General features: G+C 34.2%; 4 protein-coding genes across 6 annotated transcripts; 1 reads left to right on the plus strand and 3 right to left on the minus strand.

The window, feature by feature from the left end:
• The first annotated feature begins 9,650 nt into the window (after positions 1–9,650).
• Positions 9,651–15,444, plus strand: LOC105158632 (NADH dehydrogenase [ubiquinone] 1 alpha subcomplex subunit 13-B). The gene is made up of 3 exons (XM_011075445.3): positions 9,651–10,009; positions 14,910–14,981; positions 15,081–15,444. The coding sequence occupies exons 1-3, from the start codon at positions 9,795–9,797 to the stop codon at positions 15,223–15,225; spliced, it is 432 nt and encodes a 143-aa protein (XP_011073747.1). The 5' UTR covers positions 9,651–9,794; the 3' UTR covers positions 15,226–15,444.
• A 10,989-nt stretch (positions 15,445–26,433) lies between these two features.
• On the minus strand, positions 26,434–27,085 carry LOC148788811 (uncharacterized). Its single transcript, XM_088879117.1, has one exon. It carries the CDS (start codon positions 27,000–27,002, stop codon positions 26,565–26,567), a length of 438 nt encoding a protein of 145 aa, XP_088735243.1. The 5' UTR covers positions 27,003–27,085; the 3' UTR covers positions 26,434–26,564.
• An 8,059-nt stretch (positions 27,086–35,144) lies between these two features.
• Positions 35,145–36,712, minus strand: LOC148788812 (uncharacterized). Its single transcript, XM_088879036.1, has 2 exons — positions 36,485–36,712; positions 35,145–36,390 (listed from the first exon to the last, which is right to left on the minus strand). The coding sequence occupies exon 2, from the start codon at positions 35,720–35,722 to the stop codon at positions 35,303–35,305; it is 420 nt and encodes a 139-aa protein (XP_088735162.1). The 5' UTR covers positions 35,723–36,390; positions 36,485–36,712; the 3' UTR covers positions 35,145–35,302.
• A 3,695-nt stretch (positions 36,713–40,407) lies between these two features.
• Positions 40,408–49,603, minus strand: LOC105158633 (holliday junction resolvase). Of its 3 annotated transcripts, XR_016064954.1 has the most exons (9): positions 49,331–49,603; positions 48,838–48,930; positions 48,061–48,195; positions 47,846–47,935; positions 47,061–47,210; positions 44,864–46,452; positions 43,698–44,681; positions 41,132–41,218; positions 40,408–41,016 (listed from the first exon to the last, which is right to left on the minus strand). XR_016064954.1 is itself a non-coding variant. In XM_088879157.1 (7 exons), the coding sequence occupies exons 1-7, from the start codon at positions 49,391–49,393 to the stop codon at positions 43,784–43,786; spliced, it is 3,018 nt and encodes a 1,005-aa protein (XP_088735283.1). In that variant the 5' UTR covers positions 49,394–49,603; the 3' UTR covers positions 43,551–43,783. The 3 variants fall into 3 exon arrangements, 1 of the variants encoding a protein (XP_088735283.1); XR_016064953.1 differs by lacking the exon at positions 41,132–41,218 and having other exon boundaries at positions 40,409–41,016; XM_088879157.1 differs by lacking the exons at positions 40,408–41,016; positions 41,132–41,218 and having other exon boundaries at positions 43,551–44,681.
• Between the last annotated feature and the right edge of the window lie 10,397 nt (positions 49,604–60,000).

Here is a 60,000-nt window from a genome sequence, read left to right on the forward strand (position 1 = left end):
GTGCGTGGGGGTGTGTGTGTTTATTGTGTGTGTGTATGAGTGTGTGGGGGGTGGGGTTGTGGGGTGCGTGTGTGTATGTGTGCGGTGTGTGTTTGGGGGTGTGTGTGCGGTGTGTGTGTGTGTATGTGTGTGCCACGTTAGGACATATTTTACTTCCATTTTGAACATAGAAGAAGTGAGATGTTGCTTTTATCTTCTACGCCAACGAATGCCATCTGCGACTTGTTACATTTGCCAATTTCCTTCAATTTTTAGGTCTTCATTCCTATCTACACAATCCTTTTTCTCGTGCAGGATGTCACCATAGTCTCTTTTCTTTTTTCCTTTCAGTATATCTCGTTAGCAAGAGTGGTCTTGGATTGATTTACTTTACTAGAGGAGATATAGTGTGAGAAAATGTGTGGATGATTGATAAAATCTGATGAATGCCTTGGGTGGTTATGATTTGCTAACCAATTCTTAAATTGGTTTTCAACGACCACTACAAAATGTTGTAGTTTTGAACCCTGAGTTTGGTGTGTTTAGCCATTTTAATTCCCTTCCTGCTATTAGCGGTCTCTATAATTTTAACACTTGAATCACATAGTAGTATCTGTAGCATCACCTTGATTTTTGGGTACCCGCATGGAAGAGGGGGAATGGTCCTTTTGCTCAGAAACAATTAATCAGTTATATATGTTGTAGCTGATGCTTGACTCATGCTTGTGTGCTTATATGTGGCTTACTGTTTATCAGATAAAGAACTAATCATTCACCTGCCCAAGTTTCTGTTATTTTTCTGCCTTCAAGTACTTATGGGGAGTTTCGTACATATTTGAGTGGTAACAGTTTCCTAGAAATGTAGGTTTGGTATTGCAGAAACCAAGATATTATGCCTATAAGTTGTTGAATCTGTGATGTTGATTGATAAATGGCACAGCTGTTCCTGTGGCTCTTGTTTAGAAAGATGATTCCTTAACTAGAAGGAGATACTAGCTTTAACTTTTTGGAAGAGAGATAAGTTTCATGAAATAATCAAAATCCATTATAAGTTTTTATACTAACTTTGTTAAAGGTTGAGGCGTCTTGTGTGATTTATGTTTCTTGTCGCTTACGCTTTTGTTGAAATGCCTTAGTAAATACAAAGTTAACCTAGTGCTAATTGCTTTTGTTAACCATCCAATGTATTCATAGCATTTTGGATTTTGGTTTAATTTCTGATCTCATCTTGCGTTTGAGCAGTATGAGTAGTTGGATTACCTTTAAGTTCCTTTTCAATTTCTTTTTTGTTTTTATTTTTAAGGAATTGAAGGCACTTTTCTGAATTAGGTAAATTGTGGGTATAAATTGCAGGAATTGAAGCGCAGGCGAGAAAAAGGAATATACCCCCTTCTTATTCCGACTTTTCCATTTTCTTGTCTGTGCGTCTTTTTTTGTGTGTGTGTGTATGTGTGTGTGTGGGGTGTGTGTGTGTGCGTGGGGGTGTGTGTGTTTATTGTGAGTGTGTGTATGAGTTTGTGGGGGGTGGGGTTGTGGTGTGTGTGGGGGGGGGGGGTGTGAGTGCCTGTGGTGTGTGTGTGTGTGTGTGGGATGTGTGTGTGTGTGCGTGGGTGTGTGTGTGTGTGTGTGTGTGTGTGTGTGCGGTGTGTGTGTGTGTGTAGAGTGTGTGTGTGTTGGGGGGGGTGCGTGTGTGTATGTGTGTGACACGGTAGAACATGTTTTACTTTCATTTTGAACATAGAAGAAGCGAGATGTTGCTTTTATCTTCTACGCGAACGAATGTCATCTGCGTCTTGTTACATTTGCCATTCTCCTTTAATTTTTAAGTGTTCATTTCTATCTACACAACCCTTTTTCTCGTGCAGGATGTTACCATGGTTTTGCTGAATATTGCCCCCTTCTTATTCCGGCTTTTCTATTTTCTTGTCTGTGCGTCTTTTTTTTTATGTGTGTGTATGTGTGTGTGTGGGGTGTGTGTGTGCGTGTGTGCGTGGGGTGTGTGTGTGTGTGTGTGGATGTGTGTGTGTGTGTGCATGGGGGTGTGTGTGTTTATTGTGTGTGTGTGTATGAGTGTGTGGGGGGTGGGGTTGTGGTGTGCGTGTGTGCGGTGTGTGTGTGGGGTGTGTGTGTGTATTGTGTGTACGTGGGGGTGTGTGTGTTTATTGTGTGTGTGTGTGTATGAGTGTGTGGGGGTGGGGTTGTGGTGTGTGTGTGTGCGGTGTGTGTGTGTTGGGGGGGGGGGGGGGTATGTGTGTTCTACGGTAGAACATGTTTTACTTTCATTTTGAAGATAGAAGAAGTGAGATGTTGGTTTTATCTTCTACGCCAACGAATGCCATCTGCGTCTTGTTACATTTGCCATTCTCCTTCAATTTTTAAGTGTTCATTTCTATCTACACAACCCTTTTTCTCGTGCAGGATGTTACCATGGTTTTGCTTAATATTGCCCCCTTCTTATTCCGACTTTTCTATTTTCTTGTCTGTGCGTCTTTTTTTTTATGTGTGTGTATGTGTGTGTGTGGGGTGTGTGTGTGCGTGTGTGCATGGGGTGTGTGTGTGTGTGTGTGTGGGATGTGTGTGTGTGTTTATTGTGTGTGTGTGTGTATGAGTGTGTGGGGGGTGGGGTTGTGGTGTGCGTGGGGTGTGTGTGTACGTGGGGGTGTGTGTGTTTATTGTGTGTGTGTGTGTATGAGTGTGTGGGGGTGGGGTTGTGGTGTGTGTGTGTGTGTGTGCGGTGTGTGTGTGTTGGGGGGGGGGGGGGCGTGTGTGTATGTGTGTTCTACGGTAGAACATGTTTTACTTTCATTTTGAAGATAGAAGAAGTGAGATGTTGGTTTTATCTTCTACGCCAACGAATGCCATCTGCGTCTTGTTACATTTGCCATTCTCCTTCAATTTTTAAGTGTTCATTTCTATCTACACAACCCTTTTTCTCGTGCAGGATGTTACCATGGTTTTGCTGAATATTACCCCCTTCTTATTCCGGCTTTTCTATTTTCTTGTCTGTGCGTCTTTTTTTTTAATGTGTGTATGTGTGTGTGTGGGGGGTGTGTGTGCGTGTGTGCGTGGTGTGTGTGTGTGTGTGTGTGTGTGTGTGTGGGATGTGTGTGTGTGTGTGCGTGGGGGTGTGTGTGTTTATTGTGTGTGTGTGTATGAATGTGTGGGGGGTGGGGTTGTGGTGTGCGTGTGTGCGGTGTGTGTGTGTGTGGGGGGGGTGTGCGTGTGTGCGTGGGGTGTGTGTGTGTGTGTGTGTACGTGGGGGTGTGTGTGTTTATTGTGTGTGTGTGTGTATGAGTGTGTGGGGGTGGGGTTGTGGTGTGTGTGTGTGTGTGCGGTGTGTGTGTGTTGGGGGGGGGGGGGGCGTGTGTGTATGTGTGTTCTACGGTAGAACATGTTTTACTTTCATTTTGAAGATAGAAGAAGTGAGATGTTGCTTTTATCTTTTACGTCAACGAATGCCATCTGTGGGTGTGTGTGTGTGTGTATGCGTGGGGGTGTGTGTGTGTATGAGTGTGTGGGGGGTGGGGTTGTGGGGTGCATGTGTGTGCGGTGTGTGTTTGGGGGTGTGTGTGCGGTGTGTGTGTGTTGGGGGGTGTGTGTGTGTATGTGTGTGCCACGGTAGAACATATTTTACTTCCATTTTGAACATAGAAGAAGTGAGATGTTGCTTTTATCTTTTACGCCAACGAATGTCATCTGCGACTTGTTACATTTGCCAATTTCCTTCAATTTTTAGGTCTTCATTCCTATATACACAATCCTTTTTCTCGTACAGGATGTCACCATAATTTCGCAACATTTTATGCTCATTAAGGGGATTGTGTGTCTTTGTGGTCTATTTATGTCGTTTGCAATATTTTTGTGTGCTAGCATAGATGTGTATTCTCATTTTTGTTTAGCTGATATCAAAAGAGTATTTATTGAAATGAAGAGCAATAATAGAAAAGGAGAGAGTGCATTGTCCCTCTTCTTTTTTCCTTTCAATATATCTCGTTAGCAAGAGTGGTCTTTGATTGATTTACTTTACTAGAGGAGATATAGTATGAGAAAATGTGTGGATGATTGATAAAATCTGATAAATGCCTTGGGTGGTTATGATTTGCTAACCAATTCTTAAATTGGTTTTCAGCGACCACTACAAAATGTAGTTTTGAACCCTGAGTTTGGTGTGTTTAGCCATTTTAATTCCCTTCCTGCTATTAATAGTCTCTATAATTTTAACACTTGAATCACATAGTAGTTTCTATAGCATCACCTTGATTTTTGGGTACCCGCATGGAAGAGGGAGAATGGTCCTTTTGCTCAGAAACAATTAATCAGTTATATATGTTGTAGCTGATGCTTGACTCATGCTTGTGTACTTATATGTGGCTTACTGTTTATCAGATAAAGAACTAATCATTCACCTGCCCAAGTTTCTGTTATTTTTCTGCCTTCAAGTACTTATGGGGAGTTTCGTACATATTTGAGTGGTAACAGTTTCCTAGAAATGTAGTTTTGGTATTGCAGAAACCAAAATATTATGCCTATAAGTTGTTGAATCTGTGATGTTGATTGATAAATGGCACAGCTGTTCCTGTGGCTCTTCTTTAGAAAGATGATTCCTTTACTAGAAGGAGATACTAGCTTTAGCTTTTTGGAAGAGAGATAAGTTTCATAAAATAATCAAAATCCATTATAAGTTTTTATGCTAACTTTGTTAAAGGTTGAAGCGTCTTGTGTGATTTATGTTTCTTGTCGTTTACGCTTTTGTTGAAATGCCTTAGTAAATACAAAGCTAACCTAGTGCTAATTGCTTTTGTTAACCATCTAATGTATTCATAGCATTTTGGATTTTGGTTTAATTTCTGATCTCATGTTGCGTTTGAGCAGTATGAGTGGTTGGATTACCTTAAAGGTCCTTTTCTATTTCTTTTTTGTTTTTATTTTTAAGGAATTGAAGGCACTTTTCTGAATTAGGTAAATTGTGGGTATAAATTGCAGGAATTGAAGCGCATGCGAAGAAAAAGGAAGAGTAGGAAGGAGAAGAGGAGGAGGAGGAGTCATCGTCATTCAGATGATGATTCTTCTAATGATTCTACTGATCTGCGGCATAAAGGGAGGAGCAGGAAGGCATATTCAAACTCTGATTCTGACGTCAGTACTTCAGATTATTCGCAAGTGGTAGGGGCAAGAAGCGGTCTGAGAAGAACAGTAGGAAACATCGCTGTGAAGAGGACTAGCTTCTATAGTGGGTGATATGTCTTGTGCTTTTGAGGTTCCTCTAAATGGCACAGCTGTTCGTGTGGCTCTTCTTTAGAAAGATGATTCCTTTACTAGAAAGAGATACTAGCTTTAACTTTTCGGAAGAGAGATAAGTTTAATGAAATAATCAAAATCCATTATAAGTTTTTATGGTAATTTTGTTAAAGGTTGAGGCGTCTTGTGTGATTTATGTTTCTTGTCGCTTACGCTTTTGTTGAAATGCCTTAGTAAATACAAAGTTAACCTAGTGCTAATTGCTTAGCAAAACTGCTAAATTTTGAACGTTCTCATAATTCGACGAAACTTGACCCAAACATTGCTCTAGAACCAAGAATTTGTGTGGTAAATTTGCTAAGCGTAATAATAATTATAAGTTTGTATAAAAGGGAAACAAACTTGCTTTAATAAATCACGCAAAACAGCTAAATTTTGAACGTTCTCTTAATTCGACGAAATTTGACCCAAACGTTGGTCTAGACCCAAGAATTTGTGTGGTAAATTTGCTATGCGTAATAATAACTACAAGTTTGTATAAAAGGGAAACAAACTTGCTTTAATAAACCGCGCAAAATAGCTAAATTTTGAACGTTTTCAGAATTCGATGAAACTTGATCCAAATGTTGGTTTAGACCCAAGAAATTCTTGTAAGCATTTATATAGCATTTCGCCATTTTTTTCTCCTACATTGATAAGATATTGGAATGTAGTTAGATGGGAATATTGCTACAATGGAATACACAATTTGAATCTTAATACTTACCCGACATATTTCTTCCCAGACGCTGTCCACCGCCATCACAAACTTCAAGTTCCTGTCTCAAATCACATCCTGACGATGGATTAGCCAGTTGAACACCTCGTACCTCTCATGCAGCTTTTTGACCTTACTTATTGCCCAAGCGACAATAATTATGGAGTCGTGGGCCTTATTCACAGCGCGATGCGAGCAACCGCATGTCTGTTTTCCCTACCGATACGAAATTGGCCATGCCTTGCATGTTCCAATAGTGCGTCACAAACATCTGCTTCATCTCTTTTGTCCAAAGATAGTCATAGAAGAACTGACGTTGGCAGTAGTAACCGTGGGGCCACATTTTTCAGGAATGGGGCTGTTTGCACCATATGAACTAGGGAGATAGAGCTTTATGCAATTTAAGGTGTATTCTTTCACTTCAAATAGATGTAGGAGTTGCTCTTATTTATAAGCAAGAATACATAGCTAGGTAGCTGCCACAGTGGATTTTATCAATAAGTAGCACTCATTAATAATGGGATGATGACTGCACTAGCCTAACAAGATAGGTCCATTAAACTCCTTTGTACACTTCACAATTTGACGATTGTTTAGGATTAATTCGTATTCAGGGCAATCAACTGAATGGTACTACTTCATTAATGTTTATAGAAGAATTATGTAATATTTATTTGAAGCTTGAAAGGATTCTTATACATGGTTATTACATACTTAAATTGTAAATGTGTGTGTTATTAATGAGTCAAATGTTATCCTTATTCGTATTGCATCAAATATTAATAATATACTACCATAGTCGACTACATAATGAACATATTGAAAAATATAGTTGAACTACATACCTATGACTTTATATTTGTATGTGCAACACAATTAGTAATCCTGAATTTTAGTTTAAATTAAGGGAGAAAATGAATGGAACACAAAGTAAGTGACAATTTTTCCTGAACGGGTAATGGCATGTAAGATTTTTGTGTTGTTTAAACAAACATGCTCATTGTGCAGCTAAGAAGCAATGGTTCACAGTATCTGTGTGCAGCTAATTGATATAAATCGGGCTAAGGAATTATACTGGTGTTCAAGGGTTTAGGTGAACTATAGGTAAACCAATTTAGAACAGACCTTTTGTTTTAGTTCAGGTACACTCTATAACTTGAATATTGGCTTAGCATGTACCAAAATGGTGCAAGCGTATGTCTGCATCTTCATGTCTCAGGTATGTTATTAGTATGAGAAGGATGAGCCCTTGCACAACATGATACATTTCTAACTCTGTACCTTCCTCGACACTTGGATAGAAGTAACTGATTCATAAATATAAGAAGATTTATTCATATTATTCTACAGAAAATTTATTCATATAAGAAGATTTGTTCATATTATTAAAGTCATTTTCAATAAATCTACAGAGTTGTTCCAATCCTCGAACTCTATTAGAGTCAACTTATTTTCAATTTCTGGTATTATTTTGATACTATATTTTTTTTTCCCAAAATATATTGACGAGCTTCGATCAATGAACATAATTATAAATAATTCCTCATTTTTTCCATTGGACAATAACCCTAATTGCAACAATTTTTGTGCAAAAATATTTGAAATTTAATTCTTCAAATTAAGTATTTTTTTTTTCTTTGTTTGAAGTTGGTTTGTAGAAGAATATGACACCTGCAAAAATACAAATTAGAAAGTTACAATATTAAGTATTTTGATTTCCTATAAAAAAGAAATTTAAAGATAAATTATTAATTCTTGTGTCGACACAATCGATAGTAGAAAAAATGAGGTAAGTGCAACCAATTTAGGGATAATTACATTTTCTTTCTCTGAGATTTGATGTAACTACACATAAATCTCCTATGATTTAAGAAATTACATCTAGTATCTATGAAGGTTGCTTCCGTCTAATAAATAAGTCCGTCTCATTAGTCAAAATTCACTGAATTTGTTGATATTAACAAAAAAAAAAAAGTAAAACTGAATGAAAATTGACATTTACCTTTAATCAACTTATTATTGACTTATTGGAGGTCAAATAATTTTTTTCGAACTAAACTACTTTTATAACGGTGAAAATATATCTCCTCACATACATTAACATGTGAAGACGTATGAGGGTAATTTGATTATAAAAAAAATTATTTAACCTGTTATAAATCGATAATAAGTTAATCAGATATCAACAAATTCAGTGAATTTTGACCAACATGGGACTTATTTCTTAGACAAAGCAGACCTCAAGGGTGCTATATGTAATTTTTCAAATTATAGGGAGTTTTACGTGTAATAACATCAAACCTTAGGGTAGGAGAGTGTAATTATTCCTATTAATTATGCATGAACTTACATGATTTATAATTATAATATCCCAACACCAGAATTTTTTTTACTACTGATTACAATGTAAATGGATATGGCTAAAATTCGTAATTATTATAACTATAATTAAATAAAATTGATGCAAAAAATTAATTTTTTCATCATATAAAATTATCTATCCTGCTAAGAGCCATCATAAATGGCCACTCATGCAAAAACCACGGGCGACAATCATAGTTAATGACTATTTATTATTAATTATGATAATTAGTCATAATTAAATATTATATATCTTGTAATACAAAAAGGGCTTTGTTCATACTAATTAAAAAGTAGAGCAAATTACAACGATCTCCCTTGAGATTTGGCATAATTAAGAATACCCCCTCATTATTTTAAAAATTTCTAATACCTCATGACTTTAACGATCGTCTAATAATTATAACCCATTTTATTAGTTTCTGTTAGGTTTTTATTTATTTTTTGTAGTGAATTGACCGAAATGCCTTTACGAATTAAAAATTATAATTTTATTTATTTTTTAAAATTTTTTATTTCTTTTTTTATTGACTGAATGGATAATTTTTCTAATAATTTTAAATTTTTTTTTCATCCACTCTATTCGATTTTGTTACAAACTGTTATTTTTTCTATAAAAAAAAAAAATCTAGCAAGGGCATAGTTGATAATTCAATACCTACATCCAATAATTATATAATTTTATCAAATATCACGAATTATCTGTAATTTTTTAAATAATAAAAGAGTATTCACAATTATATTAAACCTTAGAGGATGTTAGGGGTTAGGGATCGGGTTATTGGGATTGAGGTTTCAAACCCGACCCCATACCCGATTACAGATAGTCGGATTTCGAGGTTATCCGAACTTGTAAAATAAAATTAAAAAAATCCGATCCGTATCCTTTGTATCCGATTGGGTTGGGTCGAGACTCGATTGTCCCGACCCGTTTACCCACCCCTAAAGGAGGTCATTGTAATTTACCCTAAAAAATATTATTATTAGCGCCCCATTAACTCTATATTTATATTTTCTCAAAACAGTTCAAAAACTTATTTTAAAAAATATATTTTTAATACTATAAAAATTTTAATAATTTTAAAAATATATAATTTATTAAAATTTTAAAATAAATTTAACCAAACACTCTCCAAATACTCATATATCCATTGTCTCATTTCTCCTTCTCCCAAAAAATGGGCTTCAATTTTTAGCCATTCTATAAACTCATGGAATGGATTGGGTAAAGCCCAGTGGTAATATCCGACTTTAGTTTTACATTTGTCGGGAAAAGTCGCAAACTTTCTGTAAACATCAATGTAAATTGCAGAAAACCGGAGAGATTCTCACAGTAGAAGTTAGCTGCCTCTTCCTTCCTTCTCTTGCTCTTTCCCCCATTTCTCAGTGTGTGAATGCTACGAAAGAAAGGAAAAATATTAATTAAGAGAAAGAATTGTAGGAAAATCGAAGCAGCAAGATGACGGAGGCGGTGATAAGGAAGAAGGCGGGAATGGCAAGCGTGAAAGATATGCCGGTGCTGCAGGACGGTCCGCCGCCGGGTGGTTTTGCGCCGGTCAGGTTTGCTCGGCGGATCCCGAACAAGGGCCCCAGCGCCATGGCGATTTTCCTGGCCGCTTTTGGTGCTTTCTCGTGGGGCATGTACCAGGTCGGCAAAGGAAACAAGATTCGGAGGTGCGATTCTAATGCGTACACATTTCTGTATCTATTTGTTTAGAGGAGCTGATTTTGTAATTGAGCTCTTGGAATAGGAATTCCTGGGAAACATACTTAAATTTGAATGTGAGTAGTTGTCACCCTATGGCTTGAATCCTTGATGCAAAACACTTGGTCAGTCGCTTTTAAGGGTGATGGTAGGTTGGCTAAGGGATCAGTAGTGGCGGGGAGCTGCTCAGGCAAAAAGTTGAAAAATTTGTTTCTTAATATATTTTTCAGATGAACCAACTAATGCTGTTAAAGACTTGATGGCGATTGGATGTGATTTGTGTACCTTTATATGCATGTACGTTTCAGGACAAAAAATCTTACAGTATATACCGATTATTGGATCATTTTCGGCTATGTGTTTCTAGCTGGTTCTGTATTAGCATTGTGATTTCTGATGTAAGTAGGATAGTGTATAAAGTGATTGATGGTCATGTGGTTTGTGATGAACTACCTGCGAACTTTACCAATTTATCAGAACTGCTGCATGGATTTTTAGAGTTCTAATGGGAGCATAGCACTGTGCAGTAGTGTGAGTTTATGGGTAAATTCAAGATATATGAGCACTTTTCTAGATATTTGCAGGGATATGAATTGAAGTAGCTATTTTCCCATGAAATCATCCGATTTGTTGATTTCATTTCAGTTCTACTGTATTTAATCATTACTAAATATCCTTATGCACTGTCCAAATCATTTGAGATCACAGATATGTACATCGAGTAATAGATAGCTGATCAAATTCCCTTAATGCTTTTAGGGTTTACTAGATGTGTTTTATCATAGACTTGAGAACTTTTGAATTAATATACAGAATTTGATCTTAAGCTAAGGACATTTTCTGGCTCTCACATATCGTCTTTTTGATCTATTGTCTTCTGTACAAAGTGGTCTGGAGTTATAGGAATTTATAGTCCTCTTTAATGGACTTGAATTTTACAAATCTAACATGTGATAAAAGATAATTCCATCCGTTGTGAGCTTACGGGGTGCTGTAATTTTTCATGTTTTTCAAGATGAAAGGATTGTCAACTGTGTTAAATTTTAGTGTAAAATTGCATGGGTAATGATGTCCCGAACCTAGGAAAAATATACGGACTTATATTATAAAAAAAATGGAAGTCAGAATAGTGAAAATCTTGTCCTGTTGTTTTAGAGCTGGTCCCTTTCATATTATCTCAGAAGGATGAACGCAGAGATGGGCATGACGTGACACAGACACAGGAGTGGCTGTTCTTAGGAATTTTAGGGCAAGGGTTTGCAAATGGCTGTTCTAGTATGAATTTTTTATACAAAAATATTTGATGTACTCATAAGTAGATGTATGAGTGCAAGTGCATCAAGAGAGAGGTTCGTATTTGTTTCAACGTTGGATTGCTTCTTAATGTGGTTGACTATGATGTTATGGTTAAAAATATTTCAACCTTGAAAAGATCACAAACAGAAAATACTTGAGATGTGGTTGGACTTTTCTTTTTTCCCAAATCAATTTTAGACTCTTCATCTTTTGTAAAAACTTTATAACCTTCAAGTTAATTTAAAGCATAAAAAAGATCTGTCGTTGCTGAAACGTGTCGGATACACCATCAACTATGTTGGTATTGCACGTTTCCATGTTTTATGTGATTCTGATATTTCTTTTCTTTTGTTTATTCTCTGGTATGTCCAGATGGCGTGTTTGACACATCTTGCAGTTGTTGGTGCGTCCATGTCTGACATGTGCCTGACATTGGACGGTGACTTTTGGAGTTTCAATGCGTTATAGCATGTTATATTATCAATTATGTGATTTCATGAAATTTTGGAGGAATTGCCTTTATATTTTGTATAATCTGCTGGTTATAAGAAGTTGGATTCTATATCTTCCCTTGAAGTGAGAGTATTGTCTGAGGCTTCCCTGTCGAATTTCTGCTGTTTGTGATTGATGTCTGAGCGAAGTTGCTTGGTCCCCTTGTGTGCATATGAATTATACTGTGTTTAATATTTTCTTTATACATCGTCAATCACATCTCATCTACACCGGTGAACATCTTCTAGTATGAAAGGAATCAAATCTCTTTATATTCTTCTGAAAAATTGGACTTATCCTGTATTAGGAATCAATTTTGCTGATAAATGACTTCCCTACATTTTTCATTTATCTAGGTGATGGAATTGGTTGACTTTTGATATGGCCTAACCATGGTATGCTTTGATTTGTGTTGGCTTCTTGTATGACCAAACCATGGATTAATCTTGAGACATTGAAACATTTCATGAATCATTAATCTGGGTGCACTACTATCAGAATTGCATATTGACAATATGGTCACAAAAGAATCCAATGAATAAATTGGTCGACTTCTGCTTTATCAGAAACTAAATCATTAATTTTTGTTTAGCTTGTGTTTTTGTGAATTACGATGGAAGTAGAACTACTTAGAAAAAAAGTAAGTTTTAGGATTCTTGATGAATGTTAATAAGTACAAAATCTATTCTGGATAAGTGAGTTTAATGTACTTTGTATTGCTTGATTACGAATTATAATTTATGTTATAGGAAATTTTCCTGCGATAATTTAATAGATATGCTAGTTATATTTAATTATTAAGTTTATTATCATGAAACGGTTGAATCTTTTTCAACTTTGGGGAATCTTTATGTAATTGAGTAGACAAGTTATTTGGACTTATAGGTATTCTCTCCTTTTCTTCTTAAATCTTCATACATCTTGTTCTGTGGCTTCTCTATTCATTTCTATTTTTTTGTGTTCTCATCTTTCTTCCACTTTTTATGGAGAACCTATTTGTTCTGCTCAACTCATATTCAAGTTTTTGGAAGTTTGTGCTGGATATAGCTTTCAGAAGAATGGCAAAGAAGTCTTAGAGCTTGTTTTGGTTGGGTGAGAAGTGAATTTATAATATAAATGGGTACAAAAGAAAAAGTTTTGTGTTCTATTTTAAAATAAGCAGAGAGGAAGTAAAATACGATGTAATAAACTCCTTCCCAATTGTGTTTAGGACTGTACGAAATTAAACAAAACATTGTAAGATAAAGCTCAGAGAAAACAATAATCCTCATTTTTAAATACAATATTTATCTTTATATATAATTCCATTCCAACTATATATATCCCGTTGCTTGCTGAAAAATAGTGTCTATAGATTATCCTTCTTTATGCCATCGTTGTTGGCAAAGCCAAAAAAGAAAAAAGTAAATAAGATAAAAAGACATTTTGTTTTTTTTGTTGCTTTTCACTTACCATTGCTGATAAGCTTTCAAGTGATTATTTTATGAGTCGACTATGAGTAGTTAAAATTATTTTAGTTCATAATCTAGCTTAAAATTTTTCCCATATGACTTCATTTTGTTGTCTCAAATAAAGAAAAGTAGTTAAGAATTGTCTTCCATTTTGGATCATGCCAAACAATTTGAAGAACAACGATCACGCTTCCTTTATGTAAAATAAGTTCCATTTGCTCTCCCTATTTCACTTCCACTTTTCTCTCATCATACTGGTAAAAGCTTTAGAGAATTACAAAAAAAAAAAAATCAATGTCATGAATCCATGCATAATTGTTTTCTTTTTCTTTACAAAAGTACATATTCATAAATTTTAAATGAGAAAAAAGATGGTATCGTTGCTACTTTAAGTAACAACGTTGGAGGTATATATAACATACAAGAACTTTGAGAGGGAGAAAGAAAGAGAGAGGGAGAATCTTGGGTTTGAATACTTGGGTTGGTTAAGCGGTTTTCCTTAAGCTTGCTGAATGAAGGTTCTCTTTTGTGTATGATTGCATAACTTCAGAGAGGAAGGAGTCAGGGTTAGGTTGGGTTGAATAGTTGAGGTGGTCTATTTTTCAGTAACATTATTCGATGTAGTGAGGGTTCTTTTGCATATGATTTTAAAGGTTATCACCCACTTGAAAGATACTTCCAGATGCGAACTTGAGTTTCCTTTACTTGAACGTGAGATTCAGTGTCATTATCATATGCATCAGCAGTCAAGTTTCTTTGGAGGGAAGATATTTTGACACTCACTAATTATGGTGTTCCACTGGGCAGTTGCAATTGATATAAGTAAAATATTTTCAACATTGTTTTCTAAGCTCCATAGTCCATACTCTAATTGATGTGAAATTTATTAGCAAGTTGTGATTACTGCTATGTTAACTAGAGCTGATGGCCTAGTATTCTTATGTATTTGCTTTTGGTATCTTTCTCTTTGCCTATTCAATGATGGATACAATAGTGCTTAGGGATGAATACAATTGGTTTGGGTTTTCCAAGACTTGACATTTGATTAGCTAACATTTTCTTGGACCCTGCAGTTGGACTTATTAAAAGACATTTCTTAAAAGAAGTATTAACATAACTTTTTAAGTATGAAAAAAAAGAAATTCTACAAAGACTATATCTGTCATGCTTTAATCTTTGGGAACTTAGTATCTTAAATATATATATATATATTTTTACTTTTATACATTTAAAGCCTATATTAGTTATTAATTTTACATAATCTAAATGTTTGAGATTATTATGGTTATACACCATATGCCAATATATGTTTCACAAATGTGTTTCCACACACAAATACACCCACCCACACACACACACACACACACACATATATATATATATATACACACGCGCATTCACACATATAAAGACATTATATTTGGGCAGAGTTGGTCCAAGACACTAAAATCAGAGACCCACTACAAGAGCTTCTTACAGTCTTGAAGCGGCCCCCAAGCATCCGCGGCTAGTGTTGATTTGCCTGCATCTATACTCATTGCTGATAGTGTTACCATCTGACTAATGTGGCATCAGTGTGCCTAATTTGTTAACATGAAATAAATATTCAGCTGAAATTTCTGCTATGCAGGGCATTGAAGGAAGAAAAATATGCTGCTCGCAGGGCTATATTGCCAATGCTTCAAGCTGAAGAAGATGAGAGGTATCTTGTGCAGCTTGGTTTACACTGTCCTTAGTCTCTTTTTGAATTCTTTTCGGTATTCATTCATTTTCTTTTTATTATCTCAATTTTCTTTCCCAGATTTGTCAAAGAATGGAAGAAGTATCTTGAGGAAGAAGCCAGAATCATGAAAGATGTGCCGGGTTGGAAAGTGGGCGAAAGTGTCTACCACTCTGGACGGTGGATGCCTCCTGCAACAGGCGAGCTCCGACCTGATATCTGGTAATCATTTCTGGTCATTCAATAGGGCACGGAATGTGGCAAAAACAGCATTTGTTCCCTGAAAGCTTCTTTAGCTTTTCTTCTGCTTGCTTTCCTGATTAAATAAGGACAGCATTCAAAATTCAGTTCAAATTATATCCACGATGATTTGAAGCTAATAGCTACATGACCATATTGATCACTTTCATGGCCCCTTTATAACAGTGCAGAGTTTTGAGTTTAAGAGCTTTTACCTCAATTTCTTATTCAACATTTCGTCATGTTGTTTTTCATGCATCATAATTGGACGCATATATATATATATATATACGTATATGAATGATATACTCAATCAAACATATATATATATATATATATATATGTATGATGTTTCTCTCGACTGATGATTACTAGCAATGTACTCAATCAAACATTACTCAGGCTGACGATAATAATGGGACAAACATCTCGTATATTTTATGCATGTAGCTCGGCTATTTGATCTACAATCGTCTGACTAACTACGAAAAAGTAGTTTTTAGTAGAGACATCTTCTCTTGCACTTTGGTTATCAAGCTTGCATTGTTCGACTTCCACTTCCACATAATCCATCATATCGTAACTAAAATGTAAATTACGTCCACTCGATCGGTTGGACCGATTAAAAAAGTTGATTGGCTCAGACTATATTATATATGTAATATATTAATGCACATGATATATTTTAATTAAGTTAAAAGACAAAAATATATTTAAATAAGAAAGTTTAGAAAATTTTAAAGTAAAATAAATTTAACGAATTATAAAATTTATCACAACACTGTATAAATGTTATAGTTTATAAGAAAAAATAAATTTAAATTTTTTTCTTTTTATTAAATTAAAAACTGATTAGAAAGTTGTTTGCACTTTGCAGAATTCAATTTGAAAGAAAAAAGATTAGAAAATTAAAAAGTAAAAATACCTTCTCATATTTTTCCACCAAACACTTCTTCTTTATTTCTTTATCCCCCCACACGTTTTCTCTTCTCCCTCATCCCATTTTTAGCTTTTGTTTCGTCTCCCACCAACAGTCATCTTCTCCACCTCTCCCTCTTCAGCTTCTCTTTCTTCTACCCCCAACACTCCCCCTTGCACTAGCACCCCATTTCTTTCTTTTCCACCTCCCGGCACTCGAAATGCTCGGCTGTCTGCTCGCACTCTACCCGTTCACTTCGAGTTTAAAAACATTGGTGTTAGTAATGTACATTGGTGAGTATTTGTGTAAATTTTTGCATTAAACAGGAAATGTAATGTAATTATAACTACAATATTAATGGGCGTTCTTATAGTTTTACCAAAAATATGGGATGTTTGTATATTTAGACATAATTTTAGGAATGTTAGTGTAATTTCTCCTATCAATAATTGTTAGGAGTAGATGTACCTGATCCGGCTCGATTTGTGCGACCTCGATGAACAATTGTGATCTGTCCACGTCATCTGCCCAAATCTGTGAGAGGGCCTGAGGATAATAATGTAGGTTAGGCTAGTCGGGTCGTCCCCGACAAGGACCCTCCGACGCTCAAGTTATGTTATGGTCGAAAAGGAATTATGTGATCTCAAGTTAACAATTTAATGTGATAAACACTAATTACCTTTAATCAGGCACGGGATATTTATAAGGCCCAATTAGGTACTGTAGCTCGACACGTGTCATGATCCAAGCTTTCCTCACTTTAATGGTACGATGTTTAATCATCCCACCTGTCTGGGTCGAATTACGGGTCGACTGCAGGCGGCCCAACCTGCGACCTTATTTCGCGGATCCTTGGTGAAATGACCCTTATGCTCTTAATGAAGGATTTTTTCGTCTTTTGGTTGTTAAATCCTAATCATAACTCCCCCACTTCTTCTAAGTGTAATTAATTACCTTAGAAGAAGCCGAACACTCGCCAACTCTAGATCGAACGATTGCCTTGATACCCGTAATGATACGTGTCGTCCCCCAAATGGTCCTCCTCTGGCGTGCCCTCCCAGATCTTCACCTATATATACCCCCATTTTTAAAAAATCTTATACTGACTTCAGCTCCTGCCGAGAATGCCGCCTGAGCTCCCTCGACCTCCTATGAGGTACCATGTCTTCCTCTAGCTCTTCTAATTCCAATTCTTTTTCAACCTTTGCGACCTCCTTAGTAAGGGGAGCGACCCTAGTTCCTGCAGAGGGTCCATCAAGGGCTAGGTCTAGGTCTAATCATCAGGTCGAGTCGTCTGATGAATAGGTAGTCATACTAAATTTCAAATGATGTTGGAACATAACCCTTAGGCTGGTATAGTGGGTATTGTAAAATTACAAAATCACAGAATAAAGAAAAATATTTTATTCCCAATGAATTTGAGGTCATTATTCTTTATTCTTTCGATTGCATGCATAGACCTCCTAGAGGATTTCGATGGTGTGCTGCGGCTACCCCTAGCCCCACATGTAGCTCAAATTCTTAGGGGTTTGAATTTGTGCCCTATGCAATTATCCCCCAATTGTATCAACCATATTTTCCTCATCATCATAATAATGCAAGTTCACTGTTTCGAATCTAGTTTTGATAATTTTTGGTCACTATATTCTTTCACTACTTCGAAGAGGTCGGGAGATAGAGGTTTTTTCTATCTCTCTGCTCGAAAAGACTGTGGATTCTTAGACACCCTTAAGTCCAACGTACATCCCTGAAAAGAAAAATTCATATTTGTGTGACCTCCCCCGAGTCAAGGTGGCCCTTCAAATGCGAATGGAGTGTAGACAAACCAGAACCAGTTACTGAGCGAGAGGGCTGGAAGGAGATCAATAAACAGTTTCACTTCTAATCGATATAACTTGAAGAAACTTCTGGTAGAAGAAGTACTTTGGCTCGCGCATCTCTCTCCAGCACCCTTTCGAATTAGGGGTTCATTAGGTGACCATTTTTTCTTCTTTTATGCTCTCTCGCTTCACCTCCAATTTTCTAACTTTTTGTGTTCACAGATAAATCGTCATGCAAGTTCGCGCTGCTCAACGCCTTAGGTGAATATAATTAAAACTGAAAACGTTTGGATAAAGTAATTTCGTAGTTCTGTATTCATGACTTTTTGTAATAAGAAGTAAAATATGTATTCCTATACCTGTTTGATTTTATATATATGTTACATTATTTACATCAGTTTAATATTTCTTTAAGAAATGTATTTCACATACGTGCAACACTTGTGCATTTTACTAGTCTTAGTTGAAAAGTGAAGCTTCCAATTTAACTAAGCATGCAATTTTGTAGGAAATCTTTGTATATGAAGGTGAACAAGTTGGCCTATTTTTGTATTCTTTTAAAAGAAAAAAATTGTATTTAATTGGAGGGATAAGATAAACTGACAAAAAATTTCGTCTAAACACCGTTACTCATCCCAAATGAAGTAAATATAGAAACCCTTATTCATCCAAAATTAGGTTGGCAACATGTCGAGCTCAAGCTCGATTCTGTAATTTTTGGTCGAGTTCGAGCTTGAGCTCGAGCTAGACTCCTATATGTTGAGCTCGAGCTCGAGCTTGAACTCGAGCTCAATTTGACGAGCTCGAGCTTGAGCTTAATCTAATTTTTTATTTTTTTTGTTTATTTATTATTATTATTATTATTGTTAGTAGTAGTATATTAAATTATGAGAATTATTAATTTTTTACATAAATTTATAAGTAATAAAATAGATTGTCTAATGCATATTATATTATTATTATTAGATTAAATAATGGGAATCATCAATTTTTTACATAAATTTATAAGTAATAAAACAGATTGTATAATGTATACTATATTATAAATATATCAAAATATAATATAAAATTCTAATTTATTGTTATAAATAGAAACTACTGACTAGTTTAGTAGTAATATAATTAGTAAAATGTACAGGAAAAAAAAATTATTCTGAACAGTTTAAAGTTATAGAAAAGTACCAATTATCTGAAATAATGCAATTGAATACATAAAAATATTTTATAGTTGAGACTAATATATGTTCACAATTTGCAGTAAATTTATATATTTATAAATGTTAGTATTACATTGATGTAACTATCATCTTATATTGTTGAACAACATGGGTTAATCGGACTATCAAAGTTCAGATAAGACCATTAGATATGATCATACTTACATAAAAATACACTTGGTAAAGTTTTAGACTTATTAGATATATGAATTTCAAGATATCGTACTCGGAACATAAGAATAATCATTCAAGTTGGTGTATCGTAGAATCAGGCCATATATTTTTAAATCAAACCGTCCAATATGATCTAATAGACACGGTCTTATATATATATTTAAATTTGGTATGAGTCGGGCGCCAGATTTTAAGATATCGTAATTATTGATTAAATTTTTTGATCTCATTATATATATAATAAAATAATAATTAAAATTGTTGACCATCACTATTATTATCATTATCATTATTTTTAGATTAGTCCATAGGAATTACTAAATTTTGACATAAATTTATAAATAATAAAATAGATTGCATAATGCATAGTATGTATCCTGATATAAATATAAAACTCAAAAATAGATAAAATATCATAAGTGAATTACTTGTCAATTTAAAAAAAGTATAACGTAATACAAATATATATTAAAATATAACATAAAGTTTATTTTTCATATTAAATAATAATTTTAATTACAAAAAATATTTTGATTTACTAAGTATAAAAAATTAAATGTATAAATTAAAGTACCTTCAAAATACAATATATGATATTGATTAATAATTATAATATATGGTCAATTTTGATTATAAAATTGATCAAATATTATATAAAATTAAATATTTAAAAAATTCAAAAATAAAAATATATATAAAAAAATAAAAAAAATAGGAAAAGTGTGAACATACACAATTGAGCTTGAGCTCAAGCTCAAAAGTTTTGCGAGCCGGCTCGACTAATCCGCCACCCCTAATCCAGAATTCCTCTGAAATACCATCACAATTTACTAAAAATACATTATGTTGTAATGACAACCTTTGCGACAAACTATTCGGAACTGCCACAATATTTTTTGACAGTGTCTGTTCACTGTCAGTTTTTTCGACTTGCTCGATTGCAACAGTCATTTTCCTGTAACAAAACCCGTTGGAAAAATGGTTCTGCAATGGAACTTTATAAAAAAAATTCAAAAATTCAAAGGGACAACAAGAAAGAAACCATTGAAAATATTTGTATAATACTGCAGCTTGGATTAAAATTGTAACATCAGTTCACAAGTCAGATCTTCTTTAAACAGAGGAGCTGGAAGAGAAGTTAATCTAGAATCTGTTAAGCTTCACAATGCCAACTACTACTACCTAACTAACTGTCAAGAAAAAGGAGGCAACGACTCTCACTAACTAACAGGCTGAAGTGCTACTTCACCAAACAAAACTGTAAAAAAGAAAATCAATTAACAAAATACGTTAGTGCTTGAGAGGAAGGATAAAACACCACTGATGTTAAGTGATTTATAGACACTCTGTATTCCTTCAACCCCCCTCAAGCTGGACTTGGAGCAAAGTCAATCAAGCCCAGCTTGTGAACTAGTGGATGAAAAAGTGGTCCTGTAAGAGGCTTGGTGAAACAACAGTTGGCTGGTCCTTAGAAGGAACATGGGAAAGGGCTAGAAACCCAACTTTATATTGGTCCCTAAAGAACTGGCAGTCTATCTCCAAATGTTTTGTCCTCTCATGGAAGACAGGATTTCTAACAATGTGCAGTGTTGTTATGTTATCAGAGAGGAACAGAATTGGCGCTGGAACTAAGACTTGGAGATCTTGTAAAAGAGAACGAATCCAAGTGAGCTCACAGGCTGTAGTTCCCATGCCCTGTACTCAGCTTCTGCTGTAGACCGTGAAATTGTGTTCTATTTCTTGGTTTTCCAAGATATTAGTGTTGGTCTTGAGAAGAGGCAATACCCCGTAAGAGATCGTCTGGTATACGCTTGGAGGCGCAGAGTCGTGTTAGCAGGGAAGAAAAGACCTTTCTATGGAGTTCCCTTCAAGTATCTTGCTAAATGAACAGCTGCATCGCAATACCACTTGTGGTATCTTGGTTGTGCCTAAATCCTTTATCATGAAGAGATTATCCAAATACCACTTGATCTCTGCAATTTGAGATTCTGAAGGACCTGTAATTATGATGTCATCCACATAAACAAGTAAAGTAATAGAACCTACAGAAGGGATTTAGTAAATAAACAGTAGTCATTTTTAGACTGCCTGAAACCAAAAGACTCCATCTTGGAAGTTAATATGTGGTTCCACTGTCGTGATGCTTGTTTGAGGCCACAAAGGGACTTCTTGTGTTTGCAAACATGTCCTAGGGGTACTGGATAACTTTTTGGAGCGTATATGTAAATTTCTCCATCCAAATAATCATGTAGGAAGGCATTATTGGCATATAACTGATAAATATACCATCCTGCAGATGTTGCAACAGCAAGTAAGGATCTCACTGTTACAACTTTGGTTATTGGTGAAAAACTTTCCAGGAAGTCAAAACTGACCTTGGCAAAAAACTAGAAAATCTCGTAACAAATATTTTAGTTAGTACATTTTTCGACAAAAGTCAACACTAAAAACATTCGATATTAAATCAGTGACGAAATAATTATCAAGTAAATATATTTCTTGCTAAAGTAAATTAACAACTAATTCTACTATTTTACAAGGGGTTTATGTTGTTAGCTACGTTATTTCTTGTGTGATATGATAATAACGAGTTAATTTATGCTTTCATTTGTGTTGTTGTATATGCACGTCATTTTCCTCGATCGTGGCTGGAGCTTAGCATAATTAAATCACAGCATCATATTTCTGAAGTTGATATAAAATATCTACATTACAAGAGTCGTCTGTCAAAATATATTTACTGCATAAAACTAAACAATTTTGTCTGGCTAATTCTCTTACTCTTTTTTTTTATCAATATGCTTCAACTTATCAACCCAAAATATACATATTGAAAATGTCAAGCTCCTTCATCTTCTTCATTCGCTTTCTTCTTACTTTTAACTATTTCCATTACCAAAAATAACCTAGACCAAACCCTATAATTATACATATAGTAACAATAATTACGAACCAAATGCTGCTGGTCTTTATATGAAGTCCAAATATATCTAGCGAAAACATTTCCCCCTCGTCTACGTACGTACAAGATTTGGGAATTGTAAAAATAATAAATCTCTTGCAGATAATTCAAAATTAATGTTGTGAAAGCAAAAGGAAGGCCTCCTAGAATTTATATAGGAAAACAAGGGCAATCGCAATCTTAAGTAATTAATGATTATTAATCATAACAATCGTATGATAACATGTTGAATTGTTCGATATTTTCTTGTTTAAAATGATACCATCTTTTTGTTATTAGTTTATTTGCCTTTTAATGCATATATTGCTGTAAATCTTCTTGCACTAATAAAGTGCTCACATGCCGTGCCTAAACAATTAATATTCCGTATAATATAGAGCTCATACTAATTATTATATATATATATATATATATATATGCATAGTCAACAAATTAATTAGAAAATTCCCCTATTTATGCCAGAAAATTATGAATAGATACAAAAATACTAAGATAAAGAAATTCCTAACTACACGGATGTTATATATAACATATACATAAAGAAACTCCTAACACTCAAACACAGGGTTGTGTTCAATGAGCTCTAAAACTTTTCTAAGAAATTTTCTAAGAATATAATTATAACTAAAAATGTTTACATACAGTAATTTTGTAGTTCTGTATTCAAGACTTTTTGTAATAAAAAGTAAAATATATAGTCCTACATCTGTTTTGATTTTATATATATGTATTATTATTAATTTACATCAATTTAATATATTTTTTAAGGAAAGTATTTAAAAATCGTGCAACATCTGTGCATTTTACTGGTCTTAATTAGTTGGAAAGTCATGCTTCAAGTTTTAACTGAGCATGCAATTTTATATGAAATCTTTGCATATGAAGATGAACAAGTTGGCCTACTTTGTATATTCATTTAGAAGAAAACATTATAAATAATCCTGGAATTATAAATATTTTAACAAATAGCCCCCTACAATAAGTTGTCATAAGAGGATATCGGTTGGAGTATTTGCAATTTCAGAAAGGTATTTATAATTTTTCAAATAATGAAAAAATATTTATACTTAATACAAATATCAAGAAACCCGCGTAATTTATCCATTATTTTAGGGTCTCCAACAGGGTACAGAGAAGGGAGCATAGGCCTTAAAGTGAAACTAATATATATATATATATATATATATATATATATAATATTGCATAGGAGTGACAATTAGATTCATACCCGATCGGACCATCCCCTAATTCAAAAAAAATATTAACCGGTGGGGTCATGAGTCCTAAAAATTAGGACCCGCCTCAGGTCCATAAAGGCCCGACCCAGACCCAATCCGAATATATAATATATAATTTATTATTTATGTATATAATATATATATTTTTTTATTAATAAATTTATTTAACAACAAATATTTATAAAATATTATTTTTCGTTTGTTTATTGTTAGGTATTTGTTCAACAATTGAAAAATCAAAAAATTGTCCCATAATTCTTGACGAGGAAGAACATGAATGAAGATGTTGTATTTATTTTGATTTAAAAATTTATTTTTAGATTTGAATATTTGAGGAACAAACTCATTTGTAGCTAATATGTTGAATTTCTTTTTTTATATTTGTACAACAAATAAAAAATGTAATTTGCTTAGAACAGTATTGCAGCCTCTTTAACAAATCACCTCCCTTAGGTCTAGTTGACAACCGAGCAGGGCTGCAACTCTTGCTACTAAGGCCTTTGCGTGTAAAACATCCAAAAAAGTTGGACTCCAACCCAAACAGTGTCCTACAACACACCATTCAGTCCTTAGGGACTGCTACATCAAAATTTACGGTGACATGTTATTTTTTGTCCTATAATTAAGGGTTTTTTCATTTTTGATCTCATTATTTATAGAATCAATATTTTTGGTTCTGTAATTTTTAAAAATAGTAATTTTAGTCTCCTGACACTTTTTCGAAAGACGTTTCATGGAAAAAGCCACGTGGTCGTTAAGTGAATGAGATGAAAAATGCTACTTTTTAAAAGTTATGGGACCAAAAATATTACTTTCTAAAAGTTATCGGACCAAAAGTGATAATCTCATAACATATGGGATCAAAAGTGTAAAAGCTCTAACACATCCGTTAAAAAATATTTAACGAAAATGTGTCATGGGACCAAAAGTGTTATTTTTTAAAAATTAAGGGATTAAAAATGGGAATTCTGTAACCAATACGATCAAAAGTGGAAAGGCCTAAATTATGAGACAAAAAATTTCATTTTTTTTTTTTCCGTCCATGTTGCTGAAACTGAACCAATTAGAACAAAAACCCCAATTTAAATGAACCACGTGAGACGCACATAATTTATTCCAGCGACTTTTTCAAAATTCGGCATCGGAAGGCCCAGAATTACGAAATGTAAAAAAGTTACAGGACTAATTTACATTCCTACAAAGATAAAAGATAAAAATACCAAAATGCCAAATTTACAAGACCAAAAATATTTTTAAGCCTGTTGAAAATATTAAAATCCTCTGCGTTGATGTTCTATTATAATACAAATGAACGAAAAAAAAATAAAAATCATATAACGTATTCAGTATTTACACCTCAAATGCTTAAATTATATTTTAATCTATCTTACTACAAACCCCAAATGTTTTTTACAGGAAATAAGTAATTTAGTATTGATTCTCATCCTTAACCTATTTTACATAACAATTTATTTAATTAATTTTCATTTGTTAATACTTTAATATGATAAATAATCTACCTAATTCTCATTTATATTTATACTAAAAATTTCTGAATGCATTAATTAAGTCCCTTCAATTTTCAAATGCCCTTCGGCATCTATAGACCAAGACAGACAAATGGTTAAACAACATTAATATTTCCAATCAGCTCTGTCAAAATAAAAAAGCAACAAAGAAAAAGAAAAAAAGACGAAAAACGGCAACCTTAATCACATCCATACATTAAAAAAAATTATAATTTTTCATCGTGGTTAATTATTATAGCTAAAAAGATAAAATTATAATAAATATAATCAATTACAACTTCGCATCATTTATTAGCTGTTGTTTTTGCAAGTACGACCAAAACATTAGTCATGGCCAAAATCATGACAAATGAGTTTTGGCTATGGTTAAAATCCATGGTGAATATTGATTAATTGTAATAAAATTTAAAATTTTATTTTAATTTTTTTTAACCGTAGTTAATAGTATTGATTTATTGTAATTTTTAAACTGATCATTTATAGTGTAGTGAAAACTTAATTTATTTTAGTGATGGAAAATCTTTAATCCACTGAACCCCATTATTATCATTAATATTAATTTACGGTCATTTTCCAAATTTAACAAAACTTTATCAAGAATTTACTACCACTACAGAAAAAGAAAAGATTTACGTACAAGAAAATAATTTTAATATATATAGTCAGTAATTATATATACTTAATGAAAAAAAATTAATTTTATCACAATAATGAATTTTATAATTTTTGGTTGTTATAATTGTCTTTTGAAAATTATCAGTAGTAAGAATTAGTGACAAAGTACTGTGCACAAAGTTACAACTATAAGTAATTAATGGCACATGTACAACCACGACTTAATAATAATAATTAAATTGTTTGCTACTAAATTGTTAATATATATAAATATGCTACTAATTATCTATACTAACAGTTTTATGTATGATTTTTTTTGTCACTAATAATTATACTATGACAAGATAAAAAAACATATTATTTATACTTAATGCATACTTTTAGTGACAATCTTACAATTATCACATTATATTTGTCGTTGATATTATATTTTGTTGCAGTGTACACTAATTACACATGCACACACTAACAAGTGAAATTCTCAAATGCCCTTCAACCAAAGAAATTTTAGTTCGAATTTGGTTCAGGCGAACTTTAGTTAACCATATAATAAGTACGATACACTTGTCGTGTAATTGGTATACAATTTAAAAAATGAAAGTGGTAAATCATATAGCATGTATGATTTACTTATTATATCATTGGTATAATTCGATCAAATTTGATAAAAATAAGAATTTTCCAACCCGCATCTATTGATGAAGACAAACAAATGGTTGAACAACATTAATATTTCGCATCAGCACAGATTGGAACGTGACCCGTCAAACTTTAAAAGCAAAGTAGAAAAAAGAGGAAAGAAGGGAAGCTTCCATGGATGATGAGTACATGAAAAAACCTGAAAACCTTAATCACATCCATGGAAAATCCTTAATCCACCGAACCCCATCATTGCTGAAATAAAAGCCATCCTCTTTCACCAGCCAAAAGCACTGTCTAAGAACACCACACCTGTACCTGTCACGACTTGCTTGAAATGCTTCAAACCTCTTCCTCTTGCCATCCCATTTCATGGTGCAGACGAATCGGGACGAGCTCCAGAAGAGGCCCGTAGTTGTAACAGTCCAACCGTAATCGTCGCGTTCTTGGAGTGCCCGACCACCGATGTCCCCCCTCTCCCCCGACACGCACCAGACGACCAAAGGCAGGGACGAGTTGTTGGAGAAGCCATTGATTATACGAACGTCGTAGCTTCCGTTGTAGAAGTAGAAATGCTGTCTGAACAACACGAATGTTGTGTACAGTGCAAGGGCTAAAATGAGGAGAAGTAAGATGTTTGTGGTTTTCATTATGTAGTTGGAGATGGGAATGATTTGTGATACGCAATGAGAGAGGATCTTGATATGTTGAAATTTTGAGTTTTGATGAGGTTGGTGTATGCTGTAATGAAGAATTATGTTGACAGTGCTGCTCATAGTCCTTCATTCATAGATATTGGTGGTCATAAGTACGTTAATTATGAACACAAATTGATGATATGGGATTTTCTTTTAATGAAAGTAAATGTGATTGATATGTAACTTCCTCATTTGGAATTGTGTTTTTTAATTCAATCAACACAAACTATAACGAGCTTTATTGAAATTTGATATAATTATAAATACTTTTCATTAATTGAAAAATTATTAACACCCCCTATTTTTTTATAGTCATCTGACAATTAATTCAACCCGTCAGTCTCGGTTAGGTCTCTATCCATTTTTTGTGGTGAACTGACCAAAATGACGCTGTGGACAATGAATTATAATTTTATTTATTTCTTAAAAGTTTTTGAAACTTTTTTATGCACTAAGTGAAAATTCTTTTCTAATATTTTTCTAATATTTGCATCCACCTCGTCCTATTTTTTTAATTTTTTAATGATTACATAATTTATTAAATATTAAAAGGTATTTGTAATTTCTAAAACATCAAAGGATATTTGTAATTTTTCAAATAATAACAGGGTGTTTTAATTATATCACACCTCAAAAGAGCTCGTTCTAATTTACCCTAAAATAAATGACAATTTTTTACATATAATAAGTTTGAGATATACAATTGATACATTTGATGATTAATCTCTCTCTCTCTCTCTCTTCTTTTTCCTATTTTAGAAGTGTGAATATTTGTTTAAATTTTTGTATTTAGACTAATAATATATATTCCTATTGAGTTTTTGTGTGACAAGAATTCATTTATGGAAATAACGTAAATTGAAATATCCTGCTTAATTTGTTTTGACTACACACATATATATTTGGAAAGTTTTTTAAATTATATTTAAAACTAGTAAGATAAATGTACTACTACTGTTTATTATTATCCAAAATTAGGTTATTCAAGATAAATTAGTTAATAATATAAATTTATTTTGAATCTAACAATATTTTTGTATTTTTTTTTTAATTTAATTAAAAGGAGCTTCCATAGAATAAAATATAAAATCATACATTGTCCAAAAATATCAAATAGAGAGGAAGTAAATATGATTCCCATTCAAATCCTAACCCCAATACTTGGCCATAAGTCACTAACATTTGTGTAGTCACCCCAGCACTAGTAGCCTGATCAAATACGCCCCAACCATGGAAAGTTTGCCACCATGAAGCCCAACAAGTGACCAACCACAATGGTTTAACCGTTCTTACAAATAAAACTTTAAAATAAAGAAAAAGAAATTATTGCTGACAATTTATAAAATATATTTTTATAAATATAAATTAAATAAAAAATAAAAAAAAGTAAAAAATTCCTAATTAATCTAATGGCTCGACCTTCTGTTTGTTGTCTAGAGCCTTAGTCTCAACATCCCCCACCGACTGTTGTGTTTTCCAACCCCGACTGGGCTTTGACATCCGGAAAAGATAGGGGCATGAACGTGCACAATTGCCTCATGCACAATTTAATGTCCGTGATGTTCTTCTTCAGTTCGGGGTCTTGAGAGTGAGGTGCGGACGTGTAAGGTGCCATCAGTTCTGGTCCATGCGCGGGATCAGGCCTTGGAAGTGTGCGTCCGAGCCCGTGCATGTGAGACTTGAGTTGTTCAAATTTGTCTAAGTATTGGCTTACACTTCCTGTTTACCACCACTTTAGGATCAATGTCATCAACCCTTGGAAGTACTGCTTGTATGAACATGTCCCTTGGGAAACCTTTTAATTTGTTTCAGTAAATGGACCATTTGCAGGAAGCTGAATGCCATGTGTGTGATTTAGAAGCCCTATCAATATGTGTAGTTAATCCCTCTCCATGTATAGATTTGTTTCAATTATAAGCCACTATCTGCTTCTCCACATATACAGATGTTGTTGAATACATCTTTGATATTCAACCAAGTTCTGAAGTTGTCAATGAAAATGCTAAAATGGCGTTACCCAGATTAGTTGTTGGTCGTGGTTTTTCAAAAGTAAGTTTTCCTTTGACTGCGTCAATTGGGAGTAAATCTTGTAAGTCTATGTACTTTCTAAAGACTATGGTCTGTTCAATTATATGAGACTCTTGATGTAATCAACTTTCTAAAGACTGTGGGTTTTTTTTTTTTCAATTTGAGGACCAAAGAGGGGATTCTGTCCAAAACTTAACGCCAGCTTGAAGTTTTGGACGGAATCCCCTCTTTAGTCCTCAAATTGAAAAAAGAATTACATATGGGACTAAATGTACGAATTGGTCTGACTATGAGGCTAAAATTAAAAACAAATCCGCTTATTGGACCAAAAATATAATTTACCCAAAAAGAAATAGTATTTTTAGGATCACAACACAAAAATCAATACAAAAAGTACAACGAACCACACTCAGATGACAACACAAACCAAAACAATTAAAACTCCAGTTTCCAGCAAAAATCGAGAACAAATACAAAAGAAATCAACACCGTAAAAATCAAATCCAAGCCCTAAAAATTGCGCGGACTAACTTACAAGCTTGTTTACAAGTACAAAAGTACCAAAAGCCCAAAGAAAGTCAAAGCTTTAAACAAACAAAAAAAAAAAAAGAAATCAACCATACCATAATTAAGGTTGCAAAATCGATTGGATGACTGGGTCGCACACACATTGTCATCTATCCTCTAAATGTCTTCATCTTCAAGTGATTTTTAATACTTTTCTTGGAATCAGATGGATCATACTCAATGATTTGGGAAGAATTTTTGCTAAGTAATTTTTTAGGATTTAAAGTTAAAAACACAATCGATTTTCACTAAGTAATTTTAGCTGGAGTTAACCCACGAGCACGTGAGGTGCACAGACAACTGAATTAACGGCATCTTTGTTCTGCCATTAAAAGTGGACAGCAAATGAGGTTTCGGACTAACTTGGCAACTTTTTTTATAAAATTTGGGACCAAAAAAGAAATCACGTAAATCAATGGACTAAAAAGGAAAATCTCTTGTTTATGGGATCAAAAAAGCAATTTGCACCATTTGCATACCATGCATTACATTTGTTTATTATATTTATTTTTTCCAATCATTTGATACTTGTTCATGCTAGTCTGATAAATCAGGTAGCTAAGACGGACAGTTCAAACGATACATACTTTTCCTTCTAAAGAATCTTTATTGTCTCATATAGAATCATTTCAATTTGCACAAACGTGCGTATTAAAACATATTGGTTCTGGTTAATACCTAACTGTTTTTCTTGTTATTACAGTGAAAACTTTACATAAAGTTTTTTCTATTTCTTCAGTCCAAATTTTCATCAACTCAATTTAATCATTGCTATTCAAGAACATATCACCAATGAACACTGTGACATGTACAATCTTAGCAAGTTTTGCAATTACGTACGATCTGCTAATATTACGTATGTTTATAAATTTCTTATCATACTAACATATATATCAGCAACAAGTAACCAAGTCACAAGAACGTAAATACCCTGACTTGAATACATCCAACACTTGAAAGTCAAAAATGATCAAGGTCAAGAATTTGTACACATATAACATAACACAAACATTTGATTCCAAGTCTCTACATCCATCCAATTCTTAGTTCCTTTTTGCCATATCTGCGCGCTGTGTGATTTCTTTTCTTGCCCTGTCAATTTACAGCATGAATGATGATGTGCATGCTTGAAGCTTGCGATTGGGAGACAGTGTTTACTTTTGAAAATGGAAGCACTGTTCGGAGAGATGAGGATTGGTAGTGGAAGCTTTTAGCTGTCAACTTTACAATAGTATCAGTCACCAAAGATAAAATCATGCGGATACAATAATTATTTCTGGAAAAGTAACCAATATTATTTTTTGATCTCATATATTATTTGATATTTTCCAACAAAAATACACATATATATATATATATATACATAAAATATGGCTTAAAATGCATTTTTAATCACGTAAGTTAGGTTATTTTGTATTTTTTGTCTTTTAACTCTCTATAATAGCATTTTGGTTATGCATCTTTTTAATTTATTGTGATTTCAGCCTTTCTCCCTCACTGGAGTTTAACTCCACTGACAAGAAGGGTGAATTCCGATCAGACATCGTAAAAATTAAAAAGATCAGGATCAAAATGCTATTCTAAAAAGTTAAATGATAAAAATGCTGGAAAAAAAAATGAGAGAATAGAAACGACAGGCCCATATTTAAAAAGTCACGTAAGATGGACATGCATTTTTGTGGCGAGAAGGATGAACTTGGATGAAAGAAGGATTGAAACAACAAAAAATTAAGTTAAAAAAAGAAAACGCCAAATTTTCAAAATCACCGAACCAAAAATACATTTAATTCTATATGATATATATTGTAACCTTTACAATAGTATCAATCACCAAAAATAAATTAAATGTGGATAGTTTTCTGATAAATTGTCTGATATTCAACATATTAATTATAATTTATTTCTAATTAGAGAGAGAGCAATCTAGTAGAGGGTGATCAAACAATTTTCTTCTTTATTTTATCTATAATAATATAATCGATATGTTAATTATACATGAATTGCACCAACTCAATATTTCACTTTTTTCAAAATTTTAAATTTTTTTATCTGATTCAATATATCTATTCTTTCAAATAAAACAGTCTTAGTAATATAATATTAATTGATAATAATTTTGATTCTTTTTTTCATAATACATACATTCATAACACGAATTATGTACAAAATTTTTAGTATAAAAATGCGTATTACATTTATACTAAAAATTTAGCGAGAACAAAAACATAGTGACATAAATAATTATTTGAAGTGAAAACATAAATTATGTAGACCTTTTTAGCCAATAATTATTGTTAGTAACAACTTCTAAACAAATAATTATGAAATTTTTTTTTTATCACTTTTATATATATAATCAATTGTAATTGTAATATCCTCATTTAATTTTTTCACCACTAATGTTCTATTTTTTAATGTATGGTTTTAATTTTTGTTTTTATAAATGGACGACAATAAAATTCAAACTACGACTTCTTGTTTAGCATCGCAAAAAAAAAAAAAAAAAAAAAATTATTATTCCCGACATTATAAATTATTACGGTTTTAATTATAATAAATTAATATTATCTACCATGATCAGATAAAATTGATGTGAAAATTTAAATTTTAATCATGATTAGTAATATTTATTATAGTTTAAACTAATTAATTTAAATTATTAGAAATTTTTTTTTATAAGATTACTATATTACAAGTATGTTTGTACTGCCTCCTGATATAAGTGACGGCTGCCGTTTTGCACCAACCAAAATTCCATTCCTAATTATTAGCCAATCATTACATGTCATAATGATCCAACTTAATTGTTATATGTTGAATTGGGTGAAAAAATCCAGGTCAACACGATTGTACTGTTTCCTCACCAAAATAAAAACATGGGTAAATTACATTTATTTTTTTTTAAAATTTGATATAATTAAGAAAATATTATTTAGAAAATTACAATTACTCCCTAATTTTAATGTCTTTGAAATAACGAGCCTATTCCATTAAGTTTTATTCAATTATTGTGCTAAATTAATCAAAATGTCATTTAGAATTATAAAATATAGTTTTATATATTTTTAAAAAGATTCTGAATATTTTTATAAATTGATATGCCCTATTGATTATTTACTTTACGCACTCTAAGTTTGTTGATATATTTTTTAATAAAAAAAAAAGAATAAACTAGTAATTTTCACCTAACTTTCTAGCTAGGGACTACATAAATTATTTTTTTTTATTTGATTGTGTTATATTTGTAATTTGTTAAAAATTAAGGAAGTATTAAAATTATGTCAAATATAAGGAGAAATAGTATTAAAATAGTACAAAGAAAGGAAGCCAAAAAGAAAAACAGTGCAAACCAAACATTAAAAGACAAATTAACAAAAAGCAAAAATTGAAAAGGGCAAAAATAGTACAACTCCTTTTCTAAAAATTTAGGGTTCAATCTGCTATTGTTTTATGCTTAAAATATGTATCTCTTAGTACTTTCACAACCAAGAAAATATTGTCAACTCAATGAATCTAGACACTCACAAGTAAAATTGATGAAGAATCAATGAGTTAAGATAATTAATCTTGGGAGAAATAATGTTTTTGATCCCATAAGTTAGGTCAATTTTACTATTGGTCCCATTCATTATGAAATTAACACTTTTAGTCCCGTAACTCACATAAAATAATATTTTTAGTTCTCATCTATTTTTTTGTCTATAATTTAAAGGTGTAATGCACATGTCTAACATGTGATCGTTAAGTACTTTTTGCTGGAGAAAAGATTGATTTATTTTCCATCTTGGGACCATCTTTGGGGAAAAATATAATTACCTTTAAAGGGGAAAAATAAATTTTTAAGGAAATTAGGACAAAAATATAGTAAATTCTCTCTTTTCTCACAAAAATTGAATCCTATCATTCCCATATTTCTATAAGTTGAAGTCAAGTAGAAGCAACACAAAGAATTATGTCTTTTACAAGTGAATCAAATAGGCCAACGGAGCACTCATATGCTACTATTGAAAAAATGGCTAATTTTTCCTCCAACCAAAAATATTTAATGACAACGTGTTAGGCACGTGACTTACATTGTTAAATTGTAGATGAAAAAGTATACGGAGACCAAAAATGCAAATTTTTGTGAGTTATCGGACTAAAAGTGATAATCCCATAATTGAATGGTACCAAAAGTGACATGGACCTAACTTATGGGACTAAAACTGCTATTTTTCCCTTTTTTTTTCTTTTTTTTTTGTAACGATAAACTATTAGTAATTGAAATAACTAGATTACAGTTATTCCTATCAAATATCAAAACCTGACAGAGAGAATAAAAACAATCCCTAATCAACAGTTTCAAATAAATTAAATCTAAACAAAATTTACCGTTACAGTAGACAAATCTACTATGCAGTATAGGTCATGAGTCATCGACTTTACCAATTGAGTTAAATCATCTTGAAAATAAAAACATACAAAATCATCTTGGACGTTGGAGCTTTATACAGGGGAAAGAAATGATATAAAGCCAAAGCAAGTGTACGGCTGAAGCATATGGATTAGACTAAGTTATCCAAATATCATGTCCACCAAGTTGCTATACCTTAAGTTTTTATGTTTGTCGGGAAGCTGGAAAAGGTTAATAGGACACCATAACAATCATTTGGTGTCTGAAATTAACTATTCATATTCCTACAAAATTAGTGGCCGCTATTGTGTAAGGAAATAATTATAACAAGTTGCCTGAGTTGTTTGATGTATTACACTTAAAGGGTATATCAGAACCACCCTTTTGAGTTTCGACATAATTATATATACCCTCTTATTATTTGAAAAATTATTAATACTCCCTAATTTTAACGATCGTCTAACAATTAGTCCAATCCGTTAGGTTTTTATTTATTTTTTTATGATGAACTAACCAAAATGTCCTTATGAAATAAGAATTATAATTTTATTTATTTTTTAAAAACTTTTTTATTTTTTTTATTGACTAAGTGTATAATTTTTCAAATTTTTTCATCTATCCCATTCAATTTTTTTTAATAATTTTTTAATTTTAAAAAAATACAATAAAAAAAAGCATAATTGATAATTTCATACCTCCATTCAAGGATTACATAATTTCATCAAATATCAGGGTGGTACTTGTAATTTTTCAAATAATGAGGGAGTATTTGTAATTACGCCAAACGTTAGGAGAGGTTCATTATAATTTACCCTATATACAATGAAAGCACTTGATGTGCGTATAGTTTAAATTTTTATTATATTTATTTAACTAAATAAAAAAAATAAAGATAAAATGATCAATTAACCAAAATTGATTAAATGAATTGACCTAAAATACGGGTGCCTAAAAGAATATTGATAGAAAACTCAAATGATAGAAAAATAAGTATACGTGAGCGTATTTTAGTCCAAATACGTGTTGCCAATCAATACCATAGTTACTATAAGTCGCTCGTACTTAATATATAGTATAGATATATGAATTAATCACTCAGTTCAAACTTATTAATTGGACGAAACTTCTAATTGCAACAAATGAAATTAACAAACATCTTTTTGGAAAGTATGTATTGTACTTATATTTCTCAACTTCTTGCAAAAGATTAGTTGGAATTTGTGTGTGAAGAATACAAAAGATCAAAAACCCTGAAAACCTTAGCTCAAACCCAGGGAAAATCTTTGATCCAATGAACCCCATCATCATTGCTGAAATAGAAGCCATCCTCTTTCACCAGCCAAAAGCAGTGTCTACGAGCACCACATCTGTACCTGTCACGGCTTGATCGAAACGCTTCGAATTTCTTTCTCTTTCCGTCCCATTTAATGGTGCAAATGAATCGGGACGAGCTCCAGAAGAGGTCGGTTTTGACGGTCCAGCCGTAGTCGTCGCGTTCTTGGAGTGCCCTTCCTCCGATGTCCCCCTTGTCTTCAGACACACACCACACGACCAAAGGTAGGGATGAGTTGTTGGAGAAGCCATTGATTATGCGAATATCATAGGTGTGCTGTTTGAATGACAAGAATGTTGTGTATAATGCAAAGCCTGAAATGAGGAGTATTAAGGCATTTTGAGTTTTCATTATATAGTGTTTGTTTATATGGGTAAGTTGTTCGTTTATATGTAAGAGCTTTGAGCCTAAGGTTGGTTTGTATTGATATGTAAAAATTGTGGATAGTGCTGTGCTAGTCACAGTCCATGATACATTCCTGGCTATGTGGCACAAACACTACAAAAGAAATGCATTTTCGCAACGAAATCAGCCACAGTTAAAATTTTAGGACAGACTTTGCGATGGTCCCAACGGCATCTTAGGAGATGCTACCAAAATAATGGGGACGTACATATTAATCCGTTGCAATACATTGCATTGCAATGAGATAACGAGACAAAATAACCTTCACGAACATCATAATTTTTAATCAATTCACTGGTGACTGTAGGCGTTCTTAGCTTTATCCTCTCAAGTTGCGACTGACGTCCCCAAGCAATCGATGCATGTGGCATGGGCCTCAGAGCCCATCCTGAATAATCAACCCTTCTTTTGCTAGCCTATTGCAGTCAATCACAGCTCCTTCTCCTGGGGCGCGCTGGTAGCATATTCCTCAGCTTCTAGGGTCGTCCAGAGGCATGCTCCTCCACCAACTTACTCAGCCTCCACAGCCCTCAAGCCGCTCAAGCCACTGCAAGCTTTCTCAATCCAGAATAAAAAAGACCTCATCTTCTAAGAGAGCCCACAGAGCTGGGCCTCTGTGCAAACATTAAAAAAGTAAAAACATTAAAGAAAATTTATACATACTAAATTTGAATTCTCCTGATCTTACCAACTTCCTCTTATACATACCAATAGAAGATGTTTGAAAGACCATAGCCGCCAATGCAACATTGACCATCGTATTCATTTTATTCTTGGCCAATTTTGTCTAAAACTCTAGTGGGGACCAAATCAGGATGAGGGCTGCATAGATCTCCAACCTGATTCACGTCAGACAGTTGGTTTATACTTTTCGCAGTCTACAAATAATGGCATAGCCATGTGGTTACCTCCAAGTTGAAGGCCTGCCTTAAATTTGAGACAAAACTTGTGTAGGTCGCAAAATCCAGTTCAAATCATGTGAAGAATTAATACATAATATAGTCCATCGCCAAACCTGTCGCAATTTGCAACAGGCTTTGCGACACATTCCTAACAACCTCAAATTTAGAAGTGGCACATCTCCATTAGAAGGTGTGGTATGTAAATATGAATTAAGTGGGAATAGAATAAAGACACAACAACGATGTATCATAATATATGACACATAACAAAACACATGTGATAATGACACAACAACGATGTATCATATTTGATTATTTTTAAAAATTTTACAGCCTGAATGTGTTATTGAGAAAAGACACAACAACGATGTATCATAATATATGACACATAACAAAACACATGTGATAATGACATGTCTTTTCCTGACAACCCAGGATCAAATGTGTGGGGCCAAGATCTAGACCAACCATATAAAAATTGTAAAAATTGTTGGGCTAAATTTGTAATTGGCAAAAATGCATGACTAAATGTACTACACCCTCATAATTATAATTATAAGACTAAAATGTAAATTAATTTGTATATGGAATAAAATAGTTAGTATAAAATTTTAGCAATTAGCCAGCACCCTTCTCTTCCGTGTATTTGGGGGCTGAGGGAGGATCCTACAAAAACATCTCTTCAAATATATAAATATAATAAATTCATCACTACCAAGAAATATAACCATGACAACATATCTACAGCCATAATGATCACTTATAAAAAGTCAACATGCATTTTTAGTTCTCTAATTTTGATGATCTGATTTTTTCATTTTTTAGGATTGTAAAATAATTTTGTAATTTTCTAATATTTCATGATTTTTTGATATGGATTTTGCGAAAATTGTCATAATAAATCATATGCCCCACGCAATTTTGAATTTTTATCTGTTATCTTTCTAAGGATTGCAAATGTGTCATATAATTTTTCGACAGTTCACAGTTTTGGTCTTCCCGGTGTCGAATTTTGCAAAAGTTGCTAGAAGAAATCATGTGTCGCGATATTTTTGTTTTGTTTGTTTGGAAATTTTTAGCTCGTGTTGGCAAAAACTAAACTAATCAGAACAAAAATCCCAACTACTTTTGCAAAATCCAGCACCAGATGGATCAAAATTACGAAATAGCAAAAAGCTACAAGATTATTTTGCTTTCTTTTAAATATAAAGATAAAAATGCTAAAGTGTCAAAATTACAGTATCAAAAATATATTTAAGCCCTTAAAAGAAATATTATTTAGTTATAATTTACATTTCACAAGTCCTCTTGCCAATACCTTTTCCTTGCTAAAATGCAAAAATTCCGGACATTGTATTAATAACAATTTAATCTTTCTCAAAATAATTAATAAAAATAATATCAAACACGTGCATCCAAGGTGGTGTAGTTCCAACCACCGAAGTCGGAATCACTACCAAGCTAAATAACTGTAGAGGTTTTCTTACTTGTACAAAATACGGAAACATGCAAATGGTAAAACAACAATGGTAAAAATGCAAGCAATCGTTGTACTGTAATAAATGAGTAAATTATTTTTTATTAAAAAAAATAGTAATTTATTCTTTTATATTTTTTAAAAATAAAATAATTTATCTTTTTATTTAAAGAGATAAATTGCTTCATTTTAAAAAATACAAGATGATAAATTGATTTTTCTTCTCTAATAAAAATGTAAATTGGTTATTTACAGTATCACGTAGGGTAAATTACGTTAAACTCAAAGAACAAATGAAAACAGGTCCTAGCACTGATGGAATCAAATCAATGTCAGTTTAAATGTGTCCTAAGGGATAAGAAGAAAAGGAGATAAATATTCTTGCCATGTTTTTCCTGATAATGTGATTCAACTCATAATACAAATCTGGAAAAAACAACAGAATTCTGGTGATGTGGAGCATTGATCCACACAAACAAGTACCCCATTCAACACTGTGGTGGAGGTGATTGTCACTATCCACCAACTCAATAATGCAAAGGGCAAAGACTGTTAAATGCATGACTGAAAAATCGCACTACTGTAGTTTAAACGCCTTCATAACTCAAACAGTTTCCTACTGGCACTTAGATAAACACTCAACTTCATGACCCAATAATATTAAAATGACGGGTCATTGCAACCAGCCCCATATAAAATTACAATGTAACTCCCTCAACTTTAAAAAGATATGGGGACAACGAGCTTGTTTTTCAAAAATTCAGGAGTTGCATTGTCCTTTTCTTCTTTATTTAAGGGAGTTTTAAGAGGGTAAAATGCAATTAACCTAATTTTTCTGGACAGAGATTAAGAGAATCAGGATGTTTCTGGACTATGAAACATTGTACAGAAGTAGCATAACACTAATATATTTAGTTTGAAGAAAATTACTCTATAGGTTTTGAATCTCTCTCTTCTACATACACACATATATATACATGGAAAAAGATATAATTTTAATATTGTAACTCATGGTTGTGGCATTTTTTATCCTAGGCTAATTGATTTTCATAATTAGTCCCGTAACCTTAAAATTTTCATCCTTTTCCGATCAAAAAATTGCACTGACTTTGTTAACTTTGGTGAGCTCGCCACAGTGACTGCAGCTCATTACAGGCTCAAGGTGGAAGAAGAAGAAGATATAGTAGAGAAAGCAGAGGATTAGCCAGCGAAGCAAGAATTGCTCAAGTGTTGTCAAAATCGTGTTTCTGACTTGACACCTTTTGTTTCTTTCTTATTTTAGTAGTTTTGTTTTTGAGGTTTTAGATTGTAATTAGTTAAGTTAGTTGTCAGCGCTTAATTAGTTGATTATTTCGTAGCTATTATTTAAGCGACTTCACTGCTCTGTAAAACTGATGCGATATACATTCTTCTTGATTCTCAAATACAGATTTGCAATTTTTCATTTCTGTCTCTGATTTGATCATAGCATCAAAGCCATAGACTGGTGGCTCCATTCCTATTTCTTTATGTGTAAAATGCTCCTTCTTCCTCGTCTTCTTGAAATATCATAATCTTCATTTTCTTGAAAACCTTTTATTACACATGACTGGGAAAAACACTCAAGGGAGTGGGACTTTTACTGAAGATCAGAAAACATCAAGTTGGCTTGAAAGACTGAGACTTCATGGAGAACACCCTGGAATGGGCTTGGTTTCAGTGCCTTTAGATGGGAGCAAGTTCTTGACATGGAGCCAATCAATAAAATTGGCTCTGGGCGCCAAGCAAAAGCTTAATTCATGGATGGAACTTACCAAGACCTGAAGAAAATAATGGTGAAATGGAACAATGGGAACGAGTTGACTGCATGGTCGTTTCTTGGTTGCTGAACTCCATAACAAAAGAAATAGCAGAGGCCTTTCTTTACACCAATTCAGCCCAAGATTTGTGGGAACAACTTGAAACAAGATATGAAGAGAACAATGGACCTATGCTATATGACATTCACAAAAGAATTGCCTCACTCAAGAAATTGTGGAATGAATTAGCCCACTTGAATCCATAACCCAAATGTTCATGTGGCTCAAGCAAGGCACTAGCAGATATGAACACATCTAGCCAATTGATCCAATTCTTAATGGGATTAGAAGAAAGCTATGACCATATAAGAAGTCAAATCCTCTTAATAGAACCTTCACCTACAATAGGGAAAGCCTATTCCATGTTGTTATGCATTGAAAAACAACAGGCAATTCACATTGATACAGCTCACGATGGAGCTATGAATGTCAAGTCCTTTAATAAAAGACATATACATCGAACCCCTAGAAGGCTTTAAAGTAGAACCAGGATATGTTTGCAAATTGAAAAAGTCGCTCTATGGCTTGAAGCAAGCTTCAAGATGATGGAACCAAAAATTTACAGAAAAGATGGAAGTCTTTGGCTTTAAGCAATCCAAACATGATTACTGTTTGTTCAAGAAAGATGTTGATGGTGGACAGATTGTATTACTTGTATATGTTGATGACATATTACTCACAGCTCCTTCAGAGGCATATATTCAAGATGCCAAGCAATATTCAATTTTTTTACAATAAAGAACTTAGGAGCTGTGAAGTATTTCCTTGGAATTGAGCTTGCAAGATCACCAGAAGGGATGTTGGCCACACAGCACAAGTATATTATAGACATTTTACGAGATATGGGACTTATGCAATCAAAGGCCAAGTTGCACCCCTCTGCCAACAGGAGTTAAATTTACTTCAGAATGTGGGGGCTTATTGTCAGACCCTTCCAAGCATCGCAAGCTGGTTGGGAGGCTCTTATACTTGAGTTTCACAAGGCCAGATGTGTCATATGCAGCCCAGCAACTAAGCCAATATCTGCAAAGACCCTGTCAGCTTCATTAGGATGCAGTTGTACATGTAGTGAAATATTAGGGGGTTGTCCCTCTACAGGTTTGCACTTTCTTACTAAAAACTCTTTAAAGCTAACAACCTCTTGTGATGCAGATTGAGCAGGGTGTTTAAAGACTAGGAAGTCTTTGACTGGTTTTTGCATTTTTCTGGGAAATACACCTATATCCTAGAAAACAAAGAAGCAGGCAACGATGTCAAAATCAACTGTAGAGGCAGAATACCAAAGCCTAGCTTCTATTGTTTGTGAACTTATTTGGGTCAATTATCTTTTGCAAGATTTCAAGTTTTTTGTTCCTAAGCCAATTCCACTATTTTGTGATAACAAGGCACCTGTTCTTATGACAGCCAACCCAATATTCCATGAGAGGACCAAACACCTCGAGATTGACTGTCATATAGTATGGATAAGTTCAAAGAAGGGTTCGTTCTCCCCACACATGTCAGTGCTAAGCACCAGGTAGCAAACATCCTCACCAAGCCTTTGACAGCTCCAGCCTTGCAAACCATGAAGTCCAAGTTGAACTTGCTTTCCCTACAATCAAGTTCAGCTTGCGGGGGCGTGTTAACTTTGGTGACCACACCATAGTGACTGCAAGGCATTACAGGCTCAAGGTGGAAAAAGACGAAGATACAGTAGAGGAAAGCAGAGGATTAGCCAGCGAAGCAAGAATTGCTTAAGTGTTGTCAAAATAGTGTTTTTGTTTCTTTCTTATTTTAGTAGTTCTGTTTTTGAGGTTTTAGTTTGTAATTAGTTAAGTTAGTTGTCAGAGCTTAATTAGTTGATTATTTCGTAGCTATTATTTAAGCGACTTCACTGCTCTGTAAAACTGATGCGATATACATTCTTCTTGATTCTCAAATACAGATTGCAATTTTTCATTTCTCTATCTCTGATTGGAACAGACTTGAATATGACCCAATTAAATTATAATTTTAATCCTGTAAATCAATTTATGCAGGACTAAAAATGCCAACATCCCTTAATTTATAGGATTAGAATTACAATTTAATTGAATCATATACAAGTCACATATAATTTCCAACCAAAAAGATTAAAATTATTGTAAAGTTACAAAACTAAATTACAAAAATTAATTTATACAGAATCAAAATGTCACACCTTTAAGTTGCAAGATTGAAATTGCAAACTTCCCTATATGTATACAAATATATACTTAGACCCTTGCGAAACACGGATATACATAATGACAAATAATGCAATAGTTCTTCAACTTCTAGTCCAGTAATATACATAACTCGTAAATTTTACATTTGTAATTTACTTTGTACGGTAATTTCATAGGGAGTTTTCTTCCATTGTTTTGCGGAAGATTGATAGAACTTATTCCTCTCCAGAACTCAGTTACAATTTCTAAAATTAGCCATAATGCATGAATGTTATAAAGCAAAGCATAATAAATTAATTGCTGACGATAGAATAAATAACACGGCAATCTACGTTAGTCTAAGATTAAATCAAGCAAAAGTTCAATTGTTGCTACATTGATTATTTTCTTTAAGCCTCCCAAACTCTGCGTAGGACAGAACAAGGACTTTCAAGGCATGGTTCATCCTTACAGCCACAACCACCCTCATATCTTGGAGGAACATATCTACCACCAGGCTTTTTGACAGGGATAGGAGCCTCCCACAAAAGGAAATAAGGAGCAAAAACAAGAATGATGGTAAAGAACCCAATAATGAAGCCTGCACATAATAGTGATTCCTATCTAACTTTTTAAACAAATTATGCATTTTAAATAGTTTAGGAAAAATTTTAATGATGCTTTTGAAACTAACAATGTTTGCACCTAAATTGACATTTTGAAATATTTCATGTTAGGGATGTTTTGTCAGGTCAGCTTTAAATTAATTTTGTTGTGATGTTCGATTGTGAAATATTGCTGATGAATTAATCCACTATGATGTTCAATTAAACTCAATAGGATTTTGTACAATTACAATCAGCCTCATGTCATCTTAATAAGAAAACTATTACAATTTCACCCAACAAACAATATCAAAGTAACAATTAAGTGTATCTAATAATTACAATACTTACACTAGTCCACCAGGCATCATTTTAGTCCAAAAAAATACAAAAACTTTAATAGTTAGATAAAAAAATAACTTAATTTGCATAAAGGCATTTTAATCAGTTTATCCATAAATATGGGTGGAAATGGGTTATTTTTTATGGTAACAAACTTCAGAGGGGTATTTGTAACTTTTGAAAAAGCAAAGAGGCATCCATAATTATGTCAGACCTCAAGAAAGATCATTTGTAATTCCCTTTATTATTATAATGTAATAATTTTATTGAAATAATACGAATCATATACAACCCACGTGCTTCTTACTAGTAAATTATATTAAGGAATATCGACTAAATGTTGGCTTATTGGCATAAACTTTGTTAAATATTACACAAGTTTAAGCTTTCGCTTCATAATTGAACTTTTATATATATTTTTTCGTTAAAACAATGTCAGTATAAATTAAGAAAAGTAAAAGTATAAAGAAATTTTATATAATCCCTTTTTGGCACCAAAATGATGAAAAACAGCATGAAATATAGGAATACAATTATACAACTATTATTAACATGTAAGAGCATAAGCTGTTGAAGCAAAAAGCATGGGTACCTGCTCAAAACGCAGGTGCTCCAGGCGCCACAATGTGTCTTAGTTCTGCCAGTCCATCATTTGATAGTTCTCGGGTATGACCTGACTCAGCCACTGTCAGCTAGGCTAACCAAGTGCGCAATCACGTCTTCGAGCCGAGAAAAGTGGGTCAGAAACTTTTCATGAACTTCAGTAGAGTCAAGTGGATTCTGTTGCCACTGTGAGAGACCATCAACCATGATCCTCAAACCACTCTGCAGCAGTTCTACTCCTTTGCAGATTCCATCAGGAAACTTTCTTTTCTTATTGGGTTGTTTCTCATCGCCAACATCCATCATATCAGCTACTGTAGACTCAGGATCATGTTTCACATTGTTTTGGACAATTACGTTCAGCAGTTGACCCTCTTTAACAAGCATTGCGAGCTGATCTGGTGTAGCTTGCATCGCTGGACATGCCATTTCCTTCTCCAAAAGAGCTTTTAACTCTGACATAAATCTTTCCTCGTCTGCTTCCTTTCCCCAATCCAAGTCAAAAGATAGCGCAGCGTCGTGTGGGACAAACCTCCATAATTCATTGCAAGAGGTATGAGCAGCAAAATATCCGAATGCCGTGATCGCCAGGTGAACAAATGCCCAATGTCGCTCCCTCAATAACATGTGATATAGCTCCCATGCAGCTGAACTCTTGGGACTATCATCACTGTCGGCCAATTCAACATGACCAAGACCAGACATGAAATATGCTAGATTAGGCTTGCACAGAAACAGTTGGTTATCTGATAGTGCTGGTCTGGAAATAAAGAGTTTCTGAAGCCCCAAAATAACTTCTTCCATTTCATCGCATGAGTACAAATGCTTCATGTTACTAATGATCCCTAGCAATTCACCAAGAAGCCTTCGGCAATTATCTTTAGTTACATCAGAGGAGGAGGTTTCGTACTTGTGGATAACAGCATTTAGGAACCTCAAAGTCTTCATGTCAGTATCAGAGAGGCTAACCTGGCTAAACATATAAAAGAAAAGGCTTAAAAAATTATATACAATAAACAAAAGGGATAACGGTTAAAAGTCTGTACTGAACAAAGTTTTAAGAGGAGCCTAGGACGATTTTTAATAATAGCTTTTCTTCAGTCATAATTTGTGTATGGTTAAATTAACTTAAAATTTTTAGCATTTCAAACTTACAGCGATCGCAATGCAGCACAGAGAGCAAAGACCGGAGCACCATAAATGGCAGAATCACTTTCTCCAGGTGACTTGTCTTCAAACCTCTCCAGGAAGTTGTAATATTCAGTGACTAATCTTTGTTTAGCAATACTTCTTTTCTTCTCTGAAAGTAAATTTAGGGGAAAACCTTCCATGAGTAGTGCTATATGCACATTGGATGCATCCTGAGATCTGCTACTCTCAAATATTGAACTGTAAACATGATCAACCATGAATTCTGGCCCATAAGTTGCAAGAACGCAGATTAGCCGTGCAGTTTTCCGTAAAGCACTCTCAGGAAATAGCACTGGTTCTCGAGATGTCAGCATCAATAGTTCGCAAAGTTTATCAAAAATATTGTTCACCCTATCTGGGTCAGCATGTCGTAGAATAAAACACCAAAGTTCAGTGACAACATCCCAACAAAGGAAGTGAGGGTGAAAAAGGTTGTCTATCAGAAATAATTCTACTTCAACCCATGCCGGACTAGAAGAAACAACAACCATGAATGTCTTCAGTGCATGAAGTACAGCAGAAAACATGGGTTGGTAAGTCATTTCCCGGTTTTCGGTAGATCCAGAGACAGTAGGAGTCTGCAAAACAAGAATAGAAGCATATACATCTTCATCCACAAGTATATCCAAAAGCCATCCAAGCTTTCTGGCAACACCAAGTGTGACGTCATGTTCCAGATCAGGAGCACATAACAGAAGATTAATTAATAATGCAACTTGACCAAGGGAGAGCATCTTTTCCTTGTTCACACTGTTGGGATTTACTGAAAGTATCACATCTAATGAATTGTGGCTGCTGTTAATGGTCAGAACCTCAGAACTCATATCACTTTCCTTACTGAATAAGACTTCCAAAATCTGGAACTTGTTTTCTTGCTTCACCTGAGCTGAATTTAATAGAGAGTTCAGTAAGTGGAAGGATGTAGGTTCTAGAATTTCTGCCAAAACTTCACTTGCGGATTTCAAACGTTCTACCATGCTGAGAGAGATTCTGAAGGTTGATATCATAACAACACAAAGGGCTATCTCTTTGTATAAAAAAAGGGCTTGGGTTTGGTATTGTGAAATAATTCTTACAGCATTGATCAGATAAAATTTAACCGGAAGGAAGATCCTTTTGGCTTCCACCACAGAGACGTTTTCCTTCGTTGAGGTTGACCAAGTCTCAGCAGCACATTTCAACGACTCACTGGCCAGTGAAATTAGGTTCATTACAACACCTGTAACATTCACCTTTGCTGCTAAAGCACCCTTGCCAAACTGAAGCAATGAAACTACACCTTTCCACGACATATTTAGCAGACTCACAAGACTGCCACCATCATTAGCTGCAACTGTGCCCAATTCACATAATTTTTCTATCGCGCAACTGGTTACACGGATGACATGATCTCCATTTTCAGTCTCTTTGCAATCTCTTATATTTTCAACTTCAGATTTACAATGGTAGGCATCCCACTTTACACCATTGCAATATACCTTGCATAATCGAATTAAGGCATCAATGGCCCCCTGTGCGGCCTTCAATAACTCTGTACCTAATAGGTGAATTCTCTGTAGAGCAATTACAGAAGTACAATGGCAAATAAGATATAAAGTGTGAATGTGCACCATGGCACCATCTGACGCAATAAAACATGCAAAAATACAAAGCTTTGGTTGCAAAAGTGAATCTTGAGAGAAAGAAGACAAGATGCAAAGTGAATCCATCAACATCACATGAACCTCAATAAAGTTTCAACCATACATGTTAGGACCTAATACTTAGAGCGGAACATCATAACGTGATGTTTCATTTATCTAGAATGAAATTTTCTCACTAATGACATCTCAAATTGACTCAGAAATTCAAGATGTGCTACTGGCCAGATTAATAAGACAGATGGCATTGGTTCCATCAGTTGACAGATAAGACCCAGTAGCCAACCATTTGCTCCATCAACAAACCAATCCTTGAACCAACAACAGACTACAAATTTTCATTAAAGCTGCTTAAGAAACAAGGGGTACATACTTGGTATCCTGAGAAATGGTTACAGTTCATATAAGCGTGCCAGAAAAATGATAGGAAAATATCAAACATTTATCACAAGTAACAGTACAAACATAAAGCAAGGTTAATAAATGACAAGAAAATCAAAACCAAAGAATGTGACAACTACCTTTATTTCAGAGACCAAATCTTTTGTCAGGGTAAACTGTTCCAAAATAAAACTCTCTAGGCTGACCACCAATTCCTTACTGGTGGACACAGCGTACCTTGCTAAAGTTGAATAACTAGCAGTGCAGTAGCTGAGCAAATCCAGAACCAACTGAAAATGAAAGTTGACAGATGTCAAAAGAACACTGGACAGTTTCGAGACATTATTTCACTAACTTATGAATTAAAAGAAAATGCATTCCACATGATAATAATGTTAAAGCAATAACACAGGGCTGCGGAAAAGTGACAGTTATTTAATTTAAGGAAGCAAGAGTGAAAAGATAAAGAAACCTACTTGACAGTTTCTCATTAAAAGACCAAACATACGGGATTCTCCAATCTAAATATGAAGGGACCAAAAACATAAAAATATTTGACATTTGATAAATGATATCTACCCTCTGCACAAAACATGTACCGGTACACTGTTAATAAAAATGCCAAACCTTGATTGCATCCATAAACCGCATCCTTCAAGTTGACTTTAATAATTAACGCTGCTAAATAGAACGTGAAAGTCAAATTTTGTATTGCAAATACTTGTATAACCTCTATAGTCCTATGGAGTTATCAGTATTGTGTAAAAGAAATAATGCAAAGTCACAGTCCTGGATTGAAAACATTCATGCAGAAATCAAGAACCAAGAACACACTCTATTTTAATAACTGTGCTCAGATGCATATTCAGGCTTACCGTTGTACGACGGAGAAGACAACATCATAATACCAAACAACAAAAATTACCTGATAAAAGAAACTGCTATGCTCTTCTTCTGGAGAATCCTCAGTTGACATTAGAGTCATTTTCAGATGCTTTCTGCACCATATGTTTGCCTAAGAATGATAGTCAACATAGTAATTGCACATCATTGACAAGTTCAAACCAAGAGAATAACACCAACAGCAGTGAAAAGTATCTGATAGCCCAAGATCCTATGCAAAAAGAGTAACGAACTTACTTTTGTTCCTAGTACAAGAAACTGTACTATGCATCCTGATATATCTGACTCTAAGTATTTTGCAGCCACTTGTAAAATAGTCTTATTCAATGTGCACTGAGATATATCCAAACAAGTAAAGTCTTCCCAGAAAATCTAAATTGTTAAGGCAAATAATCATATAAGCTTAATAAAAAATTAGGGGACTGCATGACGTCTACCATGAACAACATAACCTTTGATATGAAATGCATTGATTGAGATTTTTCATGCATTCAAACATGAACCTAAAACCACCCAGAGACATCAGGGAAGTAGTTCTTCACAACTTCGAAAAATCATCATAAATAGTTTAATCCATTTTGGTCCTAATAACCTAGTTGATAACCAGATAAAAAAACTATCAGTTATTCATTATCTTTGAGAATGTTTTTCCATAAATGCAGCCATCAACGCAGAAAAAGATATGCATCACCTTAGCAGGAAAAGAAAAAATATTGTCAAAGTTACTTTAATCATTTATCGTGCTAAAACAAAAGCACATATGCGCTGAAGTCCCACTGTATAGACTGGGAAAATCCATAATTATTTGGAATATCCAGAAGACTTTTCGTATATGACACATGCATTTTCATTCCAGGGAGAGGGAATTGCAACATTTCTAGTTGGTTCAGAACAGCATACAAATAAGTAAATCCACAAGATGTCGGATTTGTACGGAAGGTGGATTTATTCAGAGGGTAGATAAAGTAGTAGAACAATGAAATTTGAGTTGTATCAACTTATTAATTAGGATACTGTTAAGGACTCAACAAGTGATTTTACTGCAGGCTTCTCATTTATATCCAATTTCTCCAATTCCTTGAGCACTTGTACACGGTTCTCAACAACCTGCAAATTTACAAATTTCAAATACCATGAAATCCATAAGAAGAAAAAATACGTCTAAAGCCGTACACCTGAATACCATGTTTCAACCATTTCATTAGACAATTCTATTAATCAACTAATTAAGGTAAAATAAACAAGCAACCTTACTTTCCATGCTTGCTTAGAACTTTCAGAGTGCATCCAATTTCAGAACAACATTCATCAGACAAATATATCAATCAACTTATTCCATATTGAAATCAAAATATTAAATTATTGCTCCCTACAGTAATTACTATCACAAAATTCAGCGAATATATATAAATAAACCCCAAAACCTAAAAATCAACCAATGCAATCAATAACAGTATTGGAAAATAGAACGAAATTTAATTTGGTTCAGAGCTAACAAGAAGCTTGCCTCGGAAGATTTGATGGCTTCAAGCAAGGTCTGCCAGTCACCGCCTGAGCTCGAGCTCTTCATTTCCTTCTTTTCCCCCAACTTCTAGCAATCTCTCTCTAAAAACGGAGTTTTATCTCTCTAAAAGGGTGTGGGAGGGATGAGATCAACAAGAGCACCAATGTTATACCTCAACGGTGAGCTTGCCGGAACGAGACGGAGTGCTGGGAATTTTTTGCGAGAAGGGAACAGAGTTGTTTAGTTCTCTTGCTGAACAAGCCCACTGCCGCTGGGCCTATTTGTATATTTTTCAGCTTCCCGCCACTTCCAAATATTTTTGTAGGCTAGATAAATCGAAAAAATTCATGTACCCTTATGATAATAGGAATATTCAAAAAAAATAGCCTATTAAAATTAAAATATCAATTATTTTCTTGTGACATAAAATAAAGTTAGAAAAAAAAAACCCGCCATACAGAAATTGGGTCACAACCACTTTAACTGCGAATTGACTATAAAAGTACCTTTTTTTTTTTTCCCACATTTTTGCTCTTCTCTCACGTTTAATATATAAAATATTATATATATTTATTAATAATATGTATATTTATTTATAATAAAGTATTATTTTATATAATTTTAATTATTCATGTAATAAAATATTATTTTAATTAAATTAATTAAAATTTAATTTATATATTAAAAAAAAGAAGCAGCGGGAACGACGATTTTGCAGGAAGGTGCGATCGCGTCCTCCTCACCCCTGAGCAACACCAGTCGCCCAAGGTAGCGAGGGAAATCGCCGTCACCCATCAGAGTGAGGGCAACGTTTGGGCGATGCTAGTCGCCCAAGCCTAGGGTGCGCAAATCGGTGGGGAGGAGGTGGAGGTCGGGGTTGGGTGGAGATGACAAGGGAGGAGGTTGGGCGTGGGGGGATGCTGGGGGTTTGGGGAGGGGGTGAAGCGGGGGTGGGGGTCGTGGGGTGGGACTGGGTTATGATTATTTTTTTGAAATAATATTTTTTTTATAAATGAAATTATATATTATGAGTTTATTTAATAATTATAAATTAAAATAAGTATATATTAATAGATTTAGTTTGACCGGTTGATTAGGAGGGGCATTTTAATCATTCTTTCTAAAAAAAATAAGCTCAAGTTGATCAGGAGCCAGCATGATTATTTAGTCATAACATAGGAGTGATTTTTCATATTAAAATTTCATACGGGGATTTTTAATATTTTTTACATATCATAGGGGGTCAAAATGAATTTAACCCTTAAATAAGGGAAAAAGGCTATTTTACCTTGAAATGAGCATTTTTCAGTGTGAAAAATAAAGTAATAATTTATTCTCTATATTATTAGAAATACAACAAAATATCTTTATAGACCCAACGGTGTACTACACCCACCCCACCCCCACGATTTGCCTTGCCCCTGGCGGCCACCACCTCCTTCCATCGGCATCTCTCTCTCTCTCTCTCTATATATATATATATATATATATATATAGATTATATATATGAATACACACATATAAATAGTTTTTATTATAAAAGTATAAACATATATTTAAATATAATTATATAATATATAAATTAAATTTTTACTTAAACTTAAACCATTGATTTGAATTAGATAAAACCTACACCGTTGATTTATTAGTTAAATTTAAACTTTAAATTGATCAAAATCTAACTACTATTAAATAAGGACATAATATTATTTTAAATTTAAAATAACAAAAAGACATGTGTGATTCACGAAAAGCTTCAAGGGGTATTTTGTTTTATTTTTTATAACACAGGGGTAAATTACTACTTTATTTTTTACTGGAGATAAATTGATCATTTTTCTTAATACTAGGGTAAATTACATTTACCTCGTTAAATAAACTGTAATAATTGAATGCTATAATCAGATGTAACGTCTGCACCAAAGTTGTTATTACCTTGATAGATGTAATGCATATGTATTTTGATCTCCCCATGTAAGAGGATAACTTTTCATAGGCACCAAGTTTGATAAATTTTCTCGTGTGTAAGTGTAATTGAAAAGTTATTCTCTTAGATGGGGAGATCAAAATACATAGGTAGCCTTCCCAAGCTATTGGGATAAGGCCAGACCAAGAATTCAAGGGAGTCACCATTCTTCAGGGGAAGAGAGGCCTTTATGGATAAGGATGTTTTTTCGCGGATAAGGATAACCATTGTGAATAAGGACGTATCCCTTCGTGGATAGGGCCGCCCCTGGATCATCTGCAAGGTAGTTGGGGTGATGCTCTCCCGCAGTCAGAATTCCCAGATCTTAGGGTTTTAAGGTTTATTCTTGACTGGAGGAGCCACATGTCTTTGTTGAGATCGCCAAAGAATTGCAATTAATTTAGAATTTTAGTCCTATAAATCAAATCATGCATAATCAAAATGCTACATACCTCTAGTTATATGATTAAAATTACAATTTAATTTGATCGTGTCCAAATTACATGCAATTTTCCGACCAGATTAGCTAAAAATTGACTAAAAATTATCAAAATTTTAAAGCTACATAATTAATTTGAGAAAAATAATTCATACAAAATTAAAAATGCCACTGATGGGGAATTAAGATAATTACTATCTAAATGACTAAAATGCCCTCAAAGCAGGCATTATTTGTAAGTATAACTTGAAGATCCGTGCCTTTTTATGTCGGGTCGGGATCTGGATCCACGACCCGACCCAAATGACCCGCTGCGGGAGACTTTGATCTATGTGACAACACATGAGCTAGGATGGCGACGCATGGGGACCTCCCAACAAGTCTAACGATCTGTTTCTCATGTCCCTAACCTTTTCGAGGACGCGAGGTAGCTGGCGACCTACGATCCGGATCAGCCACATTATAAGATTAAAATTATATTTTCTCGAATACATATATAATTTACTTCAAAGTCTATAAAGAAAAAGAAGCACATAAATAAATAAATAAAGATTCATAGGCCAGTACATTAAGAGACATAACTTAAAACTAGTAAATTAACAAGAAAAATTACAATCAATTTACATATTACGAAAGCGTTTCATCTTAAAACTTGAACAAAGAAATTAATAACCCAAAATAAATAAAATAACCCCCTATAATATCTTACCTGTGCGAATCTCTCCTCATCAAACCCCTTGCAACCTCCTCATGTACCTCATCAATACAGCGTACACCCCTCACACCACTAATGCAATTTAAAATTTAGGGTAAATTATATTTTATCATCGGAATTATAATTTGTTAGTATTTACACTTTATTGTATCGAAATTTTTTTTTTGTTTTAACTTACCATCTTAACTTTATGAGATTTGCACTTTGCCATATACGAAAATTTTTTTGTTGATTTTTCTATAAGAAAAACATCACGTGTTATGCAAATGTGAAGAACATCACATCACATGACCTTAGATATCACATGTGCACGTATTGATGTTTTTCCGACAAAAATTTCATCGAAAATAGTTATAAATAACAAAGTGCAAAATATTCCCAATAAATCAAATCCTAACTAAAGTATTACAAGAATGATCAGTTACAAAAACCCTTATATCACAGATCAATATTACAACAACAAGTATTAGCAGATCTAATAATGCAGGAATGATAACATAAAATAATGACAGAGTAATATTAAACAGTAAGAACAAGAATAGAATAAGAAGGCTCAGGGAGCCAGATAGATGTTGGATAGCCTATGGCCACCAAGTTCCAATCCCTGTGGGGCAAGTAGAAAGCTCCTAACGGCATAGATACTGTGTAGAGCGCCCTGCACCTATTTCACATGTTAGGCATAGCTGGTGTATTCGGCGGCTCCCTATTCAGTGTTATGCATGGTTCCTTGGTAACTTCAAGGTTGATCAGGGAAACCACAGAAAATGAATATGCTAATGAAGGTTACAAATTCGGTCAAGAGAAAGAAACTTATAATATCGTAGTAGCTCATGGTTATTTTGGCCGATTGATCTAGCAACCACACACCGGTTGCAATACTAAATCAACCATCGAGAAACTTCGTCCACAAAGGACCACATAGACCCACTTAGAATTTTCCACTTAGGAAACAGTTCACAAAGAACCTTTAAATCAGAAGAAGAGATAAGAAGATAGAGGAGATATTTTCTGTTCTGGTTCGTTTTACCATAAAACGCCATGGGAGATTTATAGGGGAAGACCATTGATTACAGTGAGAGAAAGAAATGGCGAATGGGAAAAAAATAAGAGAGAGGATTCGGCGACGAAGATTTCAGAGAGGAGAATGGAGATGGAGACGAGGAGGCTAGAGAGTGAGGGAGACAAAAATTAGGGTTACATCTACAGAAGGAAGAAGTAAAAATATAACAGCATCTGGGTCAAATCAGTGGTCGGGTCAAGGAGTCGGATGGAAAAGTTGGGCTGGGCCAAGGAATGGACCGAAAGGGTGAGTGGACTACCCTCCAAAGTGTATAGGCATGGATGGCGTGAGCTTGGGCCTACCAGTGGGTCATGGGTCACAATTTCTTAACATTCTCCACCTTGGATCAGGACCCATAAGAAGGAACCTAGTCCAATGTCCGACCTGGCTTTCATCATCTTCTTTGCCAAGATAATACCTGCAAAAATAAAAAAGAAACTTGTACAAAATATTGGTTAGAGAATGCAAAGAGTATTAATTATTCTAAATTCAAGATTTTGAGGCATGTTTTGAACTTTTCAATAGGTAAATTAATTCCCATATCTGGAGGATTAGATTCAAAATCAATCTTTTCTAAGTTAATAATTTTCTTTCCAATTATGTCTCTAATAAAATGATACATGACATCAATGTCTTTGGTTCTATCGTAAAAGACAGAATTTTTGCAAAGTTGAATACCCCACTGACTATCAGAGAAAACTGTAACTTTTTCTTTTAGAAAATCGATTTCCTTAAGCAGACCTTCTAACCACATAGCTTCTTTAAAAGCTTCAGTTATTGCAATATATTCAGCTTCAGTTGTTGATAGAGCAACAATGTGCTGGAGTTAAGATATCCAGCTAATACAAGCACCGTATAAAGTAAACACGTGAAGTTGTTGATTTCCTACTATCTCTATCATTAGATAGTTGTAATCTACATATCCAATTAATTTAGTACCGTCAGGACACTTAGAAAATTTTATGCCATTATTCACTGTGCCATTTAAATAACTACGTAACCACTTAAGAGCATCTAATGAGGAATCCCTGCATTGGGCATGTATCTACTTAAACAGCTAATAACATATGCAATATCTGGGCGAGTACTTATCATTAAATACAAAACAGACCCAATTGCATTTGAGTAAGGAACATTCTTCATATGTTCTATTTTAGATTTAGTTTTGGGACATTGATTTTTACTTAAATGAAAATGTGCAACTAAAGGAACAAAAATAGATTTTGAATTAGACATGAAAATTTTTTTCAAAATAAATTTAAGATAGAATTTTTATATAGAAAAATCGTAGAATTACTTTTCTTTCTATTAATAGACATTTCTAATATTTTCTTAGCATCACCCAAATCTTTCATTTTAAAATTTTTGCACAAGTTGTTTTGCAAATCTTTAATCAATCCTAAGTGAGGACTAGGAATTAACATATCATTAACATAAAGCACTAGAAATACAAGAACAGAATGATCATATTTAAAATATAAGCAGTGATCATAGGCACTTCTTTTGAAATTTATAGAATGCATGAACAATCAAACTTCTTGTTCCATTGCCCCTAAGTGATTGTTTTAATTCATAAAGAGATTTTTTAAGCAAACACACGTAACGAAATTTTTGCTTATTAATAAAACCATTAGGTTGATGTATATTAATTTGTTTTTCTAAGCACCATGCAAAAGAGCAACTTTAACATCCATTTGTTTTAATTCCAAGATAAAATGAGCAACGAGGGCAAACAATATTCTAACAGTAGTCAATTCCTTCCTTTTGCAATAATTCTAGGCCCTTAATACTTATGTAGCCACAAACTAGTTTTATCAATTTTTAAAATAGTAGCAGCAAAAGAATCATATTTCAAAGAGCAAATACATAAGTTTCTTTTTCTTTCTACTTTGAAAATAGTTAACAACCCTTTCATAATTTTCATAATGTCTCTTCCCCGTTTACCCTCAAGCCCTTCTTCTTCAAGAACAGCATAGGAAGTCAATTTGTGACATAACTTAGGAATATGGCTTACATTTTTCATGGTTAACTCATAACAATTTTTTAAAGTTACACAAATGTCACCAAGACCTTTTATTTTACAAAACTTTTCATTTGCCATAGACATAAAACTCAAATTTTCAGATTTATAGTTTGTGAATTTTTTTTTTTAAAAGAACACATATGAAAGGTACGTCCAGAATCCATTAACCATTCATTCATATTTAATGAAAACTGAATAGAATTTACATCACAAACCATATATACCTCTCCACTATTTTCTTCAATAGTTACATTCACATCTTCTCTATTATTGTTGTTCTTATTATTATCTCTTTTGGGTTCTTTTATAGTCTTTAATATAATGGCCTTTACCACCACAATTATAACATCTTCTTTCCCTAGTTTTTTCATCTCTAGTTTTAAACTTTGATCTACTTCTATTTTTACCATGTCTTTTGTACTTGTATTCAGAGTTTCTGTTTTTAGTTATATCCCTTACACGATTAACCTCATTCTGGACCTGACTGGGTTCATTGGTATTAAAATCCATTTCTTTACTTTTTAGTCCATTAACTACAGTGTCTAAACTAACATTATCTCTAACATATTTTATTGCAGCTTTAATATCACTATAGGCTTCATGAAAAGAGCAACAATAGTTAAGCTCTTCTTGATACCCACAGGCAGGCTTCGCCAAAAGTATCGAATAGCAACCAATAAGTAAAACAACTTTAAACTCAATAAAATTTCAAAGCATTACTGTAATATTTCAACTAACAGAACCAATCACATGTCGGAATCACACATTAGCATACTCAGTAAATATCATAATTCTTATAACCAGAACAACAAAGCAACTAAAATTGTACATTACATCAAACTGAAAAACAGCAAATGCACCAAACTAATGCATTGTCTACTAAGCTAAAGTGGATTTCATCATGAAGCTCATCAACCACCAGATTAAAGATTGAATAGGGCACACTTAGCAACAGTTTAGAGGAACCTTAAAAGCACAAGACATATCACCCACTATAGAAGCTAGTCCTCTTTATGGCGATGTTTCCTGCTCTTATTCTCAGACCGCTTCTTGCCCCTATCCACTCACGAATCATCTGAAGCACTGACGTTGGAATCAGAGTGTGAATATGCCTTCCTAGTCCTCCTTTTATGCTGCAGATCAACAGAATCATCATCTGAATGATGGTGACTCCTCCTCCTCCTCTTCTCCTTGCTACACTTCCTCTTTCTTCGCCTGCGCTTCAATTCCTGTAATTTATCTGATTCAGAAGAGTGCCTTCAATTCCTTAAAAAGAAAAAGAAAAAAGAAATAGAAAAATACCTTCAAGGTAATCCAATTACCCATACTACTCGAAAGCAACATAAGATCAGAAAGTAAAACAAAATCCAAAATGCTATGAATACATAGAATGGTTAACAGATACCAATTAGCACTAGGTTAGCTTTGTATTTACTAAGGCATTTCAGCTAAAGCCCAAGTGACGAGAAACATAAATCACACAAGGTGCCCTAGTCTTTAACAAAGCTAGCATAAAAACTTGTAATGAATTTTGATTACTTCATTAAACTTACCTCTCTTCCAAAAAGTTAAAGCTAGTGTCTCCTTCCAGGTAAAGGAAAGAAGAGCCATAGGAACAACTATGCCATTTATCAAGCAACACCACAGGTTCAACAACTTATAGGCCTAATATCCTGGATTCTGCAATACCAAAATCACATTACTAGGAAACTGTTACCACTCAAATATATATGAAACTACACATAAGTACCTAAAGGAAGAAAAATAATAGAAACATGGGTAGGTGAATGATTAGTTTTTTACCTGATAAACAGTAAGCCACATGTAATCACAAACATGAGTCAAGTATCAACTACAACATATATAACTGATTAATTGTTCCTTAGCAAAAGGACCATTCTCCCTCTTCCATGGGAGTACCCAAAAATCAAGGTGATGCTACAGAAACTACCATGTGATTCAAGGGTGAAAATTATAGAGACCACTGTTAGCATGAAGGAAATCAAAATGGCTAAAGTCAGAGTTCAAAACAACAGCATTTTGTAGTGGTCGCTGCCAACCAATTCTAGAATTGGTTAGCAGATCATAACCACCCAAGGCATTTATCAGGGTTTATCAATTCTCCACTCATTTTCTCTCACTATATGCTCCCTAGTAAAGTAAATCAATCCAAGACCACTCTTGCTAACGAGATATATATTGAAAGGAAAAAAGAAGAGGTTCAATGCACTCTCTCATGTCCTGTTATTGCTCTTCGTTTCAATAAATACTATTTAATATCAGGTAAACAAAAATGAGCAAACACATCTATGCGCAAGCACACAAAACTGATACAGAGGACATAAATAGACCACAAAAACACACAATATCCGTAATGAGCATAAAATATTGTGAAACAACGGTGATATCCTGAACGAAAAAAAGGGTTTTGTAGATAAAAGTAAAGACTTAGAAATTGAAGGAGAATGACAAATGTAACAAGACGCAGATGGCATTCGTTGGGCCGGAAGATAAAAGCAACACCTCACTTCTTCTATGCTAAAAATGGAAGAAAAACATGTTCTACCGTGAAACACACACCCCACACGCGCGCACGCGCACACACACACCACACACACACACCCCCCCCCCCCACACACACACACCCACACCCCACATGCACACACACGCACATACACCCCCCACATGCACACACACACACCCACACCCCACACGCCCACACACGCACACACACCCCCCCACATGCACACACACACACACACACACCCCACACACACATACCCACACTCCCCCCCCCCCCCACACACACACACGCACACCCCTCCCCCCACACACACTCCCCCACACACACACACACACCCCACACGCACATACACCCCACCCACATGCACACACACACACACCCCCACACACACACACCCCACACACACACACACACCCACACTCCCCCCCCCCCCCACACACACACACACCCCACACGCACATACAACCCCCCCCCCCCCCACATGCACACACACACGCACACCCCCCCCTCCACACACACACCACACACACCACACACACACACACACACACACCCCCACACACACACCCCACATGCACACACACCCCACCACATGCACACACACATAACACCCCACACACACACACATACACACATACCCACACTCCCCCCCCCCCCCCCACACACACCCACACCCCACACGCACATACAAACCCCCCCCCCCCACATGCACACACACACACACAGACGCACACCCCCCCCCCCCCGCCACAGACACAAACACACACACACACACCCCACACACAATCACACCCACACACCACACACACACACACACTCCCCCCCCCACACATACCCACACCCCACACGAACATACACCCCCCCCCCCACACATACCCACACCCCACACGCACATACACCCCCCCCCCCCACATGCACACACTCATACACCCCCCACACACATTCACACCCACGCACCACACACACACACGCAAAAAAAGACGCCTAGACAAGGAAACGGAAAAATCGAAATGAGGGGGCATTATTCAACAAAACTTATTAAATTTGTGGTCGATAAAATTGAAAAAGAAATGCAGTAGGAGATTAGAAACATATAAAAATATATTTCTTGACATCATCATCTAAACAGAAACCTGGTACACCAGATTATGATTTTCAAAGAGGTTGATCCAAAAACTCGATAATATTAATCACAAAATCATTGCCCTAATACAATTACATATATAAAAATCGAGCAACACCACAAGTTCAACAACTTAATAAGCCTAATATCCTGATTCTGCAATACCAAAACCACATTACTAGAAACTGTTACCACTTAAATTTGTATGAAACTGCACATAAGTACCTGAAAGGAAAAAAAAATAACAGAAACTTGGGCAGGTGAATGAATTGTTTTTACCTGATAAACAGTAAGTCACGTGTAAGCACAAGCATGAGTCAAGTATCAGCTACAGCATATATAACTGATTAATTGTTCCTGAGCAAAAGGACCATTCTCCCTCTTCCATGCGAGTACCCAAAAATCAAGGTGATGCTACAGATGCTACCATGTGATTCAAGGGTGAAAATTATAGAGACCACTGTTAGCATGAAGGAAATCAAAATGGCTAAAGTCAGGGTTCAAAACAACAGCATTTTGTAGTGGTCGTTGCCAACCAATTTAAGAATTGGTTAGCAGATCATAACCACCCGAGGTATTTATCAGATTTTATCAATTCTCCACTCATTTTCTCTCACTATATGCTCCCTAGTAAAGTAAATCAATCCAAGACCACTCTTGCTAACGAGATATATTGAAAGGAAAAAAAAAAGGTTCAATGCACTATCTCCTGTCCTGTTATTGCTCTTCGTTTCAATAAATACTGTTTCATATCAGGTAAACAAAAATGAGAAAACGCATCTATGCGCAAGCACACAAAACTGATACAGAGAACATAAATAGA

This window comes from Sesamum indicum, linkage group LG3 (assembly GCF_026168435.1).
Source record: "Sesamum indicum cultivar Baizhima isolate 11 linkage group LG3, ASM2616843v1, whole genome shotgun sequence".
Taxonomy (NCBI): domain Eukaryota; kingdom Viridiplantae; phylum Streptophyta; class Magnoliopsida; order Lamiales; family Pedaliaceae; genus Sesamum; species Sesamum indicum.

Bases quoted from the DNA above. Each gene is read 5' to 3' on its own strand.
- LOC105158632 (XM_011075445.3), top strand. From the start codon at position 9,795: ATGACGGAGGCGGTGATAAGGAAGAAGGCGGGAATGGCAAGCGTGAAA. The intron at 10,010-14,909 runs GTGCGATTCTAA...TCTGCTATGCAG, and splicing joins AAAGGAAACAAGATTCGGAG to GGCATTGAAGGAAGAAAAAT. The intron at 14,982-15,080 runs GTATCTTGTGCA...TTTCTTTCCCAG, and splicing joins CAAGCTGAAGAAGATGAGAG to ATTTGTCAAAGAATGGAAGA.
- LOC148788811 (XM_088879117.1), bottom strand. From the start codon at position 27,002: ATGAAAACCACAAACATCTTACTTCTCCTCATTTTAGCCCTTGCACTG.
- LOC148788812 (XM_088879036.1), bottom strand. From the start codon at position 35,722: ATGAAAACTCAAAATGCCTTAATACTCCTCATTTCAGGCTTTGCATTA.
- LOC105158633 (XM_088879157.1), bottom strand. From the start codon at position 49,393: ATGAAGAGCTCGAGCTCAGGCGGTGACTGGCAGACCTTGCTTGAAGCC. The intron at 48,931-49,330 runs GCAAGCTTCTTG...GTAAATTTGCAG, and splicing joins AAGCCATCAAATCTTCCGAG to GTTGTTGAGAACCGTGTACA. The intron at 47,936-48,060 runs GTAAGTTCGTTA...TATCATTCTTAG, and splicing joins TTCTTGTACTAGGAACAAAA to GCAAACATATGGTGCAGAAA.